The sequence below is a fragment of the Quercus lobata genome, chromosome 9 (assembly GCF_001633185.2).
Source record: "Quercus lobata isolate SW786 chromosome 9, ValleyOak3.0 Primary Assembly, whole genome shotgun sequence".
Taxonomy (NCBI): domain Eukaryota; kingdom Viridiplantae; phylum Streptophyta; class Magnoliopsida; order Fagales; family Fagaceae; genus Quercus; species Quercus lobata.
Genome location: NC_044912.1, coordinates 9,592,143 through 9,664,231, shown reverse-complemented (window position 1 = coordinate 9,664,231; position 72,089 = coordinate 9,592,143). Strand labels below are relative to the sequence as shown.

General features: G+C 36.1%; 4 protein-coding genes across 4 annotated transcripts in view; 1 reads left to right on the top strand and 3 right to left on the bottom strand.

Moving 5' to 3' along the window:
• Positions 1-8,834, bottom strand: part of LOC115960890 (putative RING-H2 finger protein ATL21A) — a 15,353-nt gene extending 6,519 nt beyond the window's left edge. Inside the window, exon 1 of the mRNA XM_031079890.1 lies at positions 8,119-8,834. Within this exon, the coding sequence (XP_030935750.1) occupies positions 8,119-8,821 (703 nt within the window). The 5' untranslated portion in view covers positions 8,822-8,834. The remainder of the gene's footprint in view (positions 1-8,118) is intronic.
• An 18,348-nt stretch (positions 8,835-27,182) lies between these two features.
• Positions 27,183-33,621, bottom strand: LOC115960891 (putative RING-H2 finger protein ATL21A). Its single transcript, XM_031079891.1, has 2 exons — positions 32,914-33,621; positions 27,183-27,690 (listed from the first exon to the last, which is right to left on the bottom strand). The coding sequence occupies exons 1-2, from the start codon at positions 33,614-33,616 to the stop codon at positions 27,287-27,289; spliced, it is 1,107 nt and encodes a 368-aa protein (XP_030935751.1). The 5' UTR covers positions 33,617-33,621; the 3' UTR covers positions 27,183-27,286.
• A 15,212-nt stretch (positions 33,622-48,833) lies between these two features.
• On the top strand, positions 48,834-52,388 carry LOC115959109. The gene is made up of 3 exons (XM_031077411.1): positions 48,834-49,078; positions 51,570-51,721; positions 52,103-52,388. The coding sequence occupies exons 1-3, from the start codon at positions 48,997-48,999 to the stop codon at positions 52,118-52,120; spliced, it is 252 nt and encodes an 83-aa protein (XP_030933271.1). The 5' UTR covers positions 48,834-48,996; the 3' UTR covers positions 52,121-52,388.
• Positions 52,389-54,154: 1,766 nt separating this feature from the next.
• Positions 54,155-67,739, bottom strand: LOC115959755 (glutamate synthase [NADH], amyloplastic). The gene is given in 23 exon segments (XM_031078299.1): positions 54,155-54,762; positions 54,996-55,253; positions 55,602-55,869; positions 56,000-56,305; positions 56,564-56,832; positions 56,955-57,173; positions 57,580-58,133; positions 58,136-59,180; positions 59,457-59,618; positions 59,894-60,048; positions 60,344-61,213; positions 61,377-61,846; positions 61,937-62,007; positions 62,087-62,430; positions 62,521-62,700; positions 62,870-62,973; positions 63,789-63,898; positions 64,378-64,474; positions 64,573-64,673; positions 65,041-65,193; positions 65,813-65,926; positions 66,345-66,464; positions 66,698-67,739. Coding segments are annotated over 23 exon segments (6,678 nt in total). The 5' UTR covers positions 67,106-67,739; the 3' UTR covers positions 54,155-54,462.
• Between the last annotated feature and the right edge of the window lie 4,350 nt (positions 67,740-72,089).

Sequence of the window (72,089 nt, the reverse complement as noted above, 5' to 3'; positions counted from 1 at the left end):
CCGCCTGCTCGGCGATAGTGATCGATAGGTTAGATTATTATTTGTAGGTTTCCGCCTGCTCGGCGATAGTGATCGAACCGAGGGTCAGGCTTCTGTCCTTAGAGACTTATCTGTAGGTTTCCACCTGCTCGGCGATAGTGATCGAGCCGAGGATCAGGTTTCTGTCCTTAGATTATTATTTGTAGGTTTCCGCCTGCTCGGCGATAGTGATCGAACCGAGGGTCAGGCTTCTGTCCTTAGAGACTTATCTGTAGGTTTCCATCTGCTCGGCGATAGTGATCGAGCCGAGGATCAGGTTTCTGTCCTTAGATTATTATTTGTAGGTTTCCGCCTGCTCGGTGATAGTGATCGAACCGAGAGTCAGGCTTCTGTCCTTTGAGATTTGATGGTGATTCTTCCGGCGTACGGCTAAGGAATGAAAAATAGCTTATACAAAAGGATTCATCATGCTCTTAATTTCAATGGGATACAAGTAATGGCTTACACCGATGATTATGCGTAGAACTTCTTCAAGTTGTTGGCGTTCCATGGTCGGGGGAGTGGCCTCTCGTCAAGGTCTTCCAAGTAGTAGGCCCCTGCACCCGCAATAGCTGTGACTCTGTATGGTCCTTCCCAACTCTGAGCGAGCTTCCCTGCAGTCAAGTCCCGCATGTTTCCCACTACCCTTCTTAATACTAGTTCCCCGGCAATGAACTCCCTGCTCTTTACATTTCGGTTGTACCTCTGGGCCAGCTTCTGTTGATACTCGGCAAGACGTATGGTCGCAGCCTCCCTGCATTCTTCTAGCCAATCCAAACGCTCCATCATCAGGTCGGCGTTCTGTACGGGGTCAAACCCGGCGACCCGTGCACTGCATAAGCTCACCTCGGTTGGTATGACTGCTTCCGAGCCGTATGTCAGGGAGAACGGGGTTTCACCCGTGGATCTCCTAGGGGTCGTGCGGTACGCCCATAATACACTGGGTAGCTCTTCCGCCCATCTTCCCTTTGCTCCGTCCAACCTTCTTTTGAGCCCGTTCAAGATAGTCTTGTTTACCGCTTCAGCTTGGCCGTTGCTTTGTGGGTATGCCGGGGTTGAATACTTGTTTTTGATGCCAAGCTTACTACAAAAGCTCCGGAAAGCATTGCTGTCGAACTGCAGCCCATTGTCTGATACCAGCGAATTCGGCACCCCAAACCGTGTAACTATGTTTTTCATACAAATTTTTTCACGTCGGAATCCCGGATATTAGCCAAGGCCTCTGCTTCAGCCCACTTTGTGAAGTAATCTACAGCCACCAATACAAAACGGCGGTTCCCCGTTTCCCGGGGGAAAGGCCCAAGGATGTCAAGCCCCCATTGTGCAAATGGCCACGGGCTGCTGACAGGATTTAGCTGTCCTGCAGGTTGATGGATCATTGGGGCGTGCTTTTGACATTGTTCGCAACTTCGTACGTATTCGGCGGCATCCTTCTGCATCTGTGGCCACCAAAACCCCTGTGTCATTGCTCGGTGTGCCAAAGATCGTCCCCCGGCATGCCCGCCGCACACTCCCTCATGCAGCTCGGTCAGGAGCTCTTTGACCCTGTCTGGATGTAGGCATAAGAGGTAAGGGCCTGCAAAGGATCTTCGGTACAATTTTCGGTCTGAAGACAGCCAGTATCTGGGAGCCATTCGCCGAATCTTGTTGGCCTCGGCCTCATTCTCCGGAACTTTATCCTCGGCAAGGAAGTCTATGATCGGGCTCATCCAACTTGGACCAGCTACTGCCACCTGCGCAATCTCTACTCCGGCTTGGTCGGGAACATTCTTCACCTGGATGCTTGGCTCCTTTACAAGTTCTACCGTGATGAGCCTTGGCGTATCCTCGGTAGCCGATGAGGCTAACGTGGCAAGAGAGTCAGCGTGCTTGTTTTGTGACCGGGCTACCTGGGATATCTTTACCGTTCCAAACTGACTGATAATCTGCTTTGCCGCGCCGAGATAAGCTTTCATTCTGGGGTCCCGAGCTTCGAAGTCCCCAGTGATCTGATAAACCACCAGTCGAGAATCAGAGTAGATCTCTATGTCCTTTGCGCCCAGATGTAATACTGCCCTCAATCCGGCCAACATGGCTTCGTATTCGGCTTCGTTGTTCGAGGCTTTGAACCCCAGTCTGAGGGAGTGTTCCAGTCGTATACCCTCCGGGGTGACAATGACAATACCAGCCCCGGCCCCCATAGCATTCGATGCACCGTCCACAAATAACCTCCATGGGCGAATCTCCGTACTACAGATTATTTTGCCTTCATCCTTGGGTGTAAACTCTGCGATGAAGTCAGCCAGAACCTGTCCCTTCACCGAGCTTCTAGGCCGGTATCTTATGTCAAACGATCCCAACCGAGTCCCCCACTTGGCAATCCGCCCTGTGAAGTCTGATCTCTTCAATAGTGACTGCAATGGATACTCGGTGAGGACGAACACTGTGTGTGCCTGGAAGTAATGTGGCAACTTTCTCGTGGCGTGCACCAGAGCCAAAACTAACTTCTCGAGAGGCAGGTACCTTGTCTCGGCATCGACCAAGGTTTTGCTCACGTAATACACCGGCATCTGCACTCCCCGGTCCCTCAGCAACACAGCACTTACCGCATGGTCGGTGACAGCGAGGTACATAAACAGATCCTCTCCGGGATCCGGGGCCGTCAACCTCGGCGCATTTGCCAAATATTCCTTTAGCCCTCGAAAGGCTTCATCGCAGCTCTCGTCCCATAGAAACCCCTTCCACTTTTTCAGAAGCTGATAAAAAGGCCGGCAACGGTCGGCAGACTTGGAGATGAATCTGTTCAGGGCCGCTAGCATTCCAGTGAGCACTTGCACCTCTTTGGGATTGCTTGGTGGTTTGAGGCGGTTCACGGCTTCTATCTGGTCGGGGTTGGCTTCTATACCCCGAGTAGAGATCAGATACCCCAGGAACTTACCAGCCCCCACTCCGAAAGTGCACTTTTCGGCATTCAAGCGCAATTTATACCGACGTAGTATCTCAAACACTCCCCGGAGATCTTCGGTGTGCTGCGACTCAATTCTGCTTTTCACCACCATATCATCGATATAAACTTCAACCGTGCATCCAATTTTTTCTCGGAACATTCTCGTCATCATTCTCTGATACGTAGCCCCGGCGTTCTTTAGTCCGAACGGCATGACCTCGTAGTGATAATTCGCATTCGGGGAGATAAATGCAGTCTTTTCTCGGTCTTCGGGTGCCAAGGCAATTTGGTGGTAGCCCTGGAAGGCATCCAGGAAGCTCATCCTCGGATGCCCGTACGTTGCATCTACTAGCTGGTCAATCTTGGGCATCGGGAATGGGTCCTTGGGACATGCTTTGTTCAAGTCTGTGAAATCCACACAAACTCTCCATTTCCCGTTCTTCTTCTTTACCACGACAGTGTTTGCCAACCACTTCGGGAAGAATATCTCCTTTATGGCTCCGGCATCCTTCAGCCGCTGTACCTCCAGGTTTACTGCCTCGACGTGTTCCCTCGACGCTCTTCTCGGTTTCTGCTTCTTTGGGGGGAATAACGGATCCACGTTGAGTCTGTGGACAATGAACTCGGGATCTACGCCGGGCACTTCATACGGGCTCCACGCAAAAACGTCCACGTTTTGCAATAAGAACAGCAACATATCTACCCTTTCCCGGTCGTTCATGCTTGTACCTATCTGGAAATACTTGTCAGCATCTGGGAGAATCCTTACCTTCAGCACCTCCTCGGCAACGTCCGCCCCAGCTTCCCCCTGGGGTTTCTGTAATTGCTATGAATTTTCTTTCTCGTTCTCCTCAGTTCGACCGAGCTGTTCGTTCTCCCACCGGACCGCGGCGACTAGGCACTGCCTTGCCACCTGCTGATTCCCCCTTACCACGGCAACTCCATTCTCGGTTGGAAATTTCATTTTTACGTGAAGGGTGGACGGGACAGCCCCCATTGCGTGAATCCACGGCCTTCCCAGGATTGCGGTGTATGGTGCGAATGATCGGACCACTATAAATGTAACTATAACTGTCTTGCTTTCCATGTTCACTGGGAGAGAGATCTGCCCCTCGGGAATTACAACCCTCCCATCAAACGAGACCAACGGCGTGTCATACTTCGCCAAATCCTGGGTCTTTAACCCTAGCCCTTCAAAGAGATCCGGGTACATGACGTCGGCTCCGCTTCCTTGATCAATCATCACCCTCTTCACCAGGAATCCGCCTATCCGGGCTGTCACCACCAAAGCATCGTCGTGGGGTTGGACCGTCCCCTCGAAATCATTTTCTCCGAACGAGATGGTCGGCCGTCCACCTTTTTTCTTCTTTTTGGATGATTCTCCTTCCGCGCAGGCTACTGTCAGTATCCTTTTAGCCGCTGCTGCCCTTCTTGGTGCGGCATGGATGACTTCGATTACCCCCAGGGGTGGTGGAAGGGGATTCCTTTTCTGTTGGGATCCCTGCCCGGTTTCTCGGTTAACGGAATCTGTTACAAACTCTTTTAAGTACCCGGCCCTTGCTAGCTGTCCGAGATGATCTTTTAATACCCGGCACTGTTCAGTCGTGTGCCCCTTGTCTCTGTGATAGGTGCAGTATAAGTTTTGGTTCCTCCGAGATGGGTCGCCCCCCATTTTGTTCGGCCACCTGAAGAATGGCTCGTCTTTGATCCGTTCCAGGATCTTGTGAACTGGCTCTTTAAACACCACATTGACCCCGTCGATCTGCCCCTCTGGTCCCTGCATTCTGAAGTCTCGTTTCGGTTTTGCCGGCAAAACGTTTTGCCGAGATCTCCCCACTAACGGAGCTTTCCCCCTGCTTTGCAACCGGTCATCTTCCAGGCGTTTGTACTCCTCTATGCGTCTCATCAGTTGCCTCATGTCCTCGGGGGGTCTTCTCGTCAGTGACTCCCGTAATTCAGAATCCTCAGGGAGCCCCATTCTGAAGGTGCTTGCCGCAATTTTCTCATTTCCTCCACCAATCTCGTTATAGAGTTCCCAGTATCGGCTGGCATAACTCCGAAGGGTTTCCCCAATCCTCATCTTCATGGAAAGTAGTGCGTCAACCGGCTGTTGCACCCGGCTACATGTCACGAACCTGCTGCCGAATTCCTGAATCAGCTCGGCAAAGCTGTGTATGGAGCCCTTCCGCAAACCATTGAACCATCTTAGTGCCGTGGAACCGAGACTAGAGGGAAAAACCTTACACATTAATGCATCGTTGTGCGCATGCAAAGACATCATGTGGATGTAATGGCTAACATGCTCCACAGGGTCTGTCCTTCCCTCATACGAATTGAATGGTGGTCGTGTGAATCTGCTCGGCATAGGGGCCCGTTCAATTTCATCGGAAAACGGTGACCGGGCAGCCATCCGTAGAGCCCGGCTCATTGCGTCCATGGAGGCATTGTGGTGTAGACGTTCTTCCGGTGATTCTGATCCTTGGTGATCATAACCGTGCGACCGTGAGCGGTTCCGTCGATTGCGTGGTTCCCGTGATTGCCGTTGCGACTCTTGGGAGCGCGACCGGTCTCGGGACCGATGCGTATTAGACCGGCTGGAGGCCTCACCCTGGCTTCTCCTTTGCTGGGAGTTGCGATTCCTTTCATCTCGCCGAACCCTTGCTTCCAGCTCTAGGTCCATTACCAGTCTGCGTAACCGTTCCAGCTCTCGGTCCCTTTCGTCATGCCGCCGATGCGCCGAGACGTCCGAAACCGTCCAGTGTGTCTGAGCCGATCCTTCTCCTTGTCCGGACCCTTCCTCCCTTCTTGAGTGCTCCCTATCTTCCCGCCTTTTTTGCCTTCTCTCCCTCCATGTTGACCCCCGAGAAGATCCCATGGAGCCGCTTGGTGCACGCTCCTCAGACATCCTCGTCGTTTGAGTCCCAGTCGAACTACAGCTTTGTAGGAGAGCCCCACGGTGGGCGCCAATTGTAAGAACCAAGTACGAGGCCTATGGGCCTTGGATTATTATGGGCTCACAATCTATTTGTAGTGGGCTTGAAGATTTCCTACTATGGGTCGTTCTCGGCAGAGACTCAAAGCAACGCCCAGTTTGATGTTCACTCTTTCACTTTTTTCTCTCCCCAAAAATCCCCTTTCTTCTCCCATCTTTCTTCTATTTATAGCCAAGGTTAGTGGGAAGATCATGATTACAGCCACCGTTTGTGCCATTGAAGGTCCAATATCATTTGATTTAAGTGGATGTTTAGGTGAGAGGGCGGTGCTGCATTTATGATCTTGGAACTTGATTCCATCTGGACCGATAATGCTCGGCAGCACCGTCTCCCGTACATACCACATTTTTCCGGGAATGACTCATGTTCATGACCGGGAACGTTTGACCGAGCCCACCTTGGAACTTAATACCCTACACCTGTTTGTTATTTATGAATCCCCGGGAATGGCGTAGGACGACTGGACCTTTCGGCTGGGCCTGTGGCCAAAGCCAGTACGGGACAAGGCCCAGGGCCTGTATGGGCCTGGGATCACCGCACTGTACAATTGGGCAGGGCCCGGGGTCCGTATGGGCCTAGGGTCTCGGTGCCGTACACTATCCATAATAATTGATTTCTCAAGAGGGGTCTAGAAGACTAGAATGGCTATTCTTTGTCTTCTTACTATGGACTTTTTTTTCTTTTTCTTTTTCTTTTTTTCTAGAAATAAAGAAAGAGGTGCAACACGAGGAGAAGGTACAATGAGGCGTTGAAAAAATTCCAAATCCCATAAGCCATAGTGCTAGGTATTTGAAAGTGAAACAAATAAAAAGCTATGATTGCAATGTGGAAAGCGTTGAGAGAACTTAAAATAAGTAGCAATTCACAACTTTTATTGCTCCAAAATTTTGGAGTGCATAATACTTCGTCAACTCTTATCTTGAAACTTACCAATTCACTAGCTTTATTTAAAAACCAAAATGTTAACCACATGCAATATAGGTACCACAAAATTGGATTAAGGTAAGTCACATTTTATATAAATTAACTCTGCAATCATTCATTCATCTTCTTTTATTATCGACTAATATTATTCTTTAAGTTTTAAGTATTATTACTAACAAAATTGCCACATGCAGCAGGACTTTGACATTTTAAAATGATAAAATCAGATTAAAAATAACAGATTAAGCTTATTATAACAATTATATCATCTGTACATCCATTAGCGATTTAATTTATAAACTAATTAGTTTCATATCAGTTTAGATCCATGAAATCTGCCTTAATCTAAATGTTTTCATATAACTACTAATTAGTTAGAGAAGTATATCTGGTTTTTTTTTTTTTTTTTTTTGAGAAAAAGTATTTTTGGTTCTATCACTTGGTGAGCTGGTGAGACCATACAATTTTTTTTTTTTTTTTTTTTATAGCAAAGTTTCGCATAATTGAAAAGTGCATAATATGATTACTTTTTTTTTTTTTAGTAAGCATAATATTATGGACAAAATTTAGCTATAAAATTAGTTATAATTTTAGACTACAACCTTATTCAATATCTTGTTATTGGAAATGAATTTTGACAAATCCACCGTTGGATTATATCTAATGCTTATATCCTCCATACTTAAAAAATTTTAAGAAAATTAAAGATCAATAACTATGTCATCAATAAATTGTTTAAATGCAAGTCTATGTAAATTAAAATTATGCATAAAATATAAGTTTATAGATTATATAGTAAATAATATCCAATTGCCACAAAATTTGATATGTGTATTAAGAGTATAAAGAATATGCAATTTAACGGTTAGATTTTCAAAGTATATAGTAGTGTTTATTTTATTGAGTAAGGATGTAGCTATAACTAATAATTAAACTGTACTAATATTATTACTTATCTAAAAAAAAATTGCATGATATTTATTAAGTATCTATAATATATCCTCTTTCAACATCAAAAATCACTTGCTTTTGGATATAAGATATAGCTAATATGTAATCCTTATCCAAGTAATAAATTAACCCTTTGATTTTCTGAAAAGCATTAGTATGCTAACGGTCTAAATTAAACTAATTTAAATTGTGAATATTTTCTCTAAAAAATTAAATTAAATTGCTAAAATAACAAACATAATAGAACATTTGGATTTCCTCAACAACAAAAAAATAGAACATTTGGAGGACCAAGTAGAAACTTACCGGACTGATGAGGAACATTAGAGCACACAATTTCCTGGCTTGAATTGGTTTTGAACCCACACTGCCCTCCTCGTGACTCACACTTTCCACAACCAGAAGGTTCATCCCAAGTTAGCCAGAGATCATCATTAAGGTCTGAGGATAATATTTGCTCATAAAATGGCCACTGAACTGGAACCGAAACATTTGTAATGAACTTACAAGCTGATAACAAAAGTGCAGCAACTCTTCTAGACGAGGTAGCAAATATTGTGTGATTTGAATCGCTAAGACAAATAATAGGTGTTAATTGATCTTTCAATAAACCAGAGGAGCAGTTAAAGAATGAAAATTCTTGATGATATACACCCTTAAAGGGAGAACCAGAGAGATTAAGCGAAAGAAGCTGTTTAGGGAGGCAGTTATTTGGATCATTGATCCATATTTGCTGTGTGGTATAGTCTATCCCTTGGACAATGAATTGTCCTGAATAAGGCAGGTTCAGAAGCACTGTTTGGGTTGCATTATTGCAGGATAAATCAAAACCCGGATAGCCACATGACTCCGGCTGACGGCTTTGTATCCGGAATGGGAAGTGAATTCCCGGGCTGTTGGGGCTGCAAACGGAGTTTTTGCATGACTCTGTGCTGGTTGCAAGGTATGAGAAGGAGAAGAAGAAGAAGGAGAAGAAGAGGATGGAGGAAGTGACTTTGAGAATGTTCATTTGGTGTTAGGATATTTTGATGTTTGGATGCAAAGCTATTCTACTCAAGCAATATAAATACTACATATAGTTATTGTTGGAAAAATAACAGTAAATAAGAAATTTGACGTTTTTTTTTATGTTTATTTGAAGATGTTATTAAAAGTAGTTAAAATTTTGAGTCCCATCTAGGAAATAAAAGAGATAATATATGGGTTTATATACTCATGTTGGACATTGGATTGTGCTAATAATATTTTATTATTTTAATTTTTCATTGTCCCTCATTCATAAAAACTTTTTCTAGAAAAAACTCTCTAAGTGGGAATATTTTGTACATCACCACAGTGATTGTATGAGAGGCGAAATCTACTTTAGGAAGATTGTGTCAAATACAAGATCTGACCTGAATCTTTCATCCTTCACACATTTGATCTGTGAGTTTTTAATTATTTGTAGATTTTTTTTATATATACTGTATCTATTTATTATTTTGCCTATCACATTTATTTATATTATTGCTTATAATTAGATCTATGTATTGTTCTTTTTGCTTAATTACAAAAAGTAAATCGTTGAATTATAACCAAAAATCTTAAAGCAGAATTTATTTTCTTAATTTATTTTAGTGACTGTGAAAAGTTTTGTAAATAACGTGCCCAATTACACTGCTATGTTACAGTCTGTGTCAACCGATGTAAGTGGCGTGCTAACGTTGATGATGGTTATGGCTATTGCGTCGGTAAGATTCCTATTACAGTTGTAGAGTTGTAATTGGATTTCAGTGTATAACAGTTGTAGTATTGTGATTGGGTTTTATTGTGTGAAATTCTTTGATTGCCAGATACGTGTACCGTAGTAACAATATTGCAGAAGTACAGTTACATACTGTGCAAACACTTTCTGCAAAGGTGGCTTATATATATGTTTATATATAATTGTTATATTTGGAGTTTAGCCGATTGAATTATAATTATTTAATTATTATAATTGCTTTTGGTTGATTGTAATATTACACAAACTTGATTCGTTCTACCGTTTAAGATTTATTTACCATGTTTGCAATGGCCTATAGGAGGAAACGTTAAATTCTGGGCAGATTGTAATAGCACTGGTTCATGGCATGTAATCTATGAGCAATACATATATATGGTCAAATGGACACAATGGTTGAAATCATTTGTTAATATATTAGTTCTGTATTTGGGTATACCATATACAATGCATATGAAAGTTTGCATTGTAATGTTAACTTTAATGTTGGTACGGTTCTCACGGTTCCAGTCCAAGCTTGAAAAGAAAAATAAATAAATAAATAAAATTATCTACCTTCTACAGGCTTACAGAAGTAGATCTCCATTATTGTAGCTTCAAACATGCTGTTAGATGTTGAGACTTGAGATTACATCATTGTTTCTTCTCATTCTTCTTCTCTATATTGCTCTCTCTTGTTCTTTATCTGTCTCAGTATTCTTCATTTTCTCTTTTCTCTTATTATTTCTGCGTTTTTGCCTTCTCTGTCTTCCTCTCTTCTCTTGTTATTTCTTGATTTTGCCTTCTCATGTACTCAACCTGACTGTCAACCACAACCTTTATTCTTGGGCTTCGATTTTAATCTGGTGGACAAAACAATGTTTTTCTTTCTCAATTTTCTAGGCTTCTAGCTTTAGTTTATATTTTATTTTTAAAATTTCATGGGGGAATGGGTAAAGTACCAGAGCCTTGGGTCTCTCAACAAAAGACAAAAGTTGAGTGGAAGACAAACCAATTACCACTGCCGCCGCTGTTCAAGTTTTTTTTTTTTTTTTTGGTAGAAAAACCGGAAATGTCTAGTAACTTTTCTTTTCTTTTCTTTTTTTTCCAATTAATTTCATGCGAAATGTCTATTAACTTTTATATTGGGTTTCATAAATAAAAAATTTTTTATAAATAGTCAAATATTTGGAACTATTTTAGATAATTTTTCAATTTTTATTAATTTAATATATTTATTTATATTTTAATTAATTATGACGTCATCACGGTTCGACCTCGGTCCGATCTTAAAAATCTTAAATTTTTTTTTTTTTACGGTTCATTAAATGATTCGGGTCTAAAAACCATTGTTGGTAGTAGTACACTAATATCTGATAATATGGTATTTATTTAATATCAAGTGTAGATGTAAATGGCAATTAAACATGTCTTTAAGCTAATAACATGTCCTCGGCCTTTTATGTGCAATGGTGTATGGGCTAGATGAATAAAGGAAATTGGAAATTTTGAAGGAGACAAAAATTTTTGAATCCATTTAAATGTATTCAATTTTGGGCGTGGCTGTCATTTTTTAGTTTTTGGTTAGCCTTTACTAATTCATCAAGTGATCCTCTATTTGATAATTAAAATAGCATTATGAGAGCTATTATTAATAATTTCAAATGTGTGGATATAAGTCCAAGAATGAGACCAATTGCACACTAGTGGGGCTGTAATTATGGGGTTTCACTCTAAATTAGAGAGTGTACAGTTCACCCCTTGGCCAAAGATGTTATTTATCTATAAAGTTTAAGGCACAATTGTTTGTATTGATATAAAGGACACATGATTGTTGTATTTGAGCACATATAGCCTTATTTAATTAGATACATGTATGTGTGTGTGTGTGTGTGTGTGTGTGTGTGTATACATATTGAGCATGTGTGAACTTGATTGGATATTAATGTGTTTAATCCCAATAAATGTTTTGCGGTATTTCTTTGGATGAAATAAATGTTACATGCCTTACTTGACATACTTGAGTTGTCTAAAATGTGGTATGCACAAGAGTCTGTTATGAGTGCTTATAAGTAAGCAAGGATGAGGTATTAGAGTTTCATTCATTATAAGAATGAAGTTGAGAAATAACTCAATGAAAATGCAGTAAGTTCTTGATTACCATAAAACTTGTGGGGGGAAGCTATTATTTCCACCAATTATTTGTTCATTGAGATGCCTTAAAAGAAACAACTAAGACACCTTGTGAATTATGGAAAGAGTGATCGTCTTTCCATAAATTCTTTAAATGTGGGGGTGTTTGATGAAGGTGGTGATTCCTATTCTTAAAAGAAAAAAAACCATTGATTATATTTTCATTGGTTATGGTCATAACAATAGTGCATAGTGCTTTTCTGATTTATGTATCTATTATTCTTATATGCATGAAAATTAATTAGAATATATTTCAAGTGTTAAACTTTCTTAAAAGAAAGTTTATTTAGTATCTTTGATGATCAAGAGTTGATGGAAGAGAGGTTGAGCCTAAGCATAGTAAAAAGGACAAACATCATATTCGTTTGGTCTAAATTTTCTAATTTGAATGTTAGAAGATGAAATTAAAGCCTTAAAGAAGCGATATCTTGAGAGATGCCTTCTGGGAAAAGAGATTGTCAATAGTGCAATAAATCCATCTTGGAAATCTATGCATAGTAATTGGTGGATCTAGCACCTAAGAATTTGAGAGTTGATGGAATTATTGACTATTACAATGCGAGACTTGTTTCAAAAGGCTACAAATAAAAGGAAGATGTGAGTTTTCTTGACACATAATAAACCAAAGGGGTTAATGGTTCTTGTACAAGGAAACAAAGTGCTTAGACTTGTTAAATTCTTGTATAGATTGAAGCAAGTTTCAATCCAATGACATGAGAAATTTGACAATGAGATGATGTCAAATGAGTTTAGATTTAATGCAACTAGTGTGTGATGTGAAATTTATCACAAGAGGCTATGTTGTTGTGGGATATGCTTATGTAAGTGTTGTAGATGTGATACAAAAAATGAAAATTTCTAATACATCTAATGGATTTGTCTTGTCTCAATCACATGAGAAATGTGATAACAGTCTAATGAGAACACCTTATGCAAAGAGCATATGTATTTTTGGGAAGTCAATAAATCTAAATAGACATGCATTGTTAGATACTTGTGTCTCCTATTTGTATATATTGGTAGGGCATAGAGTTATGGTAGGTCTCTACATATTTGTTGGAGACAAAACCATGAGGCAGTTGCTCTTAAATGGAATTAGTTCCAAATTATAAAACGGATCTGTAATCAATTGATTGAGTGGAGAGCAAGTAAACTGCTCATTGAAAGGAATGGGGTTAAAGCCTATGACCTAAAAGTTTCCAGGATGGTAACCCACCTAGCTGACTGAAGATCTCAAGATCTAGGTTCAAAGGGACAACCAAATCGTGGATACTATTTTTATCACTATGGATATAACATTTTCCACCCATTCCTATGATGAAATAGTGATGCCTGTAATCGATGTTTAGGGTAAGCTTTGCTTTTAATGATTCTTATATCTTGGAATTTCAAGTAGGGTATAGCAGGATACTCTTAATAAGAGTCACCTATATAGGTGTGAAGTGGGCCGCTTCCATGAGAGTTTCAAGGCTGAATTCTCTAAAGCACTTCATGAATTTACAGGATACGTTCAAGGCCGAAATGAACACAACTATAAGAATGAAATATGTCTGAAAATGAGCTGTGTGAATTTTATTGTCTTAGTATATACAAACGGCTGACAGTTCAAAAACATTGTGTTCACTGATTAGCTAGCATATCCAATAGTCTTTCACAATGGAAAGTTCAAAGCCACAAGCTACTTCTCCCGATACAGTAACTTTTCTTCTACTTTCTCTATGTCTACATCATTATTTGCATTGTGTTTATCAATTTCTACTCATGTAGGGGATTGTTGGAAAAATAGCATAGAGTGAATAAGAAATTGATGTTTTCTATATTCACTTGAAGATTTTATTAAAAGTAGTGAAAATCCTGAGTCCCACATAGGAAAGGAAAGAGACAATATATGAGTTTATATGCTCATGAGTTGGACATTAGGTTTGGCTTTTGGCATATGTGGACTGGGCCTACTTGTCCAAATAATAATATTTTATTATTTTAATTTTTGAGTCAGTTAGTCTGTGCATAGCAGTTATTACTGAAACAGAGTGTTTGTAAAGTAACGTATAATTTTTCATAGTCCCTCATTCATAAAAACTACTTTTTCTAGAAAAAAACTCTCTAAGTGATAATATTTTGTGCATTTCATTTTGTGTCAAAGAGAGAGAGAGACATTGAGTAGTTCGTAAGAGCACGACCTTGTGTACTTTGTTTTCATGCTGTAGATTATTTTATCCTAGTAGGCAAACGTCCGTGAGTCTCAAAGTACCACAGTAATTGTGTGAGGGGTGAAATCTGCTTTACGGAGATTGTATCAAACACAAGACTTGATCTAAATCATTCATTCTTCACACATTTGGTCTGTGAGTTTTTAATTATTTATAGATTTCTTCTTATATATAGAGTATATATTTATTGTTTTGTCTATTACATTTATTTATATTATTGCTTATAATTAGATCAGTGTGTTATTTCCTTTTACTTAATCATAAAAGTAAATTGTTGAAATATAACCAACCACTGTTTTATTAAAAAGTCAATGGTCATAAATATTTTAATACCGTGCTAAATTAAAGTTCTAGAAAACAAAAAGTCAAACTAAAAACAGAAGGCCATAATGAGCATGGTTCCACTCGAGGTCATGTTGGGCCATGTACAATAAAATTGAAGTACACGTGTTACATGGTCTTTTGATTCTAAATCTGAAGAAACAATAAGTGTAAGGAGGAAAAAAAATTTCACATTTGCTCATATCGTTGATGCTACGTAACAAAAGCGGCGTCAATTATAAACAATAGAAAACTAATACTTACTTTAATCATTAACATGTAGAGAAAATATGAACTATAATTCTACTTCTTCTAGTAAAGAAAAGTAAAAAATGTCACTAAGTTAGCATTCTCATTGCTGCGACTTACATAATGCTCACAAGTGCAGGATCGTCGCAAAGTAATAATTCAGTAAGTCCAAGGTCAAATTCATAGGAAAAAGAGAATTGAATAACAAACCACAAGAGAATAAAACTAAAATAATTGAGTTTAATTTAAGAGATTTTTGATATTTTAGTAAAGTTAATTTAAATTGAGAGAAAATAACAATATATTAAGGCGCTAAGGTTTAGGGACCTACACATAACACATCTATTGTTAGTCTTAACAATATTTATTTTATAACTCATCTAAAATTCATACAAATGATGATTTTAATCAGATGATTTAACAATAAAAACTCAAGAATTAATTGTCTAAGGTAGTTTCATGAAATTGATTGATTTTAGGCAAAACAAAACTAGTGAATTAGTTCACAAGAAATACTAAGCATTTAATATGCCCGGAGTCTAGATAAATCAAAGAATTATACAGAACTAAACATTTTTCTAGATGAGTAAAACAATCAAAAACATAAAAACATAAGCATTAAAACCAATAAATAATTGTTAAAAACTTACCAATAAATAGTTGGGTTTCACCTCTTATCTTAGCAAGACTTCTAGCAAGCCATAACACAAATAAAATTTTAAAAATTGTAAAGAAACTTTAAGAAAACCTAAATTATGTTCTACGGCAGCTCTCCCTCAATTTTGGTCTAAGGAGCCTTTAAATAGGTCAAAGAATCTTATTACAAGTTGAATCCTCGTTTGGAGAAATTCTCAGGTTTTTAAGCTTCACTTAACCGACGTTTTTTGCCGATTTAACTTCAGAATTCGGACTTTTGGTAAACTACAAAGTTGTAGCCCTTTAAGTTAGCTTTTCAGACCAACTTGAATCATCTCGATTGGACATTGCAGCTGAAAGTTATGCTCCAAATACTAACTGGTGTGTAGGCTGGAATCCTAATCTGAATTGGACTTGAATTTGGTGCAAATTTCATTTGATTCCTTACTCCAATTGAACTCGAATTTAATTGGATTGGCCTTCTTTAACTTCATCATGGCCCTTGTAAAAGTAAAGTCCATTAGCTTTCTTCTTTGCACAAATCCACTTATTTAATTTCATTATCCTACAAAAAACAAATTCACGCATTAAAATTCAATTAAGCACAAAATTAATTATTTAGCATTATTCCAAAACCAACTATAAAATGCATGAATTAACTCAAAAATAGTATGATAATGCTTTCCAATAATGATATAAATATGCGAAATTAAGTTATTATCACCCATCAGGCGTTGTAAAATTATGTCATTTTAACACATCAAAAAACCTACTTTATTATTTTACCACATCATTTTACAATACACCATTCATCACATCATTCAGCCAATCATTTGACAAAAAAATTCGCACAAGATAGTGGTGACTAATGCAGAAGTATAGTCCCAATTTAAGACTTTTTCTCAAGATTACAACCAGTTGTGTGAGAAGTTGAAACCAATGGAAGTAAAACTTGAAGAATTATCCACTACAAACACATCAAGATGCTAGTTTTATGGAAGAAAATCACCCTTATCATTCATCATTGGTTTGGTTTCAAGGGAAGCCTACATTGGCTAATCTATATAACATCTAAAAGTTTAAGGGTAGCATTTATTGTTGCTACTCTCTTATTGAACCACATCAGTGTAGCATTTCGGTCCATTCAGTCCAATTTGGTTTATTTCAATACATTTCGATCTATTTCGGTCCATTTTAATACATTCAGTCCACTTCGGCGATGCTTTAGGAGGAGAGGATTGAGTAGAATGTGGAGCCACTTTATTGACAATTATGTCATCTTCTCAATATAATGTTAGTAGGTTTTTGATAAAATTACTTTTTTTTTTTTTTTTTTTGTTATTAAAGTCTACTTTTTTTTTTTGTAATATAAATTATTAATTTACTTATATCTGCTTTCTCTTTTAGCTATTCAAAACACTTAAAAGTTTCATCTATTATTTTCATTTTTCACTTAATAAAAAAACAAATTGTCAAATTTTTATGCACATCGTGCCAATCTACAACTAGTATAAATAAAAGTGTTAAACGAGAAATTAGTGATTAATTGCATAATATAGAAAGTTTTTTCAAATGGTATAAGTTAGATGAAGAGTGAAAACCCTTTTTTTAATTGCAGAGGCTAAACTCAAAGTGACAAGTAGGTTATGGTGGGAAAATGTGTTAATTGGTAAAAGAAAAGGCAAATAAAACAATTCATGGAATATTTCAGGCTCAATACAAATGGTTCAGTTCAAGGTAACCCAGGAAAAGCCGGTGCAGGTGATCTAATCAGAAAATGCGGAGGTAACTAGTTTTTTTTTTTTTTTTTTTTGGGGGGGGGGGGGGGGGGGGTGGTTTCTCTAGGAACATCGGCACTACCCATTCCATGGCAACAGAATGTGGGGCCTTTGGGATGGCCTTATCCTTGCAAGAAATCTTAATATCAAGAAGTTGTACGTTGAGTGACACCACATCCTACTTTTCTATTTGATTCACGTCTCTTCCTTTTCTTTCAGGGTTTTGCGAGCAGTTGCAATACCACAATAATTTTGATGGCCAACCATTGATGTGATGTAACATGTCTTATTTGTAAGATCTTGGTAAAACCCTACAGAGAGATGTCTTATTTATAAGATCTTCTTAAAACCCTACAGAGAGATTGAACGTGGGATGTTTAGGGATCTCAATCTTCTGTTGTAGGATCAGTCAATACCTTGACTTCACTTGGAAAACCATATATGGATGCCCATCATCATGATTGTATCCACATCATTACCACCTTTCCAGATCAAGTAACTGCCAAAAAAAAACAAATGGAACAACTCTTAACAAAATGGAAAATAAGCTCTCGTCCTCCATACACCCTCTATACCATGATGGGGCATTTTGTGGCTCATTCTAAGTGAGTTCTCAATTTTTACTAAAAGAAAGAATCAATTAGTAACGAACACTGCACCAGATGACAACATTTTTTTGGTGAATTAGCTTCTTCTTTTTTCTTTTACAAGAGTATCATGAGACTGCTTCCAGAGGTGATACTAAAAGCTGTGAATAGTTCAGTGTTCAAGGCAGATGCCATAGAGCTATGCCAACTTATTATGACTTGATATCTCATAAGTTCTATTCCAGATAGATTTTAAGATAGAAGTGTTAAAACTTTTGCACTTCTCTGGAACTCCTGAATCTTGTATGAAATGAAATCTAGGTTCATCCAAATAAAGTCAAGTTAAATTTGATTTGTGTACCAAAAGCTGCAAAATTTCTGCCACAATCAGTTCCACCATTTCACCTTATTCTAGGGGGCACCCTTTTAAGCTATTAGTGCATTTTATGGTGGGTCATCTATAATTTCAAGACTTTGAGTGTGTGCAAGGTGAAGGTTGAGGTCACGTGTTCAATCAGGGCACCAATAAAATAAATAAATTAAAATCATTTGGCATAGGCAGACATGATTTACCAGTTGGTCAAGTCCAACAATATGAGGAAAAATCCGCAACAATTTAGAGAGAGAGATTAAAACATCACAGTGACAAATGCATAACCTCAATTCCCAAGCATGGACACAAACCTGAAGGAGATCTAGTAGACTGGATCGCTGTTTTTGATCTGAACAAGCCAGTTGCAGATCAAAGATAATTCCTCACATTCTTTGTGGTTCCTACAAAACCCGTCAGTAACATTACAGACAACAGCAGCAGATTATGAGCTCTCCTCATGACACGGAACCACACGAGATCCATTTTCACTTCTTAGTTAGACAGCCGCCCTCTAAAACATAATGGCATAAATACCATTCTATGCTAAAAGATTATACAATAGAACACAATCATGTGATTCTTGGAAACTTCAATGTAACAGCATAAACAATCATCACAATTTTCTAAATATCAAGTATTCTTCCAGACAATCAAAACTATCAGTTGATTCCACCGGAGGAAGTAGCATAAATAAGTATATACTTCCCACTTCAACAAAGTCATTGTATGGTTCAAAAATAATTTTCCAATGATCTCTGGACCAAATGGCATATCCTACATAAATAAAATTGGAGGATAAGACCATAAGTTCAACCTATATGGCTAGATGGCCCATATTTACCCATTAAAAAATCCAAATAGTAATTTAAAAAAAAAAAAACTGTCTGATACAAACAAACAGAAACCAAATACCGGTAAATGGCCTTGTAAATATTAAAGAATTTAACCAAGATAATTCTGATTTTTTATGAACAGCAAAGGAAATGTACACAACCAGATATTAGAAATAGATAACAGAAGAATATGGAATGGATTCAGATATCTGTTGTTCTGTAATCCATAATCAACCAACTACTGCAACCTAAGCCTTTTTTAACTCTTAAATATAAATTAGATTTATGAGAGCTAGAATCCAAGCATTCTATCTTTTCACTATAACAAAGATTCAAAATGCTTGACATTATAATTAATTCCTATCTACTGCTTAAAAATTAGACTGCCAGAGAAGTGCATAGATAGTTTTAACATAAATGCAATTCTAGCATCAAGAGAATAAAATAAACAAAATGGTCATTCTAAAGTTATTGTCATCCAAAATTGGCCATGACTTTAATTAAGGGCCAGTGCTTCACACTCTTCTTCTTTATATACATAATATAAGGATATATACAATAGAGTATTCACATTAGATTTTCAAATGCTTACAAGCATTCAATTCACTCATCCTCTGCACCGTTTTTCAAATCAAAACCCACTTATCTATCAAAAAATCCTGACAAACTCTAATGCAAGCTAAAACATGAAAACATAACCTTCCAAAACACTGCTTACTCTCACATTGATAGGTCATTACAAATTCAAAACAGACACCTTGACCTAGTTTACGCTCCAATCAAACCAGACATAATCCATTTCTGTACCCACCACACTTTTCATCTTGTATCCACTTTTTTTTTTCAGGCTTTGATAGCCTGGTCTTCTCAAAAATTACTCCAAGTTAACATTAAGGTCAAAATTCTTTCAGACATTTTCTCAGACACCCCACACACAAATTATCAAACATATGCAAATCAACAGACAGATAGAGAAATAAAAATAACATAAGCAAATCATCAAAAAAATGTAAAATAACAACCGAAGATCCAAAACCCGAACAGAAAACCCAAGTAACAGTATCGAAATGACACTCTAGGTGAGCTTACTTTGAATTGCTACTTGTTACGTAATTAAGTTCAAAATAGTCAGTTCTTAGTTTGAACTTTGTCTCTACTCTATTTAAGCATAAATTATCAATTTAGATCCTTAAGGAACATGAAAAATGTGTGCAGTTATTTTTTTAACTGAATTAAAATATGCATGAAATTAAAATAACTCTTTATATGTTGTTGATTGCAGTTTTCAAATATGATCCACCATCTCCAAACACATTTCCTCACAGTGTTTACTTGCTGCCAAACTTCCGGAGCTTCACAAAATGTAACTTGAGAAAGGCCACGATGGTGGGAAATGTGACAAAAGGCGGCGGGGAGGGCTTCAAGTTTGAGCTGAAAAGGCCACGGCAGCGTTACTATTTTGCCTGCGTTGAGCGCAATGGCTTTCATTGCGTGAATGGAACCATGAAGTTCTTTGTGAAGCCAATATTCCGCTAGTATAGATAATTACTATACAATGTGCATATCATGGGAAACACTACTTGCTGTTATCTCCTTTTATGTCTTTTGTTGTGTTGTAGTAGATAATGTGTCCTTCTTCACTTCTTCCTTTTATGTTATTAAATTAAAGACTATTTGTAAATTTGAATAAATATTAAGGGATTGATTGCTTATTTTATAATTTATGAGTTACATTCTAAATCAGGTGATTTTCTATCATTTATTTTTTCTTTTCCTATCCTTACAGATAATGTTATGTGTTTAGAATAATTGAGATGATAGATAATAAATGTACCACCTGTGACTGGGTATTGATGTTCCATAGGGGTGCCATTTTGCATCCTTGCTGGTTTTACTGTAATATTTACTTTTGTAAATTGAAAGTATTGGAAACTTTTACAATTGGAAAGGTTTATGAGACTTAATGATCAATGTTGGTTTATGCACAAAATCATTACTTCAGTGTAACACATGTAAATAGTATTGAATGTAATTTACATCCCAATTTTAGCTTATTTAATTTGATGGCGATTGCTAGAAAAATTTTAAAAATTGATTTGAAGGTGAGCTAAGACCTCAGTGGACGGTGACCTGAGGAAAACAAAACATGGTGATTCATGTTTCAGAGCAAAATGTCATGTTTGGTTTAGTCATTCAAATTGTAAAGATTAAATTTCATAAAAATTTGAGTGTAACTTGTAAGTAAGGACTTTTGCGTCCTCAAAATACTCACATTTTTTTTCTCCAAATAAAAGAATAGAAAATATCATGTAAAATCATAACCCTATTAAATGCCTATTCACGATATATTTATTATATTCTCTAAAAAAAATATATGCAAGAAGACCCATTGTCCGAGTTAGCTAGCTAGATGCCTAGATGGTACTGCAGTTGGGAAGATAACATCTTGGCAAGATTTTAATTTAAGAGTTAATATAACATATAAGTTTAAGTCAATGGGCTTAGGCACAATTATATTATATTAACCACTTACTTTTATTATTATTATCCAATTCATTACTTAATAACTAACCAATCACTTACACATAAATATTCCAACAATGGCTCTATTTTCGTTTTCATTTTTCTTTGCTCAATTTTTTATCTCAATCCCTATTCCACTTGAAATATATGCTCATATTGAGGGTCAAAATAAAATAAATTGCCCACCATAAACAAATCATACATATTATATTAAATTGAAAGTTGAGAGACAATTCAATAAAACATTCTAATTTCGTGTTTAGTGCTTTTACATATAGATTCATGAATCCCAACTTAAAAAAATATAATAAAAACAAATTCAATCAAAATTTATTTTACTTCTACGTAAAACTTTGAATGTAAAACTAATCAAAATTTTGGTATTTATTGTTACACGCACTCTTGCACACAACCGAACACTTGAGCAAAATTTACATTGAAATTGTGATGATTTCAATGCAAATATCATGTGTATACAGTTGTGTATATTACACACACACCCAAATTTTCTTACATAAATATATTATCATTTCAAATATAAATTTCAATTGAAAATTTTATAGTGTTCCAAAAAATAGTTGTTCATATCTTATTTGAAAAATGAAAATATGAAATAACTTTATTGTACCACAATAACAGAAATTTAGTAAGGTAACATTTTTTGGGCCTGGTTATAACACAAATGTAAAGACATAATTGTGGTTTCAGACCAAACATTTTTTGGGCCAGGTTATAGCCCAAGGATTTCTCCTGTGGTCCGTTGGGCTTGGGCACCAAGAATCCCTTGGATGCATTGGGCTCTGGCCTCAAGGGCCCCACTTTATTGCTTTGTTCAATTGTTTGCCAATTGAAAGAATCTACTATTGTTTTTACTTCCTCAGCTACCAGATTAAAGCCTCTTTATCCAAGTTATGGCATTGGCCAATGAGCTCTATGATCTTGTCTTAGCAATCACCATTTAGGTTTATGACCTTTTTGTAGTCTTTTATTTGATACATATAGCTTATGCTATGGATATTGTTGTAGGTAGAAGGGACACAATGATAATTTTGCATAATGGTTTCATGGACTTGGACACACACATCAAATATATATATATATATATATATATATATATATATATATATTCAAATTCCAACAAGCTCAGTGCTATAAAAAAGGGAAAATGTTAACTTAAGGTGCAAAAAAGACAAAAAAAATATTGTCAAAAAAGACACCAAGCAGTACTTATAAAGCTGAAAAAATTAGATAAAGTTGTATAAAAGACAAAAAATTGTTAGAAAAATTTCAAAAAAGTTGTTAATGGGCACCTTGCAGTGCCCATTAACACAACCCATAGAAAAAATATAAGAGAAATGGAATGTATCTTATGTGGAGTAGAGGAAACAGTTGACCCATCAAATTCCTTGAAATAATAAATTTTTAATGCATCTCAAACTGGATTAAATTGGTTATCCAGCCAAAAGATAGCTTGAGAAATCCAAAACAAAGAGGCGATGAATATCAACTTTTTCATAGCAACATGTTTTGGTACTAATTGGATGATAAGGAAAAAGATGTTGAGACAACAATTAATAAAGAGAAGAAATAGACCTTATAAAATTGAAACTTAGGAGCTGTTTGGATAAGAAAATTTTATCACTCAATTTCCGTCACTCAATTTCCATCACTCATCACTCATCACTCAATTTTTCACACCTGTTTGGCATTATCACCCAATTTCCATCACTCAATATTTTTCACACTATTTGTGGGCCCATACCTGTTAGCCGGTGCAACTTTTTTTTTTCTTTTTTTCTTTTTTTTTTTTTGTTTTTGTTTTCAGTACCCAAACTCACCGAAGCTAAAAAAAATAAAATAAAATAAGTCAAAAGTGGTCAAAAGGTGCAGCTAGTACTGTTTGTGGGTCTCCTATGTGTGTTTAATTACAATATTGTTATTGAGTTATGAAAACTGAAAACAGCCAAAATGTGTTTTCAGTTTCCATAACTCATAACTCAAAAATCAGAGAATTGAGTGATGGAAACAGAGTTATCGTTTGCCAAACGGATATTGAGTTATGGGTCCCACCATTTTTGAGTTATGAGTTATGGAAACTGAGAATTGAGTTATGGAAATAGGCAATCCAAACAGCCTCTTAGTCATCTTTACTTTACATTTAATCTCCTCTTAGTCATCATTGGTGCAGGTACCTATAAAATTCAGTTTACGCTCAAATCAAATGACGTGATCATTCAAGAAACAATGGCTCAAACAAGAGAAGAAAAGTAAAATTCAATTTGTAAAAAAAATTGTACACAATCTAGAATTGGAAGGGAAAATAGTAAATCCCAAAGCATCATGAAATATCCACCAGTGGTAATCGTCGGGGAGAATTCCGACAAATGGGGCACGTAGCATTAAAGCTAAGCCATTCATCGATACATTCAACGTAGAAGCAATGCTAGCATTTAGGAATGGTCTTTAGGGTCGCCTTAGGCCGGTACTCGGACAAGCATATTGGGCAAGTGTTGTCATTGGGCTTGGGCAAGCTCTAGGCTCCAGCTCTCACCAAGAACAATAATTTCGGGCAGTGGAGCAGTTGTGGGATTGAATTTTGGGATTTCAAGGCGTCTTCTAGCATTATAGGACTTCACCTTGCCAATGAGAAAATTAGAAATTTCAATCCAAATTTTTTTGATTTTGGTCTAGCCAGGTTATGTGCAAAGGGTCAATGTGTAGTGTCCATGACTACAACTAGGGGGACCATCTGTTACATTGCACCCGAAGTATTCTCTAGGAACTTTGGGAAAGTGTCTTACAAATCAGATATTTATAGTTTTAGAATATTGTTGCTTGAAATGGTTGGAGGGAGGAAAAATGTTGATGCAAACGGGGAGACCACTGGCCAAATATATTTCCCATATTGGATCTACAATCTATTAGAGCAAAAGGAAGACCTACAGATCTATGTTGAGGATAATGAAGATGCTAAAATTGCAAAAAAAATTAGCAATTGTGGGACTTTGGTGCATCCAGTGCCACCCAATAGGTCACCCTTCCATGAAAGTTGTGGTTCAAATATTGGAGGGAAAATGTGATAAATTAACCGTGCCTCCTAATCCCTTTGCCTCTACCAACAAGATTCAATGCAAGTAAACCTGCAAGGCATCTAAACCAAGAGTTAGAAGTCATCCCAAAACTAGGCTAAATACTTAAATAATAATATAGGTTGCAATTACGTTGTACTTGAGGATTGAAATTATTAATATTGTGGTCATTGTAGGGACAGTTTCTTTTATATCAAGTATGAGCAAGGTGATGCTTATAAAAAAGTATCTTTTAATTTCTTGTTGAGGTAGGAAACAAATATAAGATTTAAATTTTTTTGTTTATTAAATTTTTTTAAATAAGGCTTTATTCCTTATTTTGGAGAATTTTAAGAGTAGTCAAAACTGAGCCCTTATATGGAATAGTATAAATTAAGATTTGTTTAAGAATATTTTTTTAGAAAAATTTCTTATATTTTAGCTTAATTCCACTCTTAGCACGAATGAAGTTTCCAGCACTAAGACTTCCTTGGTGCTTTCCAATATAACTAAGGAGTAGTGCTTACAGTACTACAAGTTTTACTACATTAAACTTATAAATTGATATATTACCAATTACAAAGAAACAATTCAAATATTCATTTACACTGTGGTTTAAGTCCATCAATCATATTCATTTCCACATCAAAAAAATTGCACATGTGATGTAGAGGGAAATGATGAACGCAAACTAAATGGAACTTACTCAATTTCGTACTTAGCAAGTAGCCCTCATTGTAACTATCAAATTATCAGCAACAAAAAATTCTTAAATTTACAAAACCTCACTTTTTTCTTTTTTCTTTTTTTTCTTTTTTTTGTTTTGTTTTGTTATAAAATGATAGTTGGGGTGGCGGGATTTAACCCTGGATGTCTCCGTTAATAACACTAGGATGTGCTAATTGAACTGCAAAGCTCTTGGCAATCCAAGTCAAATAATACATAAATACTTAAGATTATACAATTCAAAGTTGCTCATTAATCTTATCATCACCACAAAAGAACCCAAAAAATAAACAAAAACTAGATGTGGAGCATCTAATGTTATCAATTTTGCCAGTTACACGTGCATGTAAAATATAAAAATTTGGATTACCTGCAAAAGATAACTAATTATTTAAAGCTTTAAAAATATAACATAACATATTAGATAAAGAAAAATAAGTAAATAATTATTATGAATTGCACTTTAATCTACTTAATATTAGTTGTAAATCTAACAATGAAAATATTCATATTCATATTTGAGAATTGCACCTTAAGTTAGTGAATAATTTCTTCAGTATTTTCATTTACAATATAAACTTTTAATATAACTTTTTTGTATACAATAAAATTGGGTCAATAAAAAACTAATATTGTATATCTATGATTATTCTCTATATGGCTTAAATATTACCTTCAAATCATGGAACTAGAATTTTACTTCCAATACTAAAGTGAAAAGAAACAAAAGCAAAAGGCCCAAAGAATAAGGTTCATGTGTTAGCTAGAAAGGGGATCGAAGGATCAGTGCAAATAAGTTTTTTTGATCAGCTAGGTAAGTCGGAGTAAGTACACACATAAATGTGGTTCGGACCCAACATATTTTGGGCCATGTTCTAGCCCAAGGATTTCTCCTGCGGTTTGTTGGGCTTAGGCACCAAGAATCCCTTGGATGCATTGGGCTCCGGGCCTCAAGAGCCCCACTATACCCACTCCAGCTTTGCTTTGCTCAATTGTTTGCCAATTGAAGGAGTCTAGTATTGTTTTAACTAGCTGATTTTTTGTTTTACGAGTCCCAACTAGCTACCAGATTAAAGCCTCTTTTTTCAGGTTATGGCATTGGCCAATGAGCTCTATGATCTTGTCTTTGCAATTACTATTTAGGCTTAGGACTTTTTTATAGTCTTTTAATTGAAACATATAGCTAATGTTATGGATATTGTTGTAGATAGAAGGGGCACAATGATAATTCTCCATAACAGTTTCATGGACTTGGTGACAAGCATTATATTTATAATGGCCCTGAGTTTTGTGTACGGAAAGGCATTCTTCTACACACACACAGATCACATTCCAACAAGCTCAGTGCTACAAAAAAGAAAACATATAAGAGAAATGGAATGCATCTTCTGTGGAGCAGAGAAAACACTTGGCCCATCAAATTCCTTAAAATAATAAACTTTTAATGCATCTCAAGCTGGATTAAATTGGTTATCCAGCCAAAAGATAGCCAGTGAAATCAAAAACAAAGAGTCAATGAATATCACCATACTCATAGCAATCTGTTGTGGCACTACTTGGATGATAAGGAAAGAAGATGTTGAGACAACAATTAAATAGAGGGAAGAAATGGACCTTATAAAATTGAAACTTTCTCTTAGTCATCTTTACTTTACAAATCTCCTCCTAACCTACTAATCCATGTGGTCATGACTCATGAGTCGAGTAAAACCCAACTCAATTTATAACAAAATTAAAATTAATTTACGATACAGAGGCCTTGATAAAGGAACGTTTGGGAAAAGCCGTTAACACACCTTATAATCACATCGAGAATTGCATGGATACCTTAAATAATATTAGTGTAATAAAAAAAATTGTAAGATTCAATTATAAAATAAGAAAGGGTCATTCAATATGAAATTAGAGTTACTTTCAAAAAAAAAAAAAATCTGAAATTAAAGTTGCCACCCTAATGTTTAGAAATTATTATTATTATTTGAGCTTTAGCAATTTGGAAACTATTGCCAGGAAATATCCTGAAAATGTGTTGATTGGTGCAAACATTATTGGATTTGCATATACCATTAGAATTTAGTTTATGCTCAAATCAAATGATGTGACCATTCAAGAAACAATGGCTCAAACAAGAGAAGAAAAGTAAAGCACAATTTGTAAAAAACATTAGTACAAAGTCTAGAATTGAAATGGGAAAATAATATATCCCAAAGTATCATGAAATATCCACTGGTGGTAATCATTGGGGAGAACTCCGACAAATGGGGCACGTAGCATTCAAGTTAAGCCATTCATCAATGCATTCAATGTGAAAACAATGCTGGCATTTAGGTATGATCTTTAGAGTCTCTTTAGGCTGGTACTCTGACAAACATATTGGGCAAGTGTTGTCATTGGGCTTGGGTAGGCACCAACTCTCACCAAGAACTATTTTTGGGTATGACTCTATTGTGGACCCACCAAGGCCCACCATAATTTTGGGCAGTGGAGCAATTGTAGGATTGAATTCTGGGATTTCAATGTGTCTTCTAGCAATATAGGACTCTATCTTGCCAAAGAGAAAACATAGTAGCCCTAGCAAGCACAGACTTCCCGGTACTCCAACACCAACGGCAATGGCGTAGCGTGCGCTCCTTGGAAATCCTAAACATACCACATTAATCATTATTAAGGCATCAAGTTATACTTTAAATATCAACTAAACTAAAACCCATTCGCATGCACAAAAATATTGAACAATAATGATAATTTAAAAAATAAAAATAAAAAAGGAAAATTCTTTTCATATTTATTAACTTTACAATAAATATACAGCTACACATTAGCTTAAAATTCATTGAGATAATTTTAAAATTGTGCTACATTACTTTTTGTAAAATACTATAAAAATGATCAATTTTATCATAAAAAGTTTACAAAATTAACACATTGGTTTATAAAACCCATATAATAAAATTTGTATAATCCCTATAACAATTTAAACTTTTCTTTTCCATCATAAAACAATCAATTTTCTTCTCAAAAAAAAAAAAAAATCAATTTGTTGTAAAAATTTGTATTCACACAACTGTTGAGCACCCAACGGCCCAACCCCCAATATGAAGCAAATGCAAACCCACCCAACCTCGGGCAAAAAGCATTGCTTCAAAGACAACTGAATGGACCAGGTTGAAGAAAATTAAAAAAATTACAATCAAGCAGAGCCCAATATCAGGTTTGAAAGTGCAGGCCGAATCACCTAGCCCCACATAACAAGATTTAGGTTGGCTAGACTTGATTAAATAAGCAAAAAGAACTCATATAGTGTGCGTTTTGGGACCCAATTCTAGACGTGACTCAAGAACTGAGAATTCGTTGCCTAAATCAAGCCAATTTATATACAAGCCCATAAAAATCAAACCCCTAATAGAAATATAATGATGCTTATAACTTGGACCAGTAGTGATTGTTTGTGTCTTTATGTGAATGTGCATAAATGGGTAGTGGCTTATAGGGAATGTCAATGTAAAATTAGGTCAATTGTGATATCCTGGATTTTATGGACAAGTTGAGGTTTAACAATAATTTAAAAATTCGAGAACTTAAAGCCAACAATTACAATTTGAATCTTAAAAGAAAGACAATGCAGTTAATAAATTTATGTGTTTTTTTCTTTTTTAGTCTTGTAAATTTTGATTTTTGAGGTAATTGATGTTGATTATTAAGTTTTCATTACACGTACACATTAATTTCAAAATAAGTTTCAACTTGAATTTAAATAAATTACATAACAAATCAAAATAAGTTTAAAATTGACCAATTTTATTTCAAGACCAATTTATATAGATCAAATCTAAGCCATTTATATTGTTTGCCACACAGCCCTTATCTTGATGTCCACATTTATATTTGTCTTGACCCTAACCAAGTGCTATTTCTAGTCTCTTTTTTTTTCTTTTTTTCTTTTTTTGGCCTCAAGAAAAAGCTTTAAAAGAAAAATTAACAAAACAGAGCAGTACCCAAAAGCATCCTTAGCCTTACAAGGAGCACCTCTAAATTCAAATCAACAAAATTTTCCTCCGAACCCATTTGGCGAAATTTTCTTCAACTCATTATGTAATGATTCTTTAATTAAGTCATATAATTTTTTAATAAATCATGTAACTAAAAATATGTGCAGATAATTTTCTCAATCATTAACAAGTTGAATAAATTTTCCTTCAAACCAGTTTTGAAGTAAATGTTTCCCATTAATAAATGACTAGAATTACAAGGAAGAGTCATTTGCTAAGTTATCAGCATTATTGATGCAATTATGACTATGTCGGCCAACATAGTGTAAAAATATTATGAACAAGGAAAGATCCCAAATGTCTATCAATAATTAGTTGATTTCTCGAGAGGGGTCTAGAAGACTAGAATGGCTATTCTTAGTCTTCTTACTATGGACTATTTTTTTTTTTTTTCCCTAGAAATAAAGAAAGAGGTGCAACACGAGGAGAAGGTACGATGAGGCGTTGAAAAAATTCCAAATCCCATAAGCCATAGTGCTGGGTGTTCGAAAGTGAACCAAATAAAAAGCTATGATTGCAGTGTGGAAAGCATTGAGAGAACTAAAAATAAGTAGTAATTCACAGCTTTTATTGCTCCAAAATTTTGGAGTATATAATACTTCGTCAACACTTATCTTGAAACTTACCAATTCACTAGCTTTATTTAAAAACCAAAATGTTGACCTCATGCAATGTAGGTACCACAAAATTGGCTTAAGGTAAGTCACATTTTATATAAATTAACTCCACTATCATTCATTCATCTTCTTTTATTATTGACTAATATTATTCTTTAAGTATTAAGTATTATTGTTAACAAAAATTAAGTGACACATGCAGCAGGACGTTGACATTTTAAAATGATAAAATCGAATTAAAAATGACAGATTAAGCTTATCATAACAATTATATCATCTCTACATCCATTAGTGATTTAATTTATAAACTAATTAGTTTCATATCAGTTTAGATCCATGAAATCTGTCTTAATCTGAATATTTTCATATAACTACTAATTAGTTAGAGAAGTATATTTGGTTTTTTTTTTTTTTTTTTTTTTTTTTTTTTTTGAGAAAAAGTATATTTGGTTCTATCACTTGGTGAGCTGGTGAGACCATACAATTTTTTTTTTTTTTTTTATAGCAAAGTTTCACACAATTGACAAGTGCATAATATTACTACTTTTTTTTTCTTTTTTTTTTAAGTAGGCATAATATTATGGACAAAATTTAGCTACAAAACTGGTTATAGCCTTAGACTACAATCTTACTCAATATCTTTTTATTAGAGATGAATTTTGATAAATCCACCATTAGATTACATCTAATTCTTATATTCTCCATACTTACAAAATTTCAAGAAAATTAAAGATCAATAGTTATGTCATCAATAAATTATTTAAATTGCAAGTTTTTGCAGTTTAAAATTATGCATAAAATATAAGCTTATAGATAATATCCGATTGACACAAAATTTGACATGTGTATTAAGAACATAAAGAACATGCTATTTGTAGGGGGCCTTTTCTGTGTATGGTGTATTGGGTTTGGGCTGCCTCCTGCGGTGATAGGCCCGAATATTTCTGAGTAAGGGAGTTGGGGCCGGTCCAATTGTAACTCAACTTGGACCGGTTTGTGCACAAACTTATGCCTTGTCTGCCAGGAGTAAACTTACGGCAAACAGAACTGCTGCAGACGAGTTACGGCAAGCAGATATAATAATAATTAAAACAGAGTATTCTAATTATTTAAATAAATAGCTATGTACTCCTTACTAATAAAGCATGATTACAGTCATATTGATGTCAATCACAGAGAGAAAATGAAGAAAACAATACTGGCTAACTTAAATGGGCATAAATTAAGTTTTAAGCTTAGTCTGCCACAACAAAGCCAAAGAGGAGAGAACGCCTCTTCTCAATGCAAATAATCCCCCAGGAAAAAGATCCTGCCGTGGGGATTAATGGTTTTGAGGAAGTCGGACCTGAATGGTTATTACCCAAAAAGAAAGTATCGTTATTTACATATTGGAAGAAAGTAAGATTTGAAGGGGGAGAGAGGGAAACCGATCTATTAGTGCATGCCCATTGAACTAACTCTCCTTTTTCCTTAGTTTTCTTTCTATTCTCCTCTGTTTTCTTTCTTATCTTTTTTTTCTTTTGTTTTCGTTCTGTTTTTCTTTTCACTCCGTAAAATATACTCTGTTTTCCGATCCTTTCTATAGGGCACGACAAAAGCCTTTTTATAGTGCCTACCGTGACCAAGGTTTTACCATTTTGCCCCTTAATCGCCTCTGTCTGGTCTGAGCGTATTTGCCGACCACCAGAGGTGTGTGCCACTCACTCTTGCCAAACAGAGGCAAGTTTCATTTCTCCCTCTACCGCAGCACTTCTTTCTTGCCACGGTATAAATGCTCTCTCTCTCCACTATCAAGGCATGCACCCAACGGTTCCCCCTCAAACTTGCTTCTTTTGGGTGATCTGTCATCCCAGCAAGATGTACCTCCCAAAAGGGCTTTGAACAGGAGCCGCAAATAGACATTTTCCCCTCTCCCCACCACCAAACCATACCCCCTTTACCTCTTACCTCTAGCCCATGACCCCACCATGTCTTATATTGGCTAGGTACAGGCTGGTGGTGTCTGGGCCTTGCGTGTGCTTCCCTTTCAGATATGTCCAAGAGTCTGCCTGCTGCTCATACGTCTGCCATAATCTGGAGACTCTCCGTCTGCATTTCCTGACCCTTCATGTGGGCTTTTCTTTGATTTCCCGCTCCATTCAGGAACTGGACTTCGTATGATGATGGATCTTACATTTCTTTGACCCACTTTTGTTATTCTTTATTGCCTACCACGTTGAACTGTTATTCCTGCCGTAATAACTTAATCCTGCTGGACCTCTTTTTGGGCCAGCCGTTTATCCCTTTTCTCAGTGACCTGTCATGGGCACTGTTTTACTTTTACTCATGGGCTCCTATGTCCCTTTGGGCTTTTCTTTGGGCATCCATGGCCCGATTGCTTTCTTTGGGCTTCCTCGGCCCGTTTGCTAATTTCACACTCCCATGGGCTTTTTACTAACTTCATTGGGCTTCCCCAACCCAATAACCTTATCCTTATCTTTGAGGTTCATGGGCCTGCCATAAACCCCATACTCTCTTAGTTTGCATTACCTTGGGCCTGCGGCGACCCTTTCTCACTTTTCTACCTCATACTCTACCCATGTGATGCTATTTCTTTCTTTCCTAACTTCTTTGAGCCCGCTTGCCTCTTCAAGACCCATTTATTTGTTTGTTGGGCATGTGATCTATTATTCCTGCCGCTTGGGCCTAATGGGTTTTTTGCTATTTATCTTGTCAATTCTTCGTGGCCCTCATTATTAGGCTTTTCTGTCTGCCTGGGCTTCCACAAATGGCCCTCAACACTATTCAACAGTTAGATTTTCAAAACATATGGTAATGTTTATTTTATTGAGTAAGATTGTAATCTTATACTACAACTAATTTTGTAACTAAATTTTATCCTAATATTACTACTTATCTAAAAAAAAATGCATGATATTTATTAATTATTTATAATATATCCTCTTTCAAGATAAAAAATCACTTGCTTTTGGATATAAGATATAGCTAATATGTAATCCAAGTCCAAGTAATAAATTAACCCTTTGATTTTCTGAAAAGCCTTAGTATGCTAACGGTCTAAATTAGACTAATTTAAATTGTGAATATTTTCTCTAAAAAATTAAATTAAATTGCTAAAATAACAAACATAATAGAACATTTGGATTTCCTCAACAACAAAAAAAATAGAACATTTGGAGGACCAAGTAGAAACTAACCGGACTGATGAGGAACATTAGAGCACACAATTTCATGGCTTGAATTGGTTTTGAACCCACACTGCCCTCCCCGTGACTCACACTTTCCACAACCAGAAGGTTCATCCCAAGTTAGCCAGAGATCATCATTAAGGTCTGAGGATAATATTTGCTCATAAAATGGCCACTGAACTGGAACCGAAACATTTGTAATGAACTTACAAGCTGATAACAAAAGTGCAGCAACTCTTCTAGACGAGGTAGCAAATATTGTGTGATTTGAATCGCTAAGACAAATAATAGGTGTTAATTGATCTTTCAATAAACCAGAGGAGCAGTTAAAGAATGAAAATTCTTGATGATATACACCCTTAAAGGGAGAACCAGAGAGATTAAGCGAAAGAAGCTGTTTAGGGAGGCAGTTTTTTGGATCATTGATCCATATTTGCTGTGTGGTATAGTCTATCCCTTGGACAATGAATTGTCCTGAATAAGGCAGGTTCAGAAGCACTGTTTGGGTTGCATTATTGCAGGATAAATCAAAACCCGGATAGCCACATGACTCTGGCTGACGGCTTTGTATCCGGAACGGGAAGTGAATTCCCGGGCTGTTGGAGCTGCAAACGGAGTTTTTGCATGACTCTGTGCTGGTTGCAAGGTATGAGAAGGAGAAGAAGAAGAAGAAGAAGAAGAGGATGGAGGAAGTGACTTCGAGAATGTTCATTTGGTGTTAGGATATTTTGATGTTTGGATGCAAAGCTATATTCTACTCTACTCAAGCAATATAAATACTACATATATTTATTGTTGGAGAGAGAATAAGAAATTGATGTTTTTTTTATGTTCATTTGAAGATGTTATTAACCAACAAATGTTTTATTAAAAAGTCTACGGTCATAAGTATTTTAATACCAGCTAAATTAAAGTTCTAGAAAACAAAAAGTCAAACTAAAAACAGAAGGCCATAATAAGCATGGTTCCACTCGAGGTCATGGTGGGCCGTGTACAATAAAATTGAAGTACACATGTTACATGGTCTTTTGTTTCTAAATCTGAAGAAACAATAAGTGTAAGGAGGAAAAAAAAAATTACATTTGCTCATATCGTTTGTTGATGCTACATAATAAAAATGACGTCAATTATAAACAATAGAAAAATAATACTTACTTTAATCATTAACAACATGTAGAGAAAATATGAATTAGAATTCTAGTTCTTCTAGTAAAGAAAAGTAAAAAATGTCACTAAGTTAGCATTCCCATTATTGTGACTTAAATAATGCTCTCAAGTGCAGGATTGTCACGAAGTAATAATTCGTAAGTCTGAGGTTGAATCCACAGGGAAAAGGGAATTGAATAGCAAACCACAAGAGAATAAAACTAAAATAATAGAGTTTAATTTAAGAGATTTTTGATATTTTAGTAAAGTTAATTTAAATTGAGAGAAAATAACAATATATTGAGGCGCTAAGGTTTAGGAATCCACACACAACACATCTATCGGTAGTCTTAACAATGTTTATTTTATAACTCAACTAAAATTCATACAAAGGATGATCTTAGTTGGATGATTTAACAATAAAAACTCAAGAATTAATTGTCTAAGGTAGCTTCATGAAATTGATTGATTTTAGGCAAAACAAAACTAGTGAATTAGTTCGCAGGGAATACTAAGCATTTAACATTTCTGGAGTCTACAATAAATCAAAAAAGTATACAGAACTAAACACTTTTCTAGATGAGTAAAACAATCAAAAGCATAAAACCATAAGCATTAAAACCAATAAATAATTGTTAAGAATATACCAATAAATGGTTGGGTTTCACCTCTTGCCTTAGCAAGGCATCTAGCAAGCCATAACACAAATAAAACTCTAAAAACTGTAAAGAAACTTTAAGAAAACCTAAATTATGTTCTAAGGCAGCTCTCCCCTCAATTTTTCCCTAAAGAGCCCTTAAATAGGTCAAGGAATCCTATTATAAGTTGAATTCCCGTTTGGAGAAATTCTCAGGTTTTTAGGCTTCACTTAACCGACGTTTTTGGCCCATTTAACTTCAGAATTCGGACATTTGGTAAACTAAAATGTTGTATAGCCCTTTAAGTTAGCTTTCCAGCCCAACTTGAATCATCTCGATTGGACATCGAAGCTGAAAGTTATGCTTCAAATACTAACTGGTGCGTAGGCTGGAATCCTAATCCGAATTAGACTTAGATTTGGTGCAAATTTCCTTTAATTCCTTGCTCCAATTGGACTCGAATGTAATTGGGTTGGCCTTCTTCGACTTCATCTAGCCCTTGTAAAAGTAAAGTCTATTAGCTTTCTTCTTTACACAAATCCATTTATTTAATTTGATTATCCTATAAAAGACAAATCCACGCATTAAAATTCAATTAAGCACAAAATTGATTATTCAGCATTATTCCAAAACCAACTATAAAATGCATGAATTAACTCAAAATAAGTATGATAATGCTTTTTAATAATAATATAAATATGCGAAATTAAGCTATTATCACCCATCAGGCGTTGTAAAATTATGTCATTTTAACACATCCAAAAACCTACTTTATTATTTTACCACATCATTTTACAATACACCATTCATCACATCTTCTATTTTTCAATTCTATACATTAACATAATATATACAAATATTAAAATAACATTAGAAAAACCAACAATATATAAAAATACAAAATGAAAAACCCACCACCCCCACCACCCCATATCCCACCTCACTAGTTAACACAGTCCATCACCCCCACAACCCACCATCAAAGACACCAAAACCACCACATCAAAAGCCACATAAACACCCAAAAAAGAAAAAAGAAACCCATCTGAACCCACCCACTACCGAATCCACCATCAAATCACACCACCACAACCATCCATAACCCAAAACTGCCACCACAACAAAGCCAATAACAAAGCAAGAAAGAAATCCACCTGAATTTGAACCTCCAATCCCTCTAGATAAACCTGAACCTCACAACCAACCAGCAACAACAAAAAAAAGCCACCACTACAACCCATGAAAATCAACCAATACCCACAACAATAAAACCCACGGTAGCCAAAAAAAAAAAAAACCACCACCAGAAAAGAAATGTCTCACACGATGAGAGATCGGCGACGTGGCAGGGTGGATGGCACGGCAAGCTCAACGGCGTGGGGATGGTACGGCAAGCTCGGCAGCGTGGCATGGTGGTCAATGTGGTGAGATCGGCGAAGTTGTAAAAGAGGAATAGAGAGGGCTAGACACAAGATGAGAGAACCAGATGGAGAGAGAGAGAGATCTATGTTGGAAGGAGAGAGAAAAAGTTAAAGAAAATAAGAATAAAAGTTTTGGCATATTTTTGTCCGTACTATCTCATATTTGGAAGTGCACTTTAGCCTCATGCTAAAAGTTTTGAGATTTGAAATATCTGATGAAGGTTGGTTTTGGTGTTTGGTGAGCCAAATGCCAAATATTTGGCATTTGACACACCTAATGGAAGAGCATTCCTATCGAGTGTGCTGTGCCTAATGCCATTTTACCACATCAAAACCTAATTAATCAATTTTAACACATCATTTTACAATAGGCTATATATCAAATATTCTATTTTAACATTACATAACATTACACTACATTAAAATAATAATTAAAAAAATGCAGCTATTGTACTGTAGCAGTAAAAAATTGTACCATAGCAATTTTACAGTACAATTCTACTAGTACAAATTGTTATTTAATTTGAAACACCTCATTCTACAGTACAATTGTTATTTAATAGATAATTAAAAAAATATATATAATTATACAACATTCTACGGTACAATTCTACCAATAGTAAGTTTGCTAAAAATGCTAAAACTTTAGCATATGAAACACCTCATACATCTTGTTTTTTGGTGTTTGGTGTGCCAAATGCCAAATATTTGACATTTGGCACATCTGATGGGAATGCTCTCTAAAGACTCCTGACGTGTCTTATATTGCGACTGGAAAATCTACCTATCTGATTTAGAACTTCAACTTCCATAGGGTCAATTTGCTATGTAATCAAAATGTCTTAAAGTTTGAAGCGAGAGTAGAGCATTTGACCAACGTAAATCCTACGGTAACGATTTGACCGCAATGTGTAAAAGACTTATGCAAAGCTCGCCCACCAAAATTAAGGAGGAAAAATGAAAAGATAGAACTATCCTGCATAAAGAGCTTGATTGAATATTTAAGAGTGAGACCAGTTCATAAGATTTGTAGGTGGTCAACTCATGTGGAAAATGAAATGTATATAGTGTAGAATATGTCTTGAATTAGGAGTTTGACTCCTTGTTGGATTTGAATAAGGAAGGAATTTTATTTTTTTGGGTTACTGTTGTTTGAAGTTATCAAACTTTATTAGAAGTCTTGTCTACCACTTGATTTTGAGTTCTATTTGGAATATGAGTGATTCTCCTTTTTTGTGTGAAAAAGAAATGTCTTAAAGTTTGAAGTGAGAGTAGAGCATTTGACCAACGTAAATCCTACGGAAACGATTTGACCGCAATGTGTAAAGGACTTATTCAGAGCTCGCCCACCAAAATTAAGGAGGAAAAATGAAAAGATGGAACTATCATGCATAAAGAGCTTGATTGAATATTTAAGAGTGAGACCAGTTCATAAGATTTTGTAGGTGGTCAACTCATGTGGAAAATGAAATGTATATAGTGTAGAATATGTCTTGAATTGGGAGTTTGACTCCTTGTTGGATTTGAATAAGGAATGAATTTTATTCTTTTTGGGTTACTGTTATTTGAAGTTATCAAACTTTATTAGAAGTCTTGTCTACCACTTGATTTTGAGTTCTATTTGGAATATGAGTGATTCTCCTTTTTTGTGTGAAAAAGAAATGTCTTAAAGTTTGAAGTGAGAGTAGAGCAAGTAGAGCATTTGACCAACGTAAATCCTACGGAAACGATTTGACCGCAATGTGTAAAAGACTTATTCAGAGCTCGCCCACCAAAATTAAGGAGGAAAAATGAAAAGATAGAACTATCATGCATAAAGAGCTTGATTGAATATTTAAGAGTGAGACCAGTTCATAAGATTTTGTAGGTGGTCAACTCATGTGGAAAATGAAATGTATATAGTGTAGAATATGTCTTGAATTAGGAGTTTGACTCCTTGTTGGATTTGAATAAGGAAGGAATTTTATTTTTTTGGGCTACTGTTGTTTGAAGTTATCAAACTTTATTAGAAGTCTTGTCTACCACTTGATTTTGAGTTCTATTTGGAATATGAGTGATTCTCCTTTTTTGTGTGAAAAAGAAATGTCTTAAAGTTTGAAGTGAGAGTAGAGCATTTGACCAACGTAAATCCTACGGAAACAATTTGACCGCAATGTGTAAAAGACTTATTCAGAGCTCGCCCACCAAAATTAAGGAGGAAAAATGAAAAGATGGAACTATCATGCATAAAGAGCTTGATTGAATATTTAAGAGTGAGATCAGTTCATAAGATTTTGTAGGTGGTCAACTCATGTGGAAAATGAAATGTATATAGTGTAGAATATGTCTTGAATTAGGAGTTTGACTCCTTGTTGGATTTGAATAAGGAAGGAATTTTATTCTTTTTGGGTTACTATTGTTTGAAGTTATCAAACTTTATTAGAAGTCTCGTCTACCACTTGATTTTGAATTCTATTTGGAATAGGAGTGATTCTCCTTTTTTGTGTGAAAAAGAAATCTAGTTCTTCTTGGTTTTGGATATGCTAGCCTACTCAAATCTCCTATATAAATAGAGTGTTGTGGCAAATTTAGAGAGTGTGTGTGAGAAAAAGAGGCTCTCTCTTGGTTTGGTTCTTTGATATTTGTGGGTTGCAATTTGGAATAGTGAGAGAGGTTTGTTACCACTTGGTTTTGGTTTTGTGGTTTGGTGATTTGCTCTCTCTTGGTGCATTGTAACTTTTGGATTTGATTTGTGACTCTCTCTTTGGTTTGTGTGCAATTCGCAATTGGTATTCGGTATTTGTGAACCTTTGGTTCTTTGTAGTTATTTAGTTGTATTTGGGATTTGGGTTTGTCAGAATATCTCTACACAAATTTGTATTATCCCAAATTTGTTATAGGGAAATTTGTTCATCATTGTCCGTGGATGTAGGCTATTGCCAAACTACGTAATTCTTGGTGTTTTGTGTCTATTTTCTTTTGGATGAATTTTCTTTGTTCATATTGATTAGTTTAGAGATCTTTCTCAAGCCTGAAATATTTTCACAATCAATCTTAGTAATTTGAGCTTCCGCTATTTTACAACATATAGTCATTACAATAAAACAAAGTTGGGTCGTCTTTGATATAAAGTTCTAAAGCATTCACAATTGAAATTTGCACCACATACTTAAGGAGATTAGGGCATATGATAGCTGCTAACGGTACCTGGTCTTTCATAATAATTGTATAAATGGGATTGATCCATTGACTGATAACGACCTGATGACAATATTTATTAAGATTTAAGACTAATGCAAAAAATTCAAATTGTAATTAAAGCTTGGACTCTTTCTTTTTTTCTCTCTTTATCACGCCACTCTGCCCCTAGCAAGTACAACAAAAACACATGGTTATTGAACTCCGAGTGAAATTGCTTCTTCTTTGGTTCGTTATGGTGAAAAATGATCATTGCATTTAAAAGAGATCTATTTAATGATTTAGATTTTTTTTCTTTTTTTAAGAGTTTCAACTTATGGCGTCCGCTTCTAGTAATAACTCTTTATCATCAAACTAAGACACCAATCAGTTTTTTGTGTGGGCGGAAATTGAACCTCAAATATCTTATTCATCTATCAAAAACTTTACTAATTGAGCTAACTGGAACTTACATTTAATGATTTAGATTAAGTGTACGTTTGGGTATAACTTATTTGATATATAGTCTACAAAAGATAGATTTAAAAGACTTAAAACACACCCATACTATGATGGTCCAAGTGAGTTGTTCAAAGTTTGTCCAAAAATTCTTGGCACTTAATTGGCTTATGCCCTCGCCCGTCAGTCGCTTTCCATGCCTTGGGCATTCAATACGAATGGAAGCCAAAGAAAATGTGAAGGATTTAACTTGAACTACAACTCAATTGCTAGTTCAATGTTTTTATGTGGAACATGTTGAACCAAATATTTGTATGGATCAATAAGTCTCATGCACATTCCTCATGGTTTTCAAATCCGGACCGTTCAATGAACTGAAAAAAAAGAGGTTTAAAAATTTAAAAAAAAAAAAAAAAAAGGTTTAAGGTTTTTAAGATTGAACTGAAATCGAACCGTGATGATGTCATAATTAATTTAATAATTATTTAATAAAAAATAAATATATTAAATTAGAAATAATAGAAAATTTGACTAAAATAAGAAAATATTTAGGTACCAAAAATGTAATTTTATAAAAATAAATTATATATATATATATATATTTTTTTTTTGTGAAACCTACGTCTAAATTAAGCCCATGCCTTAGGCACAAATTAAACCAAGCCCATGCCTTTATGCTCAAGCCCATTTGAACGGTCAACTTTCCAATGAAATTTAAAAGTGGAAAACAAAAAAGATAAAGGACTTAAAAAGAAGAAGCTAGAAGTCTACTCATTAAATTATAGCCTAAATACAAAACAAAGCCCAAGAATAAAGTGGTTGGTCAGTAAGTAGATGACAGCTAAGCATTACTTCACCATCTCCATCGTCTGCAAAGCAACTCCAGAGTCCTCAGTTTAGACATAGAAACTGAAACGGCAAAAAGGCAAAAAAAATGCAGAAAAATTAGAGAGAAAACGTGAGTAAGACAAAAAAGAAGAAGAGAGGCGATGCAATCTAAAGGTCTAACAGCATCTCATGGTGGTTTGAAGCATCAACAATGGTGGTAAGTACCAAAAATAAAATCCAGATTTGAACCATAAGAACCGTCAACAGTTTTCAAACCCGGAAGGTTCGGCCGCAGTTTGCACGGTTCACTGCTTTTCTTTTATAGGCCGGTTCTTGAGAGTTAAAAACCGATATTGATGAACGGTTTCCGGTTAATCGGTCAGACCGTACGGTCCGGTCTAGGTTTCACAACCTTACTATTCCGCCCTTCTTTTCTTTTCTTTTTTGCTTCCTGGATTGGGTTTATGCTCTTTCTATCAATCTTTCGTTTCAAGGCTTGATCAATCTAGAGACACGACTTTTACTACAAACCTTGATGTAATTGATGGTGAGTAATGAAGAAAAATAATAAGTGCATGTAAAAGTAATAGGTAATTATTCACAATCTGACACGTTAGAGTTATGACAAAAATTATGGTCTTAGAAAAACTTGTTTATACCTAGAGATAAGACCACCATTGGCATAAAGTGCCGACATTTTAGACACTAAACATAGGCTCTAGCCTCTGTGTTGGAGTTCATAGCTTTATTATAAGAGTCTAACACAACTAGCCTTTAGGGTGAGAGTTTGTCTTTACCAATTTCCTCCCCTATTTTTTCCTTTTTTTTTATACCATGTTTTCCACCACTAATAATCCTTGTGCCCAAGTTAATTGATTTACATTTAGTTTTTAAAATTTGTCGGTGGTGGTCTTGACCCCGAAAAGAAAATGGTGGTTTTACAGTAGTGAAATCTGGGTTTGTCTTACCTCCAGTACTTTTTAAAAGGAATTTCCTTTTGTTTTAATAAGAGATGGTCACATCACTCACTAACTAAATAAAATGTAACGATTAAAGTCCACTATCATTTGTCATTGTATATTTAAAATAAAAGGACATGTCCAATTAAAAAAGTACTAAAGGTAAACCAAACCCGTGAAATCAAAGAGGATTTTCTTTCCTCTTTTTTTTTTTTTTGGATACATTGGTAGCCTCCCACCTACAAATGATCAAAGCAGAGACAAGAAATCCCGGTACATTTATTGATGAGAAAGGTTTCCAATCCAAGGGGAGAGAAGCAAAGAGTCCAAATCTTTTGTGTTCCACAAATAAAAACTTGATACATGGTCATCTATTTAATTAATTGCTAATTTTCTACCTTTCTTAACTCAGTTATCTAAATTATTTATGAAAATAAAAATAAAAAATAAAAATAAAAACACACACACACACACAACAATCAACATGTCGCCGCCACCGACACCACCACCAACTTTTACCGGCACCACTTGTTAGCAGCAACAAGTCGCCAAAGAAACAAAATAAAGAAATCCTTGAGAAGAAATCCTTACTATATCAATAGTCTTTTGTCTCCTATTTCTTCTTTATTCGTTCTTTCCAAAGTCTTTATTCATTCTTAACCTTTTTTCTTTTTCTTTTTTTGGTAAAAGAAGATGCATTATAAAACTAAAAGGCTACATCAAGTTGTACACCATCCCCTACTGACGGTAAAAAATTGGAGCATAAAATTACCATATCATATACTAAACAACAAGTTTCTTATTCAAATCCATAATGGGTGCCCACCGCCTCCTTGTCTTCTTCAAATCTCTTAACAAGTTTTAATTATAGATGATGGCATCCGCCAATAATAACAAATACCAATACCCAATAATGGTGGTAGTGAATGGTTGTGTCTGGCGACATTGAACACATCTGCGACTGCTAATGGAGCCAGCAATGGTTGGTGGGGGTGGTAGTGGGGCATGTGGTGCCAGTGAAAAATGGCGGTGGTGCCTGTGCTCGGTAGTGGGAATGTGTTGACTGTTGTGCTTTAATTTTTAAGCTTTTATTTAATTAAGCTAACTAAATTAAGAAAGGCAGAAAATTAGCAATTAATTAAATAGATGGCCATATGTTAAGTTTTTATTTGTGGAACATAGTGTGGGATAGAGAAAGTGAGACAAAAGATTTGAACTCAAAAACCAAAGAAAATTAATTTAGTTTTAGTTCATTGATTAGAGATGGAAAAGCGAGAAAGGAAAACGAAAGCTTTAGAAACATAATAAAACTAAAAAGGTAATTTTTAACTTAGTCCAAAGGTTTTTTTTTTTTTTTTTTACAATTTAGTCTCTCATTTGTAAAAATCTGTCCATTTGGCTATTCTGCTCAAATCTATTAGCAAATAATGTCCTTTATACAAATCTAAAAAAAAATAATGTCGTTTAGACATTATGCTTTTATTATAAAAAAATTTAACTAAAAACAGTAATGAGACGTGGCATCTAATCTATCTTCTTTGAGAGATTGACTACGTTGAGAAGGAACATTCTTTCCTCTTTGACTCTGCTCCCGCGGATTGGATTTTGATTGATTTCCCTAATATTCTAACTAACCCATGCGTATTAATATTTAATATCCTCTGTTATGTTCATTCCCTTCCGCAAAGAAAACGATTAATATTGCTACTGTAATTGAATTCAGGGGTTGTTTGGTCATTTCCCACTGAGTGGCCAGATATTTTTGTTTATTTTATTATTATTATGTATGTCTGCCACGACTTGCCTGAAACAGTTTTGCCTGCCATGAACACGTTCCTGACAGACCTGGCCTAGTTTGCGCACAAACCGGACCAACTTAAGTTGAAGTTAGACCGGTCCCAACTCCCTTATCCAGAAAACTTGGGCTTAATGCAGCAGGAAGCAGCCCAACACCACTAGCACAGCCCACCACCTTACAACCATGATGGGGCATTTTGTGGCTCATTCTAAGTGAGTTCTCAATTTTTACTAAAAGAAAGAATCAATTAGTAATGAACACTGCACCAGATGACAACATTTTTTTGGTGAATTAGCTTCTTTTTCTTTCTTTTACAAGAGGATCACGAGACTGCTTCCAGAGGTGATACTAAAAGCTGTGACTAGTTCAGTGTTCAAGGCAGATGCCATAGAGCTATGCCAACTTATTATGACTTGATATCTCATAAGCTCTATTCCAGATAGATTTTAAGATAGAAGTGTAAAAACTTTTGCACTTCTCTGGAACTCCTGAATCTTGTATGAAATGAAATCTAGGTTCATCCAAATAAAGTCATGTTAAATTTGATTTGTGTACCAAAAGCTGCAAATTTCTGCCACAATCAGTTCCACCATTTCACCTTATTCTAGGGGGCACCCTTTTAAGCTATTAGTGCATTTTATGGTGGGTCATCTATAATTTCAAGACTTCGAGTGTGTGCAAGGTGAAGGTTGAGGTCACGTGTTCAATCAGGGCACCAATAAAATAAATAAATTAAAATCATTTGGCATAGGCAGACATGATTTACCAGTTGGTCAAGTCCAACAATATGAGGAAAAATCCACAACAATTTAGAGAGAGAGATTAAAACATCACAGTGACAAATGCATAACCTCAATTCTCAAGCATGGACACAAACCTGAGTGAGATCTAGTAGACTGGATCGCTGTTTTTGATCTGAACAAGCCAGTTGCAGATCAAAGATAATTCCTCACATTCTTTGTGGTTCCTACAAAACCCGTCAGTAACATTACAGACAACAACAGCAGATTATGAGCTCTCCTCATGACACGGAACCACACGAGACCCATTTTTCACTTCTTAGTTAGACAGCCGCCCTCTAAAACATAATGGCATAAATACCATTCTATGCTAAAAGATTATACAATAGAACACAATCATGTGATTCTTGGAAACTTCAATGTAACAGCATAAACAATCAACACAATTTTCTAAATATCAAGTATTCTTCCAGACAGTCAAAACTATCAGTTGATACCCCCGAAGTAGCATATATAAGTATATACTTCCCACTCCAACAATGTCATTGTATGGTTCAAAAATAATTTCCCAATGATCTTTGGACCAAATGGCATATCCTACATAAATAAAATTGGAGGATAAGACCATAAGTTCAACCTATATGGCTAGATGGCCCATATTTACCCATAAAAAAATCCAAATGGTAATTTTTTTTTTTTAAAACACTGTCTGATACAAACAAACAGAAACCAAATAACGCTAAATGGCCTTGTAAATATTAAAGAATTTAACCAAGATAATTCTGATTTTTTATGGACAGCAAAGGAAATGTACACAACCAGATATTAGAAATGGATAATAGAAGAATATGGAATGGATTCAGACATGTGTTGTTCTGTAATCCACAATCAACCAGCTACTGCAACCTAAGCCTTTATTAACTCTTAAATATAAATTAGATTTATGAGAGCTAGAAACCAAGCATTCTATCTTTTCATTATAACAAAGATTCAAAATGCTTGACATTATAATTAATTCCTACCTACTGCTTAAAAATTAGATTGCCAGAGAAGTGAATAAATAGTTTTAACATATATGCAATTCTAGCATCAAGAGAATAAAATAAACAAAATGGTCATTATAAAGTTATTGCCATCCAAAATTGGCCATGACTTTAATTAAGGGCCAGTGCTTCACACTCTTCTTCTTTATATACATAATATAAAGATATATACAATAGAGCATTCACATTAGATTTTCAGATGCTTACAAGCATACAATTCACTCATCCTCTGCACCATTTTTCAAATCAAAACCCACTTATCTATCAAAAAATGCCTGACAAACTCTAATGCAAGCTAAAATATGAAAACATAACCTTCCAAAACACTGCTTACTCTCACATTGATAGGTCATTACAAATTCAAAACAGACACCTTGACCTAGTGTACACTCCAATCAAACCAGATACCTTAACACTTTTCATCTTGTTTCCACTTTTTTTTTTTCAGGCTTTGATAGCCCGGTCTTCTCAAAAATTACTCCGAGTTAACATTAAGGTCAAATTTCTTTCAGACATTTTCTCAGACGCCCCACACACAAATTATCAAACATATGTAAATCAACAGACAGACAGAGAAATAAAAATAACATAAGCAAAACCTGAACAGAAAACCCAAGTAATAGTATCGATCAATGTACCTGGTTGTTGTTCTCGACACCAATGACACGCTTGAGACATTCCAAACGCAATCATTTTCCTATAGTAGAACTTTTTCAGGGTATGCCCTTGAGACAGCAGGCCATGACTTCCACGCTGACAAATGCGCGTGTGTGAGAATTTGAAGTTCTTTGGTAGCCTAACATCTTAACTAAAATGCTTACATGGTCCATTAACCATTTTAATGACATGTTCTTTTCTCCATAGGCCCACCGCCTTGTGAAGTTTTGCAACCATGAATAGTCTAGTCTAATAACAGGCCCAGTTCCCAGTTGCCTCCAAGGATAATCAGCATTGATTATGGTTATAGCTCAGCCATATTCCATGCAATCAAACCAAAATTTTAGCTAATCTACCATTCACTACACACCAATGATGTACTTATTTCAGCAATTCCCATAGGTTTCAATTCTACCCTTTTTCACAAACAAGAAAAAACCAAACCATGTGCCCATATTTGTTTCCAGAGAGAAAACAAGAAGCAATAGCATAAAACACAAATTTATTTGCTCTTAATTTTATTCCTTCTCATCAAATATTACACACTAACAAACATAACAAAAATTGAACACAAAGAGAGACTAAGATAAGTTTTGATTTAGAGTGGAATGATTTTCAGAAATCAGAGCAGCGACCTTTTTGCTCCCAATCGCCATAACGGGTGGGCTCGGGTCCGCGGGGCCCACCCACTTCGCCGGTGGCTTTATTGACAAAATTGCCATTTTCATCTACATATTGAGCATCATCTTCATCTTCTTCTTCTTCTTCTTCTTTATTTTTGGTTTCTAGGTCTTCTTTGATAGACTCTTGCTTATTATTCTGAAGGGGGATTTCTTGGTGTGGAATCGCGGAGCTCATGAATCGGGTCAATACTGAGCGAAACAGCGGGTCGGGTCGGGTGGTAGCATCTTGAAAGACCAGCTTGGGAGTGGAGGTGAGAGTTGATGCTGTTGATGACAATAAACGACGGCTCGCCATTGTGAACTGTTTCGTTCGTTCCTTCTTTGCCTCTGCAAAATATATAATCACACAAACAAACAAACCCTGAAAAATGAAAATCAATCTAAAAATGTCAGGAACTGTTGAGGTTATTAATAAGTGAACGGTGTCGTTTTTGTCTTCTACTATTGAAATTTGAAAACTCTCTATTATTTTTGTGGGCTACTGGTAGGTCTGGGCTTCTTTTTTTGTTGGGTAATTAGGTCTGGGCTATTGACTTTTTTTTTTTTTGGGGGGGTCAAATTAAGATGGGACCAGGCCCTAATCTAAAACTTCCTCAAGAATTTCAAAAAAAAAAAAAAATTCCTCAAGAAAAAAAAATTAAAAAAAAAAACTATAAATAGAGTAATGCTAGCTCCAAATAATTTCACAACAAATTTTAAGTAGAAGAATATTTTTGATTCTAATCAAGACCCATTAGTGAGATCACTTTTTACTTATCGATAACAATCTACTAATAAGATTTATTATGAAAATATTATGGACGTAATATTATTCATATAAATATATTAGAAAAAAAAAAAGGACAAGATTATTTTTTTTCAATTTGACAAGACTCTAGGAAGATATTTATGTTTAAGACTAATAATCTTTTATGGATCACTAAGAATCATTTCACTCCGAAAAAACAAAAGAAAATAAGTTTTTTTAAACAAAATTTCTGAAAAGAAGCAAAATAAATTTAAAATGATTCTTATGGCAATAAGAAATGTGGGGCCCAATAATTTGTGGCCCTGACCCATTTTTACATTAGGGCCCAAGGCCCGAGCCGAGGAGGGATATAGCTGAGAACGTATAATAAAAGTCCAAGTAATCTTGAGACATAGCCGAGGATGGTTCTGTCCTCGGCATTCCCAAGGTCCTCCTGAAAGAAAGTGCAAGAATGGTATAGGAACAGTTTTGGGAAAAACCTAAAATATCTATGTTGATAGAGAAAGGACCGCTGGACAGTATGGCGACCAAGGACAAAGGGAAAGCTGTCATTACTGCCATTGAATACTCTGCACCTGACAGAACCATACTCTTCAGCTTTTACAACCACCCCCAACCACTTTCGGTATGGGTTGATGGGACAAGTATCAGTCCTGTAAAGTCGAACCTACACGTGGACGTTGGATAAGAGATACAAGCTAATATAAAAGGGGAAGCAAGCAATCTGGGAAAGGGACTGGGAAAAAAAAGCCAATAATCAAAGCCTCCCAGACCGTCTCGAGGAGAAAGACTCCCCGAGCGAACACGGTTTAATTCTGTATGACCACCACGACTAACCACCGTTCGGTGACCACGGCCTAGCCTTTCAAACCCACGCTCTACAAATTATATTATTTGGGCCCTCAACGTGCGAACCCAATACTGTTTTGGGACCGTTGCTAACTGAGTCCTTACAAGAAATAATAAGGACTAAAGAAACTTTTTTTTTTTTTTTTTTGATCTTACAATTAGAATAACAAAAGCTAAAGTTCACATATTATTAATGACAATGTCAACATCTTAATTTTAATCACAATAAAAATTTAGGTATCATGTTATGTATTGTATTATTCTCATAAGGAAAAGAGATAGAATCAAATTACGCAAAATAGGATAATGAATGTGTTTGATATTACATCATCATTATACTAATAAATAAATTTGTAATTAATATTTTTGTTTTGTATTTAGAAGTTGACATATCATGCAAGGATTTTGTAGTAAAATTTGTAATACAAAATTGAGATCTATATTTTTTTAATAAATTAGGATTTATAATAGTTACTTTTAATTCAAATTTGTCTTTTTTTCATTCTTAAGTAAGTGGACCTTGTGGGTTCCGGTTAGCATAATTGATAAAGTCTCTGGTTGTTGAATAAAATATTTGGAGTTTAATCCTCACCTATACCAAAAACTGATTGGTGTCTTAGTCTAAAGGTAAAAAATTATCATCAAAAGTAAACGTTATAGGTCGAAACTCCCTCTCAACCAAAAAAAGAAAAAGAAAAAGTAAGTGGACCAAATGGACCGGATACCAAAGTGGACCAAGAGTTTTCCCAAGTATAAGGTGAAGGGTGAAGATTGATAGGTTCAAGATTCTTGACTTGCGTAAAACACACAGAAAAAGAAAAAGAAAAAGAAAAAAAAAAGACAACCAAAACCCGTTATAGGCTTTTCCAAAATCCAAACACGCCCTATACTGCTATACACAGTACGGAAAGAGATTACAAGGTAGAAGGACACAGAGGAAAGAAGGGTAAAGTGGAAGAAGGCGATAATGGGTGCAGAAGGGCATTTATTGAAGAGAATTCCACGCATTAAATTCCCACAGAGACACCCAACTTCCTCAGCTTCTTCAGGTATCTGTCTCTTTCTATTTTCTTTTCAATCTGTTCTTTTTTTTTTCGTCTTTCCTTTGCTTCTTGTTATTTTTATTGTCAGTTTCATATGTTGTTACGACTTCCTTTTGCATATAACAAGTGGTCATTGATTCTTACACGTCTATATTTACATGACACAGTTTAAGAAAGAAATAAGTGGGTCAAAAAGTTCGGGTCAATTTTTGATTCAAAATGCTTTATACTATGGTAGCTTCATGTTTTGTGCATCTCTATTTTGTTGTTTTGTCAAATTAAATACTGGGTCACTCTTGTTTTTTATTTCTAACTTTTTATGTGATTAGTAATTCAGATTTGCTAATTATGTCCAATTTAAGTGTCCATGTTATTTAGATGAATGAGCTGTATGCTACCAAGACTGAACAGATGAGGAATGAGGATGTCTTTGAGCTATTGTTATAAGAAAAGCAACAATGGCATATGGTTTTGTTCGAAGTGTTATACTAGATTGATTGATGTGATTGTATTTATTATGTCTTGTTTGATTCTAGTGGAACATTACAAGAGCAAGGGAAGGCCAGAAAGGGCAGGGTTTTAGATGAGAAAAATGGAGGAGCACAAATAATGTCATAGGATTTTGCAGCCATTTCCAAAAAAAATGTATGATTCATGAAGGATGTGATCGAGTTAAACACAGTATGAGAAGTTAGAGGTGGTAGTAATCGTGATAATGTAAAGGAAAGTAGGCTTCAATGGTTCTCTTGTGCGTAATGTGAAGCTGGGATTTTGGAATATGGGATTAGAGAATACAGGGTATGTGATGGCTTATTAAACTGGCCATTAGTGAGTAGTGTGAAGCTTTGATTATATAACATGGATGCTGCTGATGCAATTATAAATGGAGTGGCAAACCCATGGGGGTTGTGAAAATAGAAATACAATTGGCTTTACAGAAGTTATGATGTTATTTTTTAATGATATGAATATCTAGAAGAACAAAAAGGAAGCCAATGATAGAGCATATGATGAAGCAGAAAAGGAAATATTGGTGATACTTATTAAAGCAATGGGCCTTTTCACTTTTAAGTTCATCCTGTAAGGTGTTGTTCAAGTTTTATCCTGACTGTTAGGAAGTATATAGGTTAAGATGTCTGTCCAAAGCCCAGGAAACTGTTGATTATGACTTTCACTGGTTCTGAAACCTTATATTTTTTCTTTTTCTTTTCCTTTTTATTTTTAAATGAAGAAGCGCTACAAGTGCTGTATACGAGAGGGAAATTATTGAAGTGTCCTAAAACTACTGGAAACACACCAATGGGCACCAGAGGTATACAAAAGAGAAATAAAAATGCAAGAGGTTGAATTATCAAAAGAATAAATAAATGCAAGAGGTTGATAAAATCAAAAAGAGGAAGATTAGATAATGCCAATGCCATCACATTACATCCATGTACCACTTGTAGGCTGACAAGAATGTGGTATCTGGTCTTAGCTAATGAGGAATGTATGTCGATGTTATAATGGAGCAGAGAAGGTTTTGTAGCTGATCCCAAGTAAAGGACGAGGCTTTTCTTTTTCTCATGAAATAGTCTAGTGACTAGCTTGTTGAAAGGAAAAAAAATTAGTAATGCTTCTTTTTAGATTGTATCATATGACTGTTTGTGGGACCACAAATCCATGAAGGTGTCTCTACTGAAATCCAGGTACTTGTAATACTGGTCTGGTCATCAAACCCATGGTTTTTCAATTCAAACAATCTGAAATACATCAATGGCACACGAATGTCATTTTTTATGATGAGTGGCAGTAGTTTTTCATAGTCTGTTGCTCAGTGCTTTGCCTTTCTTCTGTATGCCCATTTAACATTGTTATGCTTAACATTGTAGAAATGGGCTCCTTCAATGATTGTACAAGCAATATCCCTCCTCCTATCTACATTGTGAATCTGATATTTTGCAAATATTTTTCAGACACCCAAATCACAAAATTTGCACTACCAAGAAATGGTTTCAAGCTGGCTTCAATAATTTTGATATACCTAATGGAACTCTCAAGGGAATGGCTTCATCATTGAAGCACATATAACAAATTAGATAATGAGATGCTCTTGGTTGAGCAAGCAACTCTATGTTTAATTGTGTGAAGCTTAATGAAGAGATCTGAAACTTTTTTTGTTTTTGACAAGTAAACTGCTTTTTTCCCCTTGAAAATTTTCTAATTTTAACTGGTACCTACTAGTAATCCTAAGGAGGAAATGTTTTTGGTCAAAAAATTTGTCCATTGATGTATTCTTTGGTATAACTCTGCATTGACACCCCAAGAGAGTCACTCAACTTAAATGCATGTAAGGCGTATCCTCTGACCAACCTTTTTGGCAACTGTTGTAGAAGCATTGTTGCGTTTACTTTTATTGATCTTTAGTACAGATATGCATTATAGCTTTTCTTGTTTGTTTATAAGTGTGCACCTACAAAAATAATTATTTTAGAGTGCCATACTTTTCCATGTATAGGTTCTGCATCTCTAGCTCAACATGCATCAACAAATAAGGACACTTATAAGTCAGATGTTCCAGCAGCACCCATAAACACTGCTGTGGGAGGGAAAGCTACTCTTCAGCCAAAACGTACACCAGTCTCAAACAAGGAGATAGAGGCTATACTGGTAAGATAAATATTCTGTAGAATTATCAAAATTCAAATATTTGGAGTTGGGATAGATCAGAACTGAACCCGACTTCTAAACCTCAAAATGTGCAATGAGGGTGTTTTCCACACACACAGCTAGGTTGCTAGGTAACTTTCCATCTTTTGTGGCAAAATGCCTGCCTAGTAATTGAGCCTTGGAAAGATAAGATTTCCCTGAAATTGTATGCTGGAAAACTCCTTTATTACTACTTGATTTTATGTAATGCATTCATTACCGGAATTCATCACTCTGGTAATAATTAAGGATGTACAAAGATCTATGTAGCATATCAAGTCCCACTAGTAACTTTTCAACTAGAAACTGATATATTGTTTTGTTCCTCTCACTTTTTTCCAGTTGGGTGGATGCGACTGATCTGGCCGAGAATTATTACCATGTAAATGCAATGTCATCAAGGGTATTAATGTACTGTTTTCTATCATTTTGCTAAATAATCAAGCTCTTTAATTACTCTTTTATTGTATAAGTAAGAGAGTTGGAATGTAAAGGAGTTCTGAGGGCAGGATAAATAGACCTTGCTTTGATCTTGCAAAAGTAATAAATGTATATGATTTCCCAGGAAATAATGTGGTTATTTATTCAATGTTCCATAATAATAATAAAAAGGCATTGACTATGATACTTTCGTTGCCTTTTCTTTTTCCTTTTATGATTTCAGTCCATGTATTTTCTTTGCCTCTTGTTTAGGAACTATTCACGTCTGTTAGATTGTGAGTATGAGGCACTGGGCTTCTGATTGTCAACCAATATAATTTGTCATCCACCTAAGCGATGCATCAGGTGTTTGAGTCTAGGAATTGAAGGTAAGGATGTCTACCAACCACCTCTCTCAAACTCCGTCTCCATTGTGTTATGAGTACGATCATTATTTAGCTGGAGGTCCTTTTATTAGACTCCTCCCATGTCCAACGGCAGCCAGTCTTTCAAGATTTTCCTGGGCTTATCAATGCATGTGGGTGCATGTGAGTGAAAAATCTAACTTCAACTCCAACATCTAGGCCTGTTCGGTTCGGTTGTTGAGAACATAAAATCTCAAGATTTATTGTCATTGTTCGGATATTCTGTTGTTAAAGCATGGACATTGTTCGGATATTCTATTGTTTAAATTTCTATCATATATTAGGCGCACAATATCTTTAAAATAATTTTATACTTTCTTATCTAGAAGGGAAGCTATAGAATTCATAATTTGACAACTATGGATATATTTTTAAACGACAAACAAAACAAGCACAAACGTTAATAAATGTATCTTTGGGTGAAATATAAGAATAAGATATATATATATATATATATATTTCTAAAATATAATCTACGTAGTTACTTTTGCAACGAAAAGTTGAACATGTGTGAAATTATAATATTTCACAAAAACAAGATATATGAACATCAACATCTTTTTAAAAGAAAAAAGCTATAGTTCTTGTGTTTTGTGTGAATTATGATATTTATTGGAAATGCGACTGTCGAAAATCTTCAAATAAACAACCAATTTCTTAGAACTTAATGATTTTCATCCAGAAATCAAAAACAAATAACCAAAAAAATCGAACAAGGAAGGGGACTAAAAAATTGGAATAAATATCAAAATGATGTAGAAGGAGCACCATTTTCTATTCCTGCTTAATAAGCACCATAAATAGTTCCTACCAAGTACAAATCAGAAGGAATTAGCAAAATTTCATAAGTTTTATCCCACAAATTAGTTGCTCTGGCAGTCTAATTGGACAGAATGGTTTCACCTTCTCTCTTTTAACAAAAGGAGGCAATGAACCAGAAAATCAACAAGGATATGGTAGGCTTAATTCTAGAGTTATCTAAGATCTTGCTTCCTCTTTTTTTGAAAATTTTCTTTCATTCGATTCCTAGGCAATGTAATAAGATGGCACAGATGTTAGCTGCATGTGCTAAGTATATTAAGGACCCCTGCATTTGGTTAAGGATGAATTATCTGGAAGTGGAACATGTACAACTCTTTCCCTTTTCACTCAAAAAATGTTAGCACATCAATGTGACAATATAGGCATTCCAAATTTCCAGAGGGTTGGGGTTTGGGAGTCTTAAGCAAATGACCCACATATATGACAAGGGGAGTTTTCTTTCCCTTCATCAATTCATTGACCTATTTGAATTTTTAATGAGGAAAAGATGCCCTACACAACCTTTAATAAATTCTACAAGTACATCGCTCAATTATTGCAAAAACATATTAATAAACACAATTCATAGTAATTTAAGATCGCAAGACCAACTCAGATTGTAATGAACTTATTGAAATCAATAGCTCTCATAAATATTATTAATGGACTTCATGAGAGCTATTCATTTCAAATTTGTTGACAGAAGTGCACAAATGGAGATCCAGGCAACTCAGAACTTCAATCAACATAGCATTAAAAAAATTTTAAATTTCCCATACGCAATTCTTTAATCAATAATTTAGAAGCAAAACTGTACATTTTATTCCTTAATAACGATCAAATTTAAAGAACCTATAAACATTATTAATACATAAATTAAACCCAAAATCCTAAAATCTATGTCCAGCCACTTTGAAGCTATTTCTTACTTCTGCAAAAACCTTTGCCGCTACCCAAGGAAATCCACTTTTTCCTCCCACTCCAATTTTTGAATTTATACTTTTTCTATATCTTCTTTCGTTTGAATACTGTATGGGAAAGAATAATTGACGTCACCTATGTCATTACAGTGTGTTTGCTGCTATCTTGGTGCCTCTTGTTAAGGTCATGGTGCCTCTTGATAAGGTCTTCCTTGATAACAGGGCTAACTTCAAGGTCCTTTTCCTCCCTTGTAAGATATTTATCAACCTGTGCAGCAGCTTGCCGGCCTTCAGAGATTGCCCATACTACCAAAGACTGGCCACGCCGACAATCACCTGCAGCAAAGACCCCATCTACATTGGTTGAGAAACGGCCATAGTCTGCCTTGATGTTTGATCGATTGTCTTGCTCCAAACCCAACTTCTCTGCTGCTGTCTGTATAGGCACAAAGCAGAACATCAATGAGCAACTCTCTTTAACAAACCAGGTAAACTCAGTTTTAGACCTCAGCCCCAAGATAACTTGGACCAAGATTTCGTTAGTTAAAAAAAAAGTTAATTAGGCCATTTGTTTTCTTTCAGACTTTGCTCTAGGGAGAAATTCAACTTGGTCACCAGTTTCATTCTAATGATGAATTATAAGGTAATAGCAAAATGAAGAAAACTAACCGGCTCAGGGCCAAGAAATCCCATGGCTAGTAGAACAAGGTCAGCCTCGATGATCTCCTCAGAGCCCTCAACTTCCTTGCGCTGCAACTTCCCACTAGCATCCTTCTCCCATTGGAGACGTACAATTTCAAGCCCTTTGACAACCCCATTCTCATCTCCAATAAATCGCTTGGTCAATACCTCATAAGATCTTGGGTCTTTTCCAAACTTGGTTGCAGCTTCCTGATGCCCATAGTCCACCCGGAATATACGAGGCCACTGCAATCCCAAAATTAAACAAACTAGTTACATAAGCATCTAAACATTTATGTGACAAAGCTCACATTCTGCATACCTTTTTCTTTGAAAATAGAAACCAAATATTTCAACATAAATTCATATTATTTGCAATAAGTTATCAATCTCATGCAAATTTTGTCAACTTTGGAGCAAACAAATGTGCACATAAAGGAATTTGTTGTACAAATGATAACGCTGAAACAATTACTTTTAGTTATCAAATTTGGTTGATGGTCCCTTCAGTATTTAGATGCTTATGTAACTAAAGGAAAAAGCATGACATTAACATGCATCATAAAGGAAATGGTGGGGTAAAGAAAGTTAAACCTGTGGCCAAGGGTTGCCTGGGGCCCTAGTTCGTGGTGGCTCAGGGAGAAGCTCTAGATTTACAATGCTACTACATCCATGACGGATAGATGTCCCTATGCAATCCGTGCCAGTGTCACCTCCACCAATGACCACTACTTTCTTTCCCTTTGCAGAGATGTAGTTACCATCCTGGAGGTTGCTATCAAGCAAGCTTTTAGTATTTGCATGAAGAAACTCCATAGCAAAATGGACTCCTGATAGCTCCCGTCCTGGTACAGAAAGGTCCCTGCACCAAAAATAGCCAGCAATATTGAACATGCACTGATAATGACTAAGTGCAGATAATCGAGTTTCTAGTGGTAAATAGGAACTGAAGACAAATCATTAATGTAATCAATCCACCTACTAAAACTTACCTTGGTTTTGTGGCTCCTACTGCCAAAACAACAGAATCATTCTCCTCTCGGAGCCGATCAAGAGAATACAAGGGATCAGTTCCAACACTAGCATTAACCACAAAATTGACACCTTCTTGAGCCATAAGGTTCACCCGCCGTTGAACTACATCCACTTTGTCAGCCTTCATGTTTGGAACACCATACATCATAAGTCCTCCAATTCTGTCAGCACGCTCATACACAGTCACCGTATGTCCCATTCTGTTTAGCTGATCAGCAGCAGCCAAGCCAGCTGGTCCACTTCCAACAATTGCAACTCTTTTTCTGCAACCATACACATTAATTATATTCATGAAATGGAAAGCAATTATCCATATAGAATCTCTCTTAAAAGAGTAGGGCTATTCTAACTGGGTGATACAAGAAAAAGTAACTTCGTCAGTCAACAATTTAATCAAGGAAAATAATTCCAAATCTCTCCAGTAAAGGAGGGGGAAAAAAAAACCCTCCTCATTGCAAAGAAGGAAAAATTGACAGAAAATACAAAATCATGTTAATATATTCTAAGAAAAAAAGGCATACCCAGTTCTCTTCAGGGGAGGCCGTGGTACCATCCATCCCTCCTCAAAGGCCTTGTCTATAATGGCACATTCAATGCTCTTGATAGATACAGGATTCTCAATAATGCCCAGGACACAAGAACCTTCACAAGGTGCAGGGCACACTCGGCCAGTAAACTCTGGGAAGTTATTTGTCTCAAGGAGACGATCTAATGCCTCACGCCACCTATTTTGGTACACTAACTCATTAAATTCAGGTATTTTGTTTCCAAGAGGACATCCAGAATTCTCCTGCAAAATTTAGAAATAAAGATTTAAATGAGGAAAAGTGCATATGAAAGTTCAAACCCTGATGAAAATATATAGTTGCATACAATTTACGAAAAAGGGGAAAATGAGAGAGTAATTCTTACCTGATGGCAGAAAGGAGTACCGCAGTCCATGCAGCGGGCTGACTGAGTCTTTAAAAGTGGGCCAGGTTCTGATTCCTCCATAACCTCCTTCCAGTCATTCATCCGAACATTAGGATCCCTGTAATGAACACCCTCACGCTCATATGATACAAACCCTCGATGTTTGACTGCATTGGTAACCTGAGTAGGCCTCTTCAATGGTTCAGCCTCTTCTACCTTCTGCAAATATCACCACTAACATCAGACCCTCATATAAGTTATACACACTATACAGGTGAACTAGAAAACTAAGCCTACCAAATGCATAAGCAAGGAGAAACCTCCTTTAGAAGTGAGGTTGTTTTGAAGACTAAAACTTTCCAGTCAAGAAATCAATATGAACAGCTACGGACTTAGCACCATTGCTGAGTTGGAAAGTTATTGATGATTCTCATCTGGATCCACCACTGATACTACTTTATTATCCACCATTAACAACTTGCCACATTGGTAGTTGTGAAATATGTTGTGGATTTTGATTTTATGAACCAGCTAGCTATAAAATTTCTCACGTTTGAGAGAGAGAAAGAGAGGACCAATATTCAGAGTTAAACGTAATGACAAATTACCATCAGAAGAGAATTACCTGATTGGATGTTCCATTAAAAGATGCAGATGCTAACTTCTTAAGCTCTTCAAAAGCATCTTTTTTCAATAATTCTCCCTCATCTTGTTCATCAGCTTCTTCAGAAGCATGTTCAACAGCTTCCTTGGAGGCTTCCTCTGCTTTCATGTTTGCAAGAACCCGTTTATACTCCCTAGGGAAAACTTTAATGAATTTAGGCAGAAGATTCTCAAAGTTAACAAGTATTTCTTTGGCAAGCTGGCTGTTTGTGTGACGCTGATGTTGCTGTATCATCATTCTAAGAGTCATTATATCCTCTTCTTGTTCAACTTTATCAAGATCTACAAGCTCAGTATTGCATCGAGATTGGAATTTTCCATCCACATCAAGAACATATGCAATACCACCGCTCATACCTGCAGCAAAATTTCTGCCAGTTTTTCCAAGTACAACAACAGTCCCACCAGTCATGTACTCACATCCATGATCACCAACTCCTTCAACAACGGCCTTAGCCCCAGAATTACGAACACAAAATCTTTCTGCTGCCATCCCATTGAAATATGCCTCCCCACTGTTGCGCCATAGAGAGCCACATTACCTATTACAATGTTTTCTTTTGGATCAAACTTGCTTTCCCTTGGAGGATAAACTACAATCTTGCCACCAGATAACCCTTTACCGACATAGTCATTGCTGTCACCTTCAAGCTCCAGTGTTATTCCAGGGCAGAGGAATGCTCCAAGGCTCTGACCTGCACTTCCAGTGAATTTGATATGGATGGTATCTGCAGGAAGCCCTGCCATTTGATAGCGTTTAGTCACTTCGTGACTAAGCATTGTTCCAACAGCACGGTTCACATTGTAGATTGGTGTTTCAATGTACACAGGAAGACTCTTTTCTAATGCAGCTGTAGACAGTGAAATAAGTTCTTGGTCCAGTGCCATATCCAAGCCATGATCCTGTTTCTGGACACAGTACTGTGCAGCTTCAGGTCGAAGTTCAGCAGCAGGTCTAAGTACTAAAGAGAGATCAATATTGTCCAGCTTCTCATTGTTCTTAGTCACTTGTTTATCCACTTCAAGCATATCTGAACGGCCAACCATCTCTCTTACAGTTCGAAGTCCAAGTTGTGACATAATTTCCCTCATTTCCTCTGCTACCATGAAGAAAAAGTTAATAACATGTTCCGGTTCTCCAGCAAATTTCTCTCGAAGTACTGGATCTTGGGTAGCAATGCCCACAGGGCAGGTATTCTTGTGGCACTTTCGCATCATGATGCAGCCAAGAGTAATGAGAGGTGCTGTGCTGAAGCCAAATTCTTCAGCACCAAGAAGTGCAGCTATGGCCACATCTCTTCCAGTTTTAAGTTGGCCATCTGTCTGGAGAACTGTTCGACCACGAAGGTCATTAGCAACCAATGTCTGGTGAGTTTCGGCCAAACCAAGTTCCCATGGGAGCCCAGCATTCTTGATTCCAGTCCATCTAGAGGCCCCTGTTCCTCCATCATGACCTGAGATCAGAACGTGGTCAGCATGCCCCTTCACCACTCCACTAGCAACTACTCCCACGCCAGCTTCAGATACCAACTTCACACTAATTCGAGCTGCGGGGTTGGAGTTCTACAAATCAAAGGAAAGACATCAGATGGCCTACAACTCCATTAATCAATTAAAAGTACACAAATTTCAAACCCCATTTTCCTGAAAAAGATTCAGTTTACATCTAGACTCATTGTTTATTTCTACCCAATAGCAAAACCAATAGTCTAACAAATGGAAGGGAGCTGAACAAAAGAACACAAATAAGCAGCTTATAAGGTCTTTCAGTGGAGGAAGGGGGATACAATGAAGTACATTTACCAAAGAAACAGGCATAGGAACAGCATGTGCACAAACCTTAAGATCATGAATTAATTGGGCAAGATCTTCAATTGAATAAATATCATGATGTGGAGGAGGACTTATAAGTCCCACCCCAGCAGTAGAATTTCTGGTGACCGCAATTTCTCCTACAACTTTGTGTCCAGGAAGCTCACCTCCTTCACCAGGCTTGGCCCCCTGAGCAATGACAAAGATCGAAGTTAAAACAACATCAATTACAAAGAATAAACAAACTCAGTTCTTATTTAACCTCACCAAATGCCAAATGCACATGTCAAAAAAAGATGTAAAGGCACCCAGAGGTGCTTTGCAGACACATCATCATCTGCCATGAACACAGATCCATAAACAAGAGGAACCTCCGTTCCAATAGGAATATAGGGGCCAAATAGGAATGTATGAACATCAAAAGACATAAACTGAAGTTCAAACGTATAACATCAAACAGGTACCTGAGCCATTTTTATCTGTAATTCATCAGCATTAGTAAGGTAATAACTCGAAACTCCAAATCTCCCACTTGCAACCTGCTTAATTGCACTCCTTTTTGGGTTCCTTGAGCCATCTGCAAGAGGCTCCATGCGAGATGGCTGCTCACCTCCCTCACCTTCAGCGAAATTCAAATGAAGAATTAGTAATTTGAAAATATCATTAGTCCTTTTCTCCTAAAATAAAATAAAATAAAATAAAATAAAAATTCATGTGTAAGAAATTACACATAAAAAGCTTTAAAAAAAAGCTCATTACATAAGCAATGCAAAAAAGATCAATTCCAAAGCCTGATTCAATCGTCACCAAACTCCCACGTATGAATGTTATAGTATTTAGCTGAACCTTGACCAAACACTAAGTAAGTACTCTAGTTAAATGTGGGGACATTATAAAGGTAGTAAAAAGCAAACCTGTATTCGACTTTCCTCCAATCTTATTCATAGCAATAGCCAATGTTGTGTGTGCCTCCAATGATATTGATCCATAACTCATGGCCCCAGTACAGAACCGTTTGACAATTTCGCTGGCAGGTTCCACTTCATCCAAAGGAACTTTTTCCTTTGCCTCTTTAAATTTCAAGAGCCCCCGCAAATTGCAGCCTTTATTCAACTCATGAATAAGCTTGGAATATTCTTTGTAGGCAGCTACACTGTTAGTTCGGGCAGCCTCTTGCAGCTTTGCTATGGCAAGGGGATCATTCAAGTGAAGTTCACCACCTTTCCTCCAATGATAATTCCCTGGGTTTGGCAGTGCAACAGCTTCCGCACTTCCAGGAGGGAAAGCTCGAGAAGGAAATGCCAACTCATGCAGATGAAGCGCATCACGTGCAAGCATCTCAAATGTTGCACCCTCAACTCTACTTGGGGTTCCTGCAAAGCACCTGTCGATCACTTCTGATGAAAGACCCAGTGCTTCAAAAATCTGAGCACCCTTATAAGATGCCAAAGTTGATATCCCCATCTTGGCAAGAACCTTCATCATTCCATAGTTGCTTGCTTTGAAGTACCTCTTTACCAGTTCTTCCTTGGAGTGAAACTCACCACTTGCTTTCGGTGGGATCTTTCCATCAACCTGCAATCTCCAAACAGCTTCTATAGCCAAGTATGGGCATATACCATCTGCACCAAATCCAACCAGTGTACAGAAATGGTGTACTTCACGTGGCTCAGCAGTTTCAACTATCAACCCAACTTGAGTTCGCTCAAGCTTTTTAACTAGATGTTGATGTACAGCACCAACAGCCAAGAGGGAGCTTACAGCAACACGCTTAGGTGAGAAAGCTACAAATCCAACAAGGAAAAATAAATCACTCAGAAAGCCATGGTTTTCCATCAAGTATCTGTTAAATGCAATTAAATGTAACTCAGCTCAACTCAAATCAACTACAAATGCTTAATTTATTGGATGAAATTAAATGTACTAAAAAAGGAGAGAATGTTATACCTCTGTCAGAAAGCACAAGTAATGTATAACCCTCCTTAATTGCATCATGTGCTTCAGCACATATCCTATCCAGTGTCTCCTCCAGTCCCTTGCTACCTCGGTCCTTAGAATAAGTTATGTCTAGAACTTTGCTTTGCCAACCTCTATAATTCATCTTTTTTATTGCTTCTGTTTCTTCGATAGATAAAAGAGGACCTTTTAAAGAAAGACGATGACATTGTTCTTCAGTGGTCTCCGTCAGGTCACCTTCTGGACCAATCATGCATTCCATGGAGGTGACTATCTTCTCCCGAATAGGATCAATTGGAGGATTTGTTACTTGGGCAAACATTTGCTTGAAGTACTCAAAAGTGAGCTTTTCTCTGTTAGACATTACAGCCAAGGGAGTATCATTTCCCATAGAACCAAGGGCTTCTACACCATCTTTTGCCATGGGTAGCAACAACATTTCCAAAGCTTCAACAGTGTAACTACATAGGGATGCAACAATTAGTAAATCATTCCTGGCAAGTGTAAAATTCAAGAAAGCAATAGCATTTGCAGGACAGAGATTTACATACCCAAAAGCTTTCAATGGAGCCAGTAAACCATGAATGCCCATGTTTTCCATGTTGCCATCATTGCTAGACGCCTAAAGTAAGAAAATACATTAACCAAAATGAGAATTTCTCACAATAGAAAATTAAAGAGAACAGTATTCTCATACTTACAGGAATCACTCCCGCAATAAGAGGAAGGGCCCTTTCAGATTCATGAACAGAGTCAACTATATCCTTGAGTTCAATTTTTTGCCTTTTAAGCCACTCGCCATAAGGCCTTGCCAGTGAGTATTGCTGCTTCAAGGCGTCATCATCAACAACAATATGCTTCTCAAAATCCACTAAAAGCATCATGCCAGGGTTTAGCCTGCCTTTCCTACTCACATCTTCAGGTGGAATGTCTACTACACCAACTTCACTGGCCATGATAACTCGTCCACTGTGGGTGACATAGAAACGTCCAGGTCGCAGCCCATTGCGGTCCAAAGTTGCTCCCAGATAGCGGCCATCAGTAACTGCAAATGATTTCACATATATAGCTGAAAAATTAGATAATATTTATTATAAAGATTTGGAGAGAGTGCAAAAATTGCTAGAATTATTACATGATATAAGAGCTGGGCCATCCCATGGCTCCATCAGAGCTGAGAAATATTCATACAGTGCCTTTCGATCAGAGTCCATATTCTTGTCATTTTGCCATGCTTCAGGAATCATCATCATAATTGCTTCAGGAAGACTTCTACCAGCTCGAACCAGAAGCTCAAGGACGCCATCAAAAGCTCCTATGGACATAAAAAATAAAAAAATAAAAAAGTCATATAAAGGCACATCATAATATGATAAGATCATAAACAGAACTTATAATGCATCTAACCGTTTCACCTTCATAACCTTCAAGCAAGAACTTATATATGAATGCATATATACAAGATATCAAGCTAAAAAGTTCACCTGAATCAGATGAACTGGCATCAACAATTGGTAGAAGCATCTTTAACTCATTAGTTGAGAGACCAAGCTCCTTACACTTTAATAGACCCTCACGGGCCTTCATCCTGAGTAAAACATAAAATGTGTCAGTCCATTCACTATTCTGGAACCAGAGAGAGAGAGAGAGAAATCAGCTTTGACAGGACCATATGCTGTAAATCAGCCAGCTATGGCCTATGTGTTTTTCACAGTTTCCCTCGTTTTAGTAATTTTGTGAATTAACAGAATGCACACACAGTGGTTGGCAAGGTTTTAGACACAGATTTAGACTATGGTGATTGTCTCATAAACAAACTCAAGTTCTTTCCCAAGTGGATTTTTAAAGATTCCTTTATTTATTCCTTGCAGTCAAAAATGAGCTTACAGACTGTAATTCTGGAGTATCCTCCAGATATCATATGCCTGTTCAAGAAGTCATTAACTGAGCAGCGTCGATGAGAACTGTATCTTATGAAGCATCATTAAACACTTACATTTACTTCAACTCTCATAAAGCGCATTCAGATAAAAAGTGGCTTTTCTGATTGATCTTCACCGGCATATGTTATAAGCAACCAATCAAAGGACAAGCACATTCACAACATTACTAAAATTTGAATTACAAGTTTACCCAATGACAATAATGGCAAAACATCAGTAGGAAATGTTCTTGTGAGATGACATCACAATTATTAACTCCAGCCATGAACAAGCATTCTTGACAGGAAATAAAGGAACCGTGTCTAAATCAAGGTGCATTGCTAATGTATCAATCACAAACTGATTTAACAAGACATGCATAGTTTTATGTTCAGAAGGATCTTTATTAGTTATACAGTACATCATTCAATCCCACCATTCACTAAGAACATAACCAAAACCCTTTTGTTCAACAACATACCAGTTTACATTGCCTCTAAGAGTGTTAATTTCTCCATTGTGGCCCAAGACACGCATAGGTTGAGCACGATCCCAGCTAGGAAATGTATTTGTTGAGAATCGAGAGTGGATCTGCACCAACAATCAAAAGAACCAAGATTGTCATGGGCAATCCAATCTACCATATTCAGAGTATAATAAGTGGATGTGGAAACAGCATAGATGAAATTTTTTTTAGGCACTAATGCAACGCCATTATAAATCTTGGAAAACCTAAGCTAGTTTGATCAACACAATTTCTTTCCCACCACTCGATTGAAAAATCTCATCCCCAATAACTGATCACAAAGAGCACTGCACCTAGTTTCTCTGCAAACATGATTATCTTGATAATGAAGCTTTCTTACCAACTCACCCAAAGCATCTAATCCAGCATCCAAATTCAAACAGTAATCAAGGGAGTGGAAGAACTTAAGAGATCATTCAAACCTCAATGCCTCAGAAGTCTTTCCTCAACCTTGCACTTCTTCAGTTACCGGTTGTTCCCATGCTGTTTGTTGGAGTATGAAGTTAGTGTAGAGAGAAGAAAAGTGAATGGATAAAATATTTACCAGGGCCATGTAGCTCGTAAACCTTTCATTGCCAATATCTGCGTAATAATAATCCTTCAACTGAATTGGCTTTAACTGACCTTTGTAAACAACAGTCCTGCACAAATCAGGTAAAGAAATGAACAATGTTATTGGAAGGAGGCAAAGAAACTAGATGATATACTACCTAGTGATTTGGCTTTCCAAAAAGCTCACCTTGAGGAAAGTGAACAGATATAGAAGTCCTTGGCACCCCCATACTCAAGGTTTAAAGCAGCTCTTAAAGCAATCATTGAAACCCTTCTCAGTATGTACATCTGTGGAGAAAGCAATGAAAACAAGCATTAACTACAGGAGAATGCTATCAAATTTGTTCCCACATTAACTATAAAAAATAAATTGAAGTACAAATAATCAAACCCTTTGTTTCCTTTGTGCCCAAAAAATTCAGGTTGGTTTGAATCATCAAATCATGCAACATTTTTCTTTTACCAACTCAATTCTCAAAATGAGTTCCTAGTTGAAAACATATGCTTTGCTCCGAAAAATTGACAATTGGGAAAACAAAACTATCGATGTGATTAAGAAAAAAGCATTCTCCTAACAATATTGCTGCATAAGAATCATGCCTTCCACCTTCAACCTCTATAACTAACTTGTAGGGTATCAGAAAAAGGAATGTACCTGCTGCTCCAAATCAACTTGTGACTCAGGAGCTGGGGTAAGGAACACTTGCTCAACCACAGGTTCTGTTTGCAAGGCAGACTGGCCCAGATCTGTGTTATCTGTTGGCACACGTCGCCACCCAAGAACAGTATGCCCAAGAGACTCCGCAACCTTCAAAAAAAGATTTTCATAAATATTCCCACCAAAAAGATAAAATCATTAGAAGAAGCAGATGAGAAAGTAAAGAAAGCAAATTGGACATGGTGAAGCATAAGCAGGTATGCAGTAAAAACCACTTTCAATGAACATGAAATCCACTGAGGAGACCACATAAATAGCAAAGAAGTTATATTCATAGGACCACAGTCCATCTGGCTAATATACATTGTAAGTGATATAGGCATGGGCATGGGGGTGAAGTGAAGGGTTAATCTCCTCCAATAAAGACAGGCATAAGAAGACCACCTACTAATCAATGTCAAGTTTCACGTTGAATCAAAAAGGGATTTCCACCTTCCAGCTATCAACAGAAAACAGCTGGGAAATTTCTTTTCAAACCAAGTAAGTTCCATGCAAATAAGGAAATATTACTGCACTAGTAAAAAGAGTGGTCCGTTCAAATTGAACAACTAAATTGGAAGTGTTACAGGATCAAACAAATGCAGTTTGAGATAAGAACAACAAAGTAACTGACAGTGTATGTATGACACGCAGCAATTAAACTGTATGATTGGTGAAAATGGATAAGAACCCCTCGAAGGCAAAACATTAAACCTCCAATCAAAATTACCTTTGTAAATACATTTTTGCTTTCATCCCTTCGAGTATCAGACGAGGGCAAAAAGAACATGCCAACAGCATATTCACCTGGTGATGGAAGCTCAAACCCAAGATCCTTAGCAGCCTAAACAAAAAACCAACCAAGCATCAATCAAATTAAATCTTACCCAACAAATAAATAAATCCCAAATTCAACTAACATAGATCAATTTTCCTAATTGCTAATCATTAAATAAAAAATAAAATAAAAAAAATCAGAGGCTCTTGAACAAGAACAAATTTTTAGGATTTTCAAAAAATATTGAAACTTTTTCCCGTGAAAAATGTCTCCAGAACAGGGACCACTAGAAACAAGCAAGTAAAAGAAAAAAAAAAAGGAAATTTAATCCAATACCACACTGAGAAGAAAAAAAAAACAATTTTTTTCGCTAAAAATCAGTCAAAATAAACAGAAACCAACAAATAGAAATTGCAAAGTAGGTGAAAAATAAAACTAATCCTAAATAGAATCCAAATACTTTTTTTGTATTTATATACAGTACCTCCTTGTAGAATTGGTGAGGAAGAGCGACAAGAATCCCAGCCCCATCACCGGTATTGGCTTCACAGCCACAAGCTCCTCTATGTGCCATACGTACCAACATTTCCAAAGCATCAGTTACCTACAAAAACCATTAAAAACCCATTAAAGCTATAAAGTCTTTAACACACACACACACCCACCCACAAATCCAACAACCCCCAATCAAAAACACCCAACACCCACTTCAGCTACAAAACAAACACGCACGCCCACAAATTACATAGCTTTTAAATTCACATGCACAAAATCAAAAATATTTCACACATGCATGCAAATACACAAGCACACATACATACATACATACATACATACCGTTTTGCGGCTACTTTCGCCGGATAACTCCGCGACGAACCCGACCCCGCACGAGTCCTTATCAAACGATGGGTCGTATAACCCGAGGGGCTTTTCGGGCACAGAAGACAATGCGGAGCGGACTTTTCCGACCAGGAGCTTCGGCGTCCGGCCAGGTCCATCCGACTGCCAGAAATGGAGCCTTACCGACCCGGAAGCTCTCAATCGGGTCCCCAAAAACTTCTTGTCTAATACATTCACCGACGACGACGACGACTTCTTCGCCGCCGCCGAGCACCGAGTATTGAACCAGGTTATCGGGGCGGCATTGAGTTTCGGTTTCGGTTGGTTCGAGGACTTTTTAAGCGAAAGCTGAGGAGAGGAAGAACCGGTTCGGAGATGGAAAATCGAACCCGAACTCGCTAACATTTTCGGGAATTATCGAAAGTCCAATATTAGCTAGATTCCCGATTCTGTTATATACCTCAAAATTTAAAGAAATTTGGAGCTCTTTTAGGAGCCTAAATCGGATCTAAGTATTTTAGTCCAAATAAGATTGAAATACAAGATCCAGATAAACTCAAATCTGAGCGAAGAAACAAAGATAGACTTCGAGAGAGAGAGTTTCACTATTTTTTTTTTTCCCTCTCTCTCTCTGCTTCTTTTTTTTTTTTTTTTTTAAATATATTTACGATAAGATTCACAGATCTAAACGGTTCAGCTTCGTTCTCCGCCAAACCAAATGGCTTTTTTTTTGCAGAGACAAATCCGTTTGATTCAGAGACAAATACAGGTAGTTTATTGAAATTTAAAAAACAATAACAATAATTTTCACACACGCTATTTTCAGAGAGAATATCCTAGTCACGTGCAGAGAGAAATATATATGGTTGTTGAGGTTCGAATCGAGGTATAGCCAGCCTAAACAAACCAACCAAACGCCGACTTTCCCGGGAAACGAACAGCACACTAAGAAAGAGAGAGAGGGAAAGACTAAGCGAGAGAAACAGAGAAAGCACAGAGAGAAAGAAAGAGAAGGAGATTTTGAGTTCTCTTTGAAGAGACAGGCCTAGCTGTGATTATATAGAGAAGAGAGAACTTAGAAAAAGATGGCTTTGGTCTTTGAAAAAAAAAAAATGGCTTTGGGGGCATGTGGTGACCCCACACCACAAATTATTTTACAATATTATTACAGTGTGTCACTGATGAATTAAACTAGTGTAATGCTATCGTCACAAATTATTTAATAATACTTTATAAAATGTTTATGTTTTCAGTTTTTAATTGATTTTCATCTAAACCATGAGCATTATCTTTTTTTATTGATAAACTCTCTGATAGTTGAATAAAATATTTAAAACTCAATCTCTATCTACACCAATTATCGATTAATATATTAGTATAAGGATAATGAGTTATCATTAAACAGATAAACCTTCCTCAAAAAAAAAAAATAATCACTTACTATATACAAAATCTTGGAAAAATAGATGTGATTTTAGCTCTTTTTTTTTTTTCTTTTTAGAGGTTTTACTGATACGAGACGTGACAGATTGGAATACGACTTTGTGACACGTGGGATTTGGCCTATGCGGCACGCGACAGCCGCTCATGGTGGGTCCCAATTGTGGGCTTCGGTTCGGGGTATAAGAGTAGACTTACTAGACTCAGTAGATATATATGGGAGTTTTGGACGTATACGTTTTTTTTTTTTTTTATTCCTAATTTAATAAATATGGACGAATAAAAAAAATTATTAGAATTTTTTTTTTAAGTACAAGACGATGGCTTTTCTTTTTTTTTTTTCCTCCAGATGTTTCAAGCCCGGCCACTCGCCATAAAGATTTAGATAAGTAGCAGGAAATTTTAGTTGTTTATCCACAATCAATAATTGACCTTTTATTGGAAAAAATAATAATAAAAAAAAAACTGATAGCTGAAATTATTGCTGGCTGCCAAATTGTTTTAAATGACTCATTTGCCCTTTTTAATAATCAATCACATTTATTTTATATATTTATATAAAAATAGCATATTCTATGTAAAATTTCTAATTTATATCCTTCAATTTTAATATGTCATATTCAGATGCAGTCATCACTGTTGGCACCTCCTTTTCCACCTTCACCTTCATTTTCTTTCTCCCTCTCTACTACATATCTATATTGAATTTAAATCATTTATGAATCCTACTTTTTTAGTGTTAAAATCATATTAGTTGGTTACCCATTCAATGCATTGGAAAGCTTATATTTTGTTATAGATTTTCATCTCACTTTTATTTTATTTTATTATTTAATTTAACATTTTATATGTCAATTATTAATGACATTGATTATGAGTGTATTCGTATATGGAAGTATATATACTAGCACTTATATATACATGTGGGGTCAGAGAATTCGTGGCCCAGGCCCATTCTACGTTAGGGCCCAAGGCCTAAACCGAGGAAAGCTATTGCCGAGAACGCATAATGAAAACCAAAAAAAATGCCCAAGGATATAGCCGAGAATGATCTTATGCTCAGCACCTCACAAAATGGCTGAAGAAACGGACAAACTCAGTACAGGGGCAGGACAAGGGAGAAAGCTGCCAACATCGTAGTACAGAATCCTGCATCTAACAGACACATACTCCAAACCATGCTATTTAACTTTTCCAACCACCCCCAACCACTTTAGATATAGATTGACAGGACAGGTCTGCATCCCAGAAAGTAAAAACTTACACGTGGACGCTAAAAGGGAGGGGAACACTAGTATAAAAAGGAGAGAGAGCGAAGGGGAAAGGGATCCTCAGAATGAGGGGAAATTCCTACAAAAGGGAGAAAGGGAAGGATACTGTGCTCATCGGACGTAGTCCGAGGACTTAAATCCTACAATCCGTAACAATGGAAGGCTGAGTTAGTCAGGCCAAGTCCACACATATATAAGCTTCCACAAAAACCACGACTAAACCGCTAACCTGTGACCAAGGTCCTGCCTTTCAAGCCCACTCTCTACAAATCATATTGTTAGGGCCCTTTACATACGAGCTCAATGTCTTTCTTAGGTCGTTAAATATTTGTGTCCCTACAATACATATGTGTGTGTGAGGGGGGGACCACACCATAATTATCCACTTAATTTTTTTAATTTTTGTTCTAAGTGAGTTAATGAGTGCAAAATACTAAGAAACTAATATTAATAAATTATCAAATTTTTTTTAAAAAATCACATATACTCTATAGAAATCATCACACAACAAAGATCACCACACATTCTATCTTATTAAAAATTAGAAAAAAAAAATGATCATAAGTAGTATTAAATTTGGGTAAGAATTTTAATATATGACTAATTGCGTTTACTTTTTAAAAAAAATAATTTGACTAATTATTTATATTTTTATGATAAAAATTGTGTTTAATTTTAAATGTATTCATAGGTATGCGCGTATTACATGCTACTTTTATTTTTTTTAATAATTTGACTAATCATTTATATTTTTATAATAAAAATTGTGTTTAATTTTAAATGCATCCATGTGTTTGCATAAATTACATGCTAATTAAGTATTAATTGTGATAGTTTTTGTATACAAGAAAGTCTAACTTTGAATAATATTTTTCTCTTTTATTTTTTTGTCCAAACATAAACTTTAATGATTATGTAATTTATTAATGGCATTGACTATATATATAATATGATATATTAAGACAGTTTAACAAAATATAAATTTCTTTTAATTTCTTTTATGTTTGTCTACATATTAACTTAACAATTGTGGTAGTTATTAATAGTTAATTATGATGGTTATTAATAGTCTTTTATTTTAATTATAACAAGATTTTAATGGATAGTATAAATATAGAATATATTTAAAATTTGAATAAATAAATAAAATTTTCATTTAATATATGTGTAGGGACTCAATTTGTAACGACCCCAAGATGGTGTTGGGTTCGTACGTTAGAGGCCCAAACAATATAATTTGTAGAGCGTGGGTTTGAAAGATTAGGCCTTGGTTGCTGGGCAGCGGTTTGGGTGGCTCCAGTCACGTAGAGTCGAGTTAAGGTTGGTCATGGATCTTGCCCATGAAGCCTAATGTTCCAATTTTTCCTTTTCTTATTTTTGGGTCCTCTCTCCTGACCCCCCCTCTCTTGGCGCATCAGCCTTTACGTTATATAGACCTTCCCAGTTGATCCTGACCCTCCATCTATTGATCAAGCAGGTACCTACTCGAGTACCTGTCCCATCAGTCACCTCTCTCTACTTTCTGTTAGTTGCAATGACCGAAACCACACTATTCAAGAGTCTTTTCCCATTAATACGGCAAGCACGTTTGTGGGCGCATTCAATGTGGAGGTGACGTCTTTTACTTGAACAATTTCCATTCCTTATTCCCGTATGAGTCCCACTCTACTCCCCTTTTCTTTTGAGGGCGCTCTAGAGGCTGCATTCGACGACATATCAATCTTTCTTTTGAAGTCTTGGGAAGCCGAGGATAGGGTGATCCTCGGCTGCATCTATAGGCCATTTGGTCTTTCACTATTTGTCCTCGGCAACCCCTATCCTCAGCACGGGCCCTGGGTCCTAATGGAAAGTGGGCCGGGTTGTGAGTTTTCTGGCCCCACAATATGCATTAATTCACACTACATGCAAATTCATCTATTTAGTAAACAAAAAAAACCAAAATTAAGGGTAATAATTTAAAATGTACAAGGTTATTCAATGGAGAGGTCAGAAGACAGTTGGGATTACAAATTTACAATAGGGATTCTTATGAAGGTTTTTCCTTATTTTGTCATCGCATTCTTCTCTTGAAAATTGGAATTGATTTTGACTTTAATATATGTAAGATAGCTACAATAAAATATTTGGAAGAAAAATTCGTAACCTTTCATAATAAGGTTTGTTCAACCTGAACAAATTTCTAATTGGAATGAGTTTTCGATTTCGCTAAAGTCTTCAGTCTTGCACAATGAACAAAAATTTCAGTATTCAATTCATTCTACACCCTTACAAAGTAAAAAAAATCCCAAAACATTACAATAGTTTTTGTCATGGAATTAACCAACACTATATTTCCTAATATTAGGGTTGCAGGTACCTATATTTGAACAACCAAGATCAAACTAATCCCATATTTAATGGACTAATTGAATGGACCATATACTTTAAGGGACATAAAACGTAAGTAAGAAATTGATAAAAAGAATTAAAATGGAAAAACATTTTAGATTTTGAAATACCAGAATAAAAATGTTTTCAAATTGAGATACTTACCAAGATGCAATTTACCAAATATTTTCTCATCCATCTTAGGTAATTATTTCACTTTTAACAATAACTTCATTTTTTTATGAATATTTTTCTCACAAATACAATTATATTATTCTCAATCTCAATGATGTCACATCGTTTGAGAGCTA

Bases quoted from the DNA above. Each gene is read 5' to 3' on its own strand.
- LOC115960891 (XM_031079891.1), bottom strand. From the start codon at position 33,616: ATGAACATTCTCGAAGTCACTTCCTCCATCCTCTTCTTCTTCTTCTTC. The intron at 27,691-32,913 runs GTTAGTTTCTAC...TGGTATGTTTAG, and splicing joins TAATGTTCCTCATCAGTCCG to GATTTCCAAGGAGCGCACGC.
- LOC115959109 (XM_031077411.1), top strand. From the start codon at position 48,997: ATGGGTGCAGAAGGGCATTTATTGAAGAGAATTCCACGCATTAAATTC. The intron at 49,079-51,569 runs GTATCTGTCTCT...TTCCATGTATAG, and splicing joins AACTTCCTCAGCTTCTTCAG to GTTCTGCATCTCTAGCTCAA.